The sequence below is a fragment of the Vanacampus margaritifer genome, chromosome 10 (assembly GCF_051991255.1).
Source record: "Vanacampus margaritifer isolate UIUO_Vmar chromosome 10, RoL_Vmar_1.0, whole genome shotgun sequence".
Lineage (NCBI taxonomy): Eukaryota > Metazoa > Chordata > Actinopteri > Syngnathiformes > Syngnathidae > Vanacampus > Vanacampus margaritifer.
The window spans coordinates 3,655,778-3,727,866 of record NC_135441.1 but is presented as its reverse complement, the minus strand read 5'-3'; the positions used below and the strand labels follow the sequence as shown (position 1 = coordinate 3,727,866).

General features: G+C 40.1%; 1 long non-coding RNA gene across 2 annotated transcripts; it reads right to left on the bottom strand.

Annotated features, from left to right (window-relative positions):
* Nucleotides 1-16,835: 16,835 nt before the first annotated feature.
* LOC144059620 (uncharacterized) lies at nt 16,836-25,411 on the bottom strand. 2 transcript variants are annotated; one of them, XR_013295697.1, is made up of 3 exons: nt 24,991-25,411; nt 20,136-20,210; nt 16,836-19,900 (listed from the first exon to the last, which is right to left on the bottom strand). It is a non-coding gene; the product is annotated as an uncharacterized LOC144059620 (long non-coding RNA). The 2 variants fall into 2 exon arrangements; XR_013295696.1 differs by lacking the exon at nt 24,991-25,411 and having other exon boundaries at nt 20,136-24,820.
* Nucleotides 25,412-72,089: the final 46,678 nt, after the last annotated feature.

The following is a 72,089-nucleotide window of genomic DNA, read 5'->3' as shown; positions in this document are numbered from 1 at the left end:
TTTAAAATACTTAGGCATAAAAATCTCACCTAAATTAACTGATTTAATTCATTTAAACATTACTCCACTTCTGGATCGCATTTATAGTGACTTGGAGCGCTGGAATAATCTTCCTATTTCTTTAATAAGACGAATAGCCACCATTAAAATGAAAGTTTTACCCAAAATAAACTATTTTTTCTCCATGATTCCATTTAAACCTACGTCTAACTGGTTCCAGTTGTTAGACTCTGCCGTTACAAAATTCTACTGAAATAAAAAAAAAAAGCAAAGATTAGTCTATCTACTCTTCAGAAAAGTAAATCCAAAGGAAGTCTAGTGGCACCAAATTATATGCACTACTATATAGCTAACCAGCTACAATATATCATTCTATGGGCACAACCCAAATTAATTATAATATTCTTTATTAAATTCAACAAAGCACTGAACAATAATAACTTGAAAAAGTCACATTTTATATACAATTACTGCAACAAAAATTATCATTATACAAACAACAACAATGAACAGTTCATCAAAAATGAAAATGTAACCTTTATTCAATCACCCTCATGCATATGAAATGTTAGGAGTGGTTTCTGTATCATCCAAACACCTAGAGGGGCTGGCGGTAGTTGTGTCTTAGGAAGATCCAGAAACCTCTCTGAACACTACAACTTCATGAGGGTGAATGGATGAAAGTTTCATTTTTGGCTAATTGTGCTTTTAACTTCAAAGTTAAACAGATACTGTATCTTCCTCCTAACATTAATAAGTCTATTTTAAAGCTGTTTTTTTTTATTTTTTATTTTTACATGAACAACAAATGCGGCATTTGCTTATGAAGGCTTTCTTAACTACTTTTTTCAACTGGTGTCCATCCTTCCATTATGCTACAGCGCATGATGCAAGCTGTAAAAATAAAATAAAGCAAAAATTACAAATTGCAAAATTTGTAACAGCAGTTACCACAATTAAGATCTCTTTAATTCCTGATATCACAAAATTCACATTGTAATATGATATCTCTATGATTCACACCAATTCAGTTACATTTTGAAGAACTTTCAACAAGTAAAATATTAGTGTAAATGAACCACAGTGATATATTGGGTTCTGTTGAGGAGCAATGCCAAAATTAGGCAGGATGAGAGTCATAGAGATTTAGGCAAAAAAGTGTCCATAAATGATTCTCTTTTACAAATTGTATTTGTCCTTGTAAATGATAAATCGACGCCTTCTTAAAATAATTGCTTAAGTCATTTTTGCAGATAAGAATTTAACCTTTTGCATCTTAAGGAGATTTAGGGAAACAAAACAAAAAAAACAAAACAAAAAATTACTTAGGCAATTACTTTAAGAGGGTGATTATGGTACTTCATTTATATAGAGCTTTTCCCCCTTACAAGGCCTTCAAAGCGCTTACTTAACATTTGACTACTCATTCACCTACTGATAATGCAGCATCAGGAGTAACAGGGGGTTCAGTATCTTGCTCAATGATACTTTGACGTGGTCACAATGGCATGGTATCGAACCCACAAGATGACCACTGTACCACTCCTCCACGCCACCCCTTAATAAACAATTCAGTCTGATCTAAGGCTAGGCAATATGTCTGAATGTGTATTTTTACTTAACAGCAATATTTCACATCAACCTCATGATTTACAGAAAACACTTTACTTTCAAGTATATCTTAATAATGCATTTTAAATAAACGCCTTCTTAAAAGAATCACCTATGTCATTTTTTCCCGATTTTTCAGGAAACACAAAAAATGTATCCATTTGCATTATGTGGAGATGAATTAGACACAAAAATGACTTAACCAATTATTTTAAGAGGGTGACAATATGTAATGACATCACATTCTCCCCGTGGACGTTATTTTTTCCAAAATCAGTCATTTCCTTTGAAGTGTGATAACTTAGTCATTTATTAAATTTTTTTTCACTTTCAACCGCTCAAAATGTTCACTGGCATCAGACCTATCTATACATATATAGTTTATGATTATTATATATTTTTTAACGCCCCCAATGGACAATAATAGCAGTATTATGTTAACAGCAAAACTAACTATGCTGCATATATATATATATATATATATATATATAAATCAAAGTAAAATATTTCATATGACATAATTAGATCCTTGAATAAGTCGTAACAAGATAATTTTTTCTTTAGAACAAGAAGGTCACAATAACTGATTTTGATGACAAAATTTATGAGTAACACTTTAGAACAAATATGCAGAATTCATGAACATGAAACACCAGTTACTGAAACGAAGAACTACTACTAACTAAACACCAGAACTACTTTTTTTTCCCCATTCAACATTTCATGCAATGGGTCTTGATGTGTTTTTTGCAAATGTAAATTCCACATTTTGCGCAAACGTTTGAAGCCCTAAGTGGCTTTGTGCAAAGGCCACATTGTTTGCGCTTGGACGGGGGTCCACACACAAACAATAAAAAATCAGATGACAAGACAAACCTTGATATGCAAAACACGTGCTTATCTGGTCCAGATGATCCACAGCACCTTTGAAGTTGTTATAGTCGTGAATGACTTTGGGTTTTTTCTTTTCGGTATCCATCACCTCCGGTTCTCGGTGCCGCGTGCTCAAGATGAGGAAATGTTTCCCCTTCTTTGGAACGTAGGAGACCAAAGTGTGAAGGCTGGAAAGGACCTCTCTGTCAGTCACTTTCACAAGCTGCGGAGGAAGCTCTGCCTTGTTTTTGCGGATTGTTTTTTTTTAAGTTCAGCTGCCAGGGGGAAAGACGTAAAAAAATTATCGGTGGTCAATATGTGGCCCTCCAATGGGGAACATAGGTCCAAAACCATCCTCATCGCCTGGTTCTTTTCTCTCTGGCCTCCAGCAGGCTTTCCTGTGTACATCTGCATGCTCCAGGCGTACGAATTGCTGACATTGCACAGGGTCCATATTTTAAGGCCATATTTAGCCGGCTTGGATGGCATATATTCCCGAAATGAGCAGCGGCCTGAAAATGAGACCAGCTGCTCATCAATGCATATACTGTATCCCTTCCTAGGTTGTACATTTTCGGCAAGAGGGCGTTCCACATATTCCATATTTCACTGATAGGGGACAGTTTATTTTGGTGGTGACGTTGTGGCCTGAGGAGTCTGTCATCAAACCTAATTGTCCGGTTGATTTGGCAGAAGGGTCCTTGGGCCATAGTTTTTGAAAATATGGGCCGTCCACTATCTTTGTCCCATAAGCTGATCGTTGCCTCATGCTTTAATTTGTATAACCCTGCCAGAATCAGCAGCCCCAAGTAAGCACGCAGCTCGCTGACAGTCAGTGTGCTCCAAGAAGTGACTGACCTGAGCCCTGAGACCTGAGTGTTGGCCCGGGGTCGCGTCCTTCAATGCCATTTTTCTAGCCATTGCTACCAGTTGTTGAAAGAAAGGCGAAGTAGTGATTATCGCGAGAACAAAGACCCCAAAAATGCCCAGAACCAATAAGAGTAAAGAAATTCAAACACTCAACAAGTAAGAGTTGAAATTCTAACAATAAACAAGTGCATTTCTTTTTTTGCATTTGTGGGCAGTACCTTTGTATTTTCTTGTGCACACCTGCAAATTTGCATGCCCAATTAACTGAAAGTGAGCTCAGACACATCAACACCAAACTTTTTTGTAATGCCAACCGTTTTTATCACATTCATTTCGACCACATGGATCGGTAAAAAAGAAATAAAAAAAAAAAGAAGTTTGGAATGAAGTTTTGAATAGGTTAAATAGGCTAATATGTTCATTGGACTTGAGCTCCTAAAGGAATGGAGCATTTAGAAAGAATGCAATTTAAAATACTTAAAATTATATATATATATATATATATATATATATATATATATATATATATATATATATATATATATATATATATATATATATAAAATATAATTTTAAGTATTTTAAATTACATTCTTTCTAAATGCTATATATATATATATAGTGCTTAACAGCACATTATTTTCCTGTGTAGAAAGTTTGGGAGATTTTCAACAAATCTCTCTCCATGGATTTTGGAATGACCCTCCGTAAAATATTAGGCAACCTCCCTCTCTACCCACTCTTAAAGCACATCTTTGTTCTTTGGCATTTGACTTGGCATGAGACTCATCAGTGTTTCAATGTTTTATGGTGCCTGCTGTATTTTATTATTAATTTATTTATTTCATTTACTTACCTTCTTGTGTTATTTTATTGACTTATTCATTTACCCACTTAAGATAATTATTAATGTATTCTGTGTTATTTTTGTTTTACCTGTCTTTATTCCAGCACTTCGTATGAAATGAAATTCCGAACTGAGTAGTTGTTGGTCTGTGAGACAAAGTGACGTCAGAACCACAGTTGTGATTTTGCCGACCGTCAACTGCACAATTGAGTGAGCTTGGTTTCTTAAACTGATCTCTAGGAACGGCAACTGTGTTCGGCTGTCAGCATCAAAGTGTGCAAATCACTATGTCGATAAGACTGCCTTTGAAAAGTAGTCCGATTGGCTCTAGCTGCAGCCGCTAGCACCGTTAGCACGCTAACACTGTAGAAACCCAAAACACTAGCAACAGGCACTCTGCAATACAATGCCAGCGTAATTAAGTCTTCCTTTCGTGCCCTTAATTGGCGATCGAACGTGACTTCTGTACAAAGTTGTTTTATTGACTTTGGTTGCAATTGTTTACGCCAGCAATAGGAACAGCAGACACACGGTCCGCAGGACGAGTCAAGACAAGTGTGTCGCTGAGTTTAAAAAAAGAAACACAATCACTTCCTACCTTAGTGAAAGACCGGACATTGGGAGGAGGCAGCTAGCTCTTTCTAGGTGCTGGTTGAAAGGCGTAGGCAGGCAACAAGGTGTTCATCAGTCATTGAGGCATTGAAAAGAGGCAATTTTGTCTCTCCAACAAATCCTATGAAAGCATTAAAAATATAATCACCTCTGGTGTGTCTTTTTAATGGCAAAACAATGAGTAGCTGTTCCTTGATGCTTATGTCTTTGAAAAGCATCCTGATGAAAACTCATATTTGTGCCACACTCACCAAATCAGTCGACTCGTCAAATTGGAGGGAAACGCACACACACACCTGTCAATATCCTTGATCAGCTGCTCCTGCACATCCATGGCCATTTCTTCATATCGCCTTGTAGTGGTGTTGCGGGAAAGTTGCACCTTGTTAATGGCCTTTAAAATCTCAGATTTATTTTTAAAGTCATCAAAAAGGCTATCCACTGCTTCGAGAATGGTTTCCTTCAAAATATTCCCGTCTCTGAATGTCTTCTTGTGTTTATTGCAAAGAACCCGTACCTTACGCGATAGGAAGCAAAAGTTGCAGCTTTAGCCTTGGCCTTCGGTTTGCTGAAAATTGCTTGCTGTGCTGCACGCTGTGCTTTCAAATCACTGAAAAAAATATATATATATCGCTTTTGCAACGCCTAATACGTTTTTTGCCGGTACGTCCTTCTCGTAACTCGTAGAGTTTTAAAATGCCGCTCAACATTTCCTTTCTTCACCAACGCATCTGTTCCCTTGCAGATTAAACAGACAAGTTTTGAATTATAATAAACAAAATAAGAATCTTCCTCCCACTCTGGGTGAAAAATGATACGTTTTGGCTTGTTTTTTCCCTCCATTTTAGTGCGTCCTGTAAGTGCTCTGTTGCACTCTGCAGATGCTAGCTGCTAATTACTGCTGACCGCTACCCACTTCTGTCATGCACTACCTTGGGTTAAAGGTGACATTATATATATATATATATTTATTATTATTATTTTTAATACAATAAAATGGCAGCATAGGCATTCGATGCCTTGAAAAAAAGCACGCAACTACACTGTTGAAAAAAGAAAAGAAAAAATACTCCAAAACGCTGACAACTGGTTGAGGTTCTCTGAAGGAAAACAAATGGCAATGGCCACTACCGGTAAAGGTGGTGCAACATGAGATTTTCACGGAAATGCGTACAGACGCTCCCCAACTTACGAACGAGTTACGTTCCGAGCGATCGTTCGTAAGGTGAATTTGTTCGTAAGTTGCTTCAGTGCTATATTTTGTATTATAATTGATGTTTAAAGAGAATACGTACAGTACTGTACTACGTATGTTAGAGAGAGAGAGCGAGAGACACACACAGTATGTACATGTACGTAATAAGATAAATAAAATGAAGTTTAACTTACTTTTGGAAGATGTACTCGATGCTTAAGGATTTGATGGAGGAGAAGGAGGAGGAAGAGGAGGATTTTATATCATGAGAGGTTCTTCGTCGTCGCTGGAATGGGCTTCAAAAGTTACTTCCTCCTCCGTAACTTCAATGTAGGAAGAAGTTGAGGGTCGAGGAGAAGAAGATGAGGGTTGATGAGTATCTTCCTTGAAGGATTTACTAGAAACTGGCCGAAAGAAGCGATCTAACGACGATTGCACAGTTTGCTTCTTTTTTCATCATAAATGATGCGGTAGCACTGTATGGCATCATTCAATTGATTTGCAACCTTTGTGCAACGTTCAATATTTGGGTCTTGCTGCTCGAAGAGTGCGATGGCTTTATCTATGAGCGACAGGCGTTTCTTCTTCTTCCTCCTCCTCGACACGTTGCTGAGCCTCCAATGCTGGGTGAGCTCTCACAGCGCCAAGCGTCGGTATTAGCGGCGGAAAGAAGCACTACAGTACTCGGAAAAGGGTGCGCAATACAAAATCTAACTTACAGCATCTCTTTCCGAACATTTTTTGACATGCGAGTATGCGCGCAGACATGTTTGTATGTACCGTTGTTCGTAACTCGAATGTTCGTAAGTAGGGGAGCGTCTGTAGCGTGCATTAAAAGCTGTGTAAGAAAAAGGGACTTAAATTACTAAGTTCCTTCTCCATCCATCCACCCATCCATTATCTACCGCTTATCAGGTCGCGGGGGCAGCAGCTTTAGCAGGGAAACCCAGACTTCCCTCCCCCCAGCCACTTCATCCAACTCCTCCGGCGATATCCCAAGGTGTTTTCTGGCCAGCCAAAAGACATAGCCTGTATCCAAATTCACAAGGCTGGGTCCTCTGAAGGCCAAATTTGTCGGCTGCATTACATCACTCCTGGCGCGACTCGACAACACGTACAGACTTACACATTAATGGAGTGTCGGTCAATGGGATACCGACAAGCAGCATTGACAATCTATTCATATGTAAGTCCGTGCGTGTTGTCGAGTTGCGCCGGGAGTGACGTCATGCAGCCGACAAATTTGGCCTCAGGAGGACCCAACCTTGTGTATTTGAAAACAGGCACAGTCTCTCCAGCGTGTCCTAGGTCTCCTCTAGGGCCTCCTGCCGGTGGGACATGCCCACAACCACAACACCTCTACAGGGAAGTGTCCAGGAAGTAGCCTGACCAGATGCTCGAGCCATCTCAGGTTACTCCTCTCTCATCCTTCTCATGGACTCTAATTTCTCAGTCTATTTTTGTTACAGTGAACTCCGTATTTTGGGTAAAGCTGTTAAAAGGAACCCCAATTGTGATGACAATTTTGCTCTATATGATTTATTTGGTTGTTACTAACATAAGTATGAGATTCCTTTTTCAAAAATCATTCCCAGTTTAATACATTTTGTAGAAACTTTATTTGGACATACGCCGCCATTGTTATTTACGTCACAAAGCTTTCTGCTGGCTGGCTCTCTGCCGAGCAATGTGAAACGCCTATAAGAAAAGCAAGGTAAGCCTCGTAGCGTTCCTAAAGAAAAAACATGCGAGTCACCCTTCCCCACGCCCTCTTGTCATTCATCAGGCGCATTCAAGAGTTTCGATTGTCCCTTTAGCCTAAAGTTTCTAAAGTTTAAATTAATCTCATAGTTATGTTAGTAACAATCAAATAAATAATATAGAGCAAATTTATTACAATCGGGGTATCTTTTAAGACATTGTATGTTTAAAAGAATGAATTAATGTTACCTTTTTCAGGTGTTGTCAGTGGCCACTGTCCTCAGCTCCGAACCTTATTTAGGGATTACTGCATTTATTAAAAACAAACGAGATATCCTGTGAAATGGTTAATTCTGACTCTTTCCTGAAAAAAAATTCAATTTATCTTGAGCGATTATGATTTTATAGTACTTTTTAGGGATATTTTTGCATAGTGTACAGTTGTGGCCATTTTCAGACATCATGATGTATCGCATGCGTAGACACACATTCTAAAAAGATAATAGGCTCTTTGCACAGCTCGACTACTTCCTGAACTCAACACCACTTCTTTGGTTTCTTGTCTTTCATGATTGGACAAACCGATTAATCCAAGTATGTCTAGCCATTGTCGTCATGGTTACTGAGGTCAGGCACACCTGGATTAATTATCTTGTGCACTCATGAATGACAGGAAATGAAGGAGTGGTATTGAGTTCAGGAAGTAGTGGATTTGTGCAATAAACCCATAACTTAAGACTAAAAAGATAATTTGCTGACCAACTAGTTGAACTGCTTCAATTGGTAACACCAAATTGAATTAAGTTAATCCAAAATTAATACATTAAGTTTAAAAAAACTAAATTAATTAAACTTAATGACCTCATAACTACACGTAGCAGACTTCCATGACAGAAATGGTTTCAGGATAATGTAATGCTGATCAAAGAGCCTTACTTGTGACGAAAACACTACAACATAATTCCAAAGAAACACTGTACAATAACGGCACCAGAATGAGTTGGGTCGAGAGCAACTTTGGTCGATAAAAAACACAAAGCTTTTGTAATGTTTACGATGACAAGATAACACGAGTTCATTTCTATAGAATTTGTATATTTTACTACTTCAGGTTCAGACATACCTCTTCATAGAAGGAGCAGACTTTGTCAAAATGACATTTTATCATACCATCACTTAAACACAATAATTTAATGTTTTTGCACCAATTGTTTTGGAGGATTGTTAAAAATTGGTCAAGCCTCTTGTCATAATTTTTACGTGCCACCACACGCTCTTTTCCGTCCTCCTCACGCTGCTTTTTGTCATGCTCAAGTGCTTCCTCATGTCGCTTCTTTGCACGGTCGGCCTCTTCCTTGAGGAACTCCATGATGTCACCTTTTCGTCTTTTGGGTCGTGGGGTTGAAGCCCTAGTCCCTTCTGGTGAACCCGGAGCAGATGAAGATGAGTCCTGCAAAAGAGACACATTGAAAATTGATGGTATATAAATATTAATACGTAAATAGGGAGAAATTATGTGCTTAATCCAAATCAGAGTGATACATGTGGACAACAGTACAAAAAAAAGCCTTGGTAAACATGAGTGCTGTTTACATTTAAAAATAAAATAAATTGCATTAAGGTCACAAAATTCCGTGAACATAGTAAGAATGAATGAATGTATGAATAATGCAATGACCGTGCTTATTGAGGGACGCTCCTTTGATGCCACCATGGCTGGTGGCATTATTGATGACTTTGACCCAGCGCCTTGTGCATCCCTTCATAATACTGCCAGGTGGCGACAGTGTTTTCCCTGTCATCGGTCCCCGAGCCAGTTTTTGGGGTTCGAATATCCAAACATTTTCAAAATTCATTTCTTGAAGCATTTCAGGTGTATGGATGGAAAACTACCTTGCACTTTTGTTTGAAGTTTTTCCATTTTTTTGCGACTTGTCCCGTCTCCTTTACATCAAGCCCTAACTCTGATACCAATTTCCTGTAACAATTTTTTTTTTAAATTCCAGAAATGTTCCACATTACTTAAAACAACACAACTGAAGAGCATGGTAAATTTGCATGTTACGCACTCCCACATTTTTGGGGCACAGAACTTTTTAATTTACAAAGTTCTGGTCATTCCCCACCCGGAACCTGATGAGGTTTTGGTTTCCTCTGTGGTCCCTGCGCAGAAAAAAAACACACGTGTTTGGCAGGTTGTTAGTTATTGCAGTACGTTATTACGTTGGCAGACGGTGACAACAGCAACAAAGGACTCCAATAATTACTGTATTACATGATTCCTTTCGACAACTACATAATGAAAATGGACGCCACAGAAATGAGAAGCAACCTAGCATCTTGCATCATGTTGCTGTTGCTTTTTTACATTATACCTGTGGTTCTTATCACAAAGCAGGTTTAGTGAGAACCCTGAGTCTGTTAACCCCAATATGCAGTAAACTCTGCGTTTTCCGTTTCAGAAAGGGAAGTAATTGAAACCAGAGAAAAAGGGTTAACTCTAGCCTGTTTCATAAAAAGAGGTTACTTAAACTCTCGGTCAGTTACGTATTAACGGAGTCATGAACCAAACCTGGTCGATAGCAGGTTTATCACAATGAACCTGGAGGTTCTCTCCGTCTCCACCTCCTTTCAGCCGCACGACATTTGCTTTCCTCAGTCATTCAGTCAGATGGTGAGTTTTGACATAACATAGTTCTGCCATCTGTTCTTCTTCTTTTCCTTTCGGCTTTTCCCTTCAGGGGTCGCCACAGCAAATCAGTTGCCTCCATCTAACCCTGTCCTCTGCATCCTCTGCTCTCACACCAACTACCTTCATGTCTTCTTTAACTACATCCATAAACCTCCTCTTTGGTCTTCCCTTAGACCTCCTGCCTGGCATTTGGAAACTCAGCATCCTTCTGCGAATATACTCACTGTCTCTCCTCTGGATATGTCCAAACTATCTCAGTCTGGGCTCTCTGACTTTATATCCAAAGCCTCTAACATGCGCTGTCCGTCTGATGTACTCATTCCTGATTCTATTCATCATGGTCACTCCCAAAGAGAACCTCAGCATCTTCATCTCTGACACCTTCAGCTCTGCCTCCTGTCTTTTCCTCAGTAGCACTGTCTCCAGACCAAACAATATTGCTGGTCTCACCACAGTTTTATAAATCCTTCCTATCATTTTAGCTGAAACTCTTCTTCACACATCACACCTGACACTTTTCTCCACCCGTTCCAGCCTGCCTGCACACGGTTCTTCACTTCTTTTCCACACTCTCCTTTGCTTTGGATTCTTAACCCTAAATACTTAAACTCCTCCACCTTCTTGGTCTCTTCTCCCTGTAACCTCACTCTTCCACTTGGGTCCCTCCCATACATACTCTGTCTTGCTCTGGCTAAACTTCATTCCCCTCCTTTCTAGCGCAACCCTCCATGCCTCTAGTGTCTCCTCCACCTGTTCCCTGCTCTCACTACAGATCACAATGTTATCAGCAAACATCACAGTCCATGGAGATTCCTGTCTAAACTCGTCTGTCATCCTGTCCATTACCATAGCGAACAAGAAAGGGCTCAGAGCTGATCCCTGATGTAGTCCCACTTTGAACTCCTCCGTCACACCTACAGCACACCTGACCCCTGTCTTACAGTCCTCATGCCTACACCACTTGAACATATTTTTCTGCCACTCCAGACTTCCTCACACAAAACCACAGTTCCTCTCTAGGCACCCATAAGCTTTCTCCAGATCTACAAAGACACAAAGCAGCTCCTTCTGACCTTCTCTGTACTTCTCTATCAACAATATTCAAGTGAATATATTAAGTTTAATGAACTTATAATGAATGGATGATGGATGGATTAACTTAATCGTGTGTTACCAATTGAAGCAATTTTATTAAGTTGGTCAACAATTCAATTTGTAATCTTAAATTGGTTCACAATTCTCTGTTTAGAGTGTGCAGGCAGCATTACTGCACAGGGAATTCAATATTCGTTGTGAGATGGTTACAGATGCTCTGGCATTTCCAGAGAGTTTTCTTTTTGAATGGTACCGTTTCACATTACAGTTCATCATCTAAATACACAACTTAATCTGTCCTTACATTTGCAATATTACCAACCGTAGTCATGCACTCAAAATCACAGCATATACTGTGTTGCGCTCCGTTTTTTCTTATACCCGTTTGAATAATGTTTTTCTTATTGTTTCCGAGGGGTCTCTGGGGTAGGTGGTGGGGGGACCACATGTTCAAATAGTTATTATTACAGTACGTTATGACGTTGGCCGACAGTGTGTTTCTAGACCACAGTGGCAACAGCCAACAACTTCACTAATGACTATAATACATGAATGACTAGAAAGCTAATCAATGAAAAATGGATGCCACAGAATTCTGATACAGCCTCGCAATAGCATCAGTGTTTGCTGCGTAGTTCCAATGGCATGCATTGTGAGTAGGAGATGAAGACATTCCTGGTGGATGCAAGGTCCTGCATAGGCTATATTGAAATTGTTTTCTCTTCATACATTGTGTGCTCTGAGAAGATAAAGCATATGATCTTTTTTTAATGGCCATGCATGCCATTTTGTTTACGCTGGTAAAAGTGTTTCAAACTCAATAAGCATTTCAATACTTCACTGTTCTTGGAGAGAGCATTGCTTTACATAGTTTATGTAAATGTAATTTTGTTTGAATTGCTCCTGAAGGAAATTAAATGTAGGCCTACATACGTTTAAACTACCATGCTTGTGTCAGTGCCAAGCATGTACAACTGAGATTTAAGTAAATTTCAGTCAGGGTTAGAATGAATAAAATTTGTGTCTGGGGGTTTGGGGGCCTGGGGGAGGCGGGGGCTGGGTTGTGGTGGGTGGCGGGAGTGGGCCGGTGGGGTGCCTGGTGGCACTCTTGGCTGGTTTGCTCTCCCTGGCCGGTGGCCCCTGCGGGGCCCGGGGTTTGTGCCTTGGCGCTGCCTAGGTGGTTGTGCTTGCTCTGTTCTGGCCGGTGTCGGCAGCTCCCCTCTTTGGTGAAGGTTTTCATGCATGCCAGATCCACCACACCATTATCTACCGAAATTTAAACACAATCTGCTTCTTCCTCTGGTCGTTGAATCGGTGGAGGCTGATGTCTGTGGATCTCACTCTGCTTCATCTATCCTTCCTTACTTTCCTCAGTCTTTCCTTTGGTCTCTTGAGGTCTCCCTAATTTGTTGGAATTTAGATGTTTCTGGGGTTGGTGAAAGATTCTGGGTGTGAACCCGGTGGGTAGTAGGTGATGTCTGGCCATTTGTGATGCACCAAATGTGTTCTATGAGTGGAAGAAGTGGACTGCAGGCTGGCCATTTTAATACCCGGATCATTTTCCTATGCAGCCATGATGTAATTGGTGCTGCATGTGGGCTGGTATTATCGTGTTGAGAAATGCAAGATCTCCTCTGAAAGTGATGATGCCTGAATGGAAGCATATGTTGTTCTCAAATCTGAATATACCTTTCTGCATTGACAATGCCTTTCCAGATGTGGAAGCTGCCTATGCCACAGGCACTCATGCAACCCTATACATCACAGATGCAAGCTTATAAACTGAGTGCTGATAACAACTTGGGTTGTCCTTGTCCTCTTTAGTCAGTATGATATAGCGCCCCAGTTTTCCACAAAGAACTTCAAATTGTGATTCGTTTGACCACAAAACAAGTTTTCCACTTTGCCACACTCCATTTTAAATAACCCCTGGCCCAGAGAAACGCCTGTGATTCTTGGTCTGCTTTAGAAATGGCTTATTTTTTCTACTGTAGAGTTTCATCTGGCAACGGCAGCTGGCACGGTGGATTGTGTTCACCCACAATGTTTTCTCGAAGTTTTGCTGAGCCCTTTCTGTGATTTCCCTTACAGTAAGCATTCCTGTTTGCGGTGCAGTGCCGTATAAGGGCCCGAAGATCATGGGCATCCAGTATGATTTTTCGGCCTTGACTCTTACACACAGAGATTGCCCCAGAGTCTCTGAATCTTTGGATGATGTTATGCACTGTAGATGATGATTACTTCAAACTTTTTGCAATTTTTCGCTGGTAAACACCTTTCTGATATTTCTCCACTATCTTTCTGCACAACATTGGAGGAATTGGTGATTCTCTACCCATCTTCGCTTCTGAGAGACACTGCCACTACAAGAAGCTCTTTTTATACTCCAATCAAGTTGCCAATGGACCTCATTAGTGGTAACTGGTCTTCCAGCTGTTTTTTTTAAAAGTGCAATTGACTTTTCCATCCTCTTATTGCTACCTGTCTCAACTTTTTTGAGATTTGTTAGCACCATGAAATTTACAATCAACATATTTTCCCCTTAAAATGACACATTATCTTAGTTTAAACTTTTGACCTGTCATCTATGTTCTATTCTAAACAAAATATTGAAATTTGGCACTTCCACATCATTGCATTCAGTTTTTATTCACAATTTGTATAGTGTCCCAGCTTTTTGGGAACTGGGTTTGTAGTTAACCCACTAGAAGAAAACATTAAAGAAAAAAAAACATGTACTGGTATTTCCTTTTAGCAGTAAGTGGCACTACAGCTTTGATGAAAAATAACTTCATAGATGTCTTCAGGCTTGGACTGTAATAAAATATGTGAAATTTTGAGAAGATAGGGTCATCTGTGTCATGTTACAGCAACTTTTATTGTCACAGGGAATTATCAGAATTTGTGGCACCGTAATCGCCACGCCCTTTTCAGAAAAGTCACAATATTTGGTCTGAGGCATGATCAACATCTTCAGGCTTTTCTGACAAATTTTCAACTGCATTCATATCCGACCTGGGTCACTTTCATATGTGGTCCTAGATCGGATACGTATCCGAAATTTTTGCAATGCGACCACAGTCTGAACGGCCAGGTTGCATATATCCGATCTCGACGTTATCAAAAGTACTCCGCGGCGTCTGCGTGGGCATCAAGCTTGATTTATGCTTGACGCATCACCGAGTTCCGCACGGCTCGGGAGACGGACGTGAATCGGCAAAGTTGTTTCGAGTAAACAGTTGTGACATTATATTTGACTTTAATTTAATCCCACTTGAAACATGAAGTATAAAGATGACATTTGTGGTGGTGATATTAGTAATTTAGCCACGCAGACGGCTCATTTATTATGCGCGGCAATGACATGACGTCATCGTTAGGGGGGAAAAAAAAGGAGAGGTGCCCATGAGATGAGCTCAAACAGGCTCGCCTCATTTTCACAAAATATTATTGCTATCTCTTCCTGCATCACTCTTCTGTAGATATGAGATGGTAAAAAATATGAGCCCAGACGACGGACTTATAAAAGTCAGTGACTCTGACACACTACACTGCACATTCCGTTTTTTTAATTTTTTTTATCTATTCACAAATGAAGCTTACAGAAAATTGAAATATACAAAAATGCTGGACCATACGTATTTGCTTCCGCGAACTCACCGTTGTGAGTGACGTATCTTCTTCTGCGCACGTGGGTCACTTTGGGGACGCATAACATTCACACAGCAGGCAGACTGGGGTCGCAATTAATAGGTTATATGAACGCTTACTCAAGAAAATCGGATTCACCAAAAAATCGGAATTGAGCATAAAGACCTGCAGTGTGAGCGTAGCCTTTATGTATAACCGAATATTATCATATTGATGTCTTCAGGTTGTGTAACTCATTCAAACCCCAAAATGTGTTAACACGTTTTTTAATACTTTGTCCTTCACTACCAAAAACATATTTACACTTTTTTTTTATAATGTAAGAGCATACAGAAAGCTTTGATGCAGCTTCTGCCATGAAGAGGAGGTGGCTTAAAGCAATAGTAGTTATAAAAATATAAAATATAAAAATAACGGCCAGCAGGTGGCAGCAGAGTATAAGATATTAGCCAGGGCCATGGTTGCAACAAGCTCTTTTTTGCCAGGAATGTGAATTTTGATGACACTTAGCTATATTTTAATGCTTTAATAATTGCTGCAAAACGGATACAGATACAAATATACTTTTTTTCCTGATGAAAGAAGATACTCTAATCATTCTTTTGGTAGGTTCCATGTTTTTATAGCAATAGAATATAATATTCTGTGGGCCTTGCAAAATCAGTTAAAGTGGACGTGTGTTAAATCCGCAGAGGTGGTGCTGGGGGTGGGTCCGCACAAGATGATGTCAAAGATTGAGCACCGCTCGTTTTCTCGGGTTGGAATTACTTATAGAGGGGTGAATGGAGGAAAACACCACTTTGGCGTTGTTTTGAGTGAGGAATTAGCATTTTAACATGGCTAAAAGCTCCAAAAAGTAGATTTTTCACATTATTGACCCCTTAAAGGAAGACAACTTTAATTTTATATGTATTGCTTGATTGGCAGTAAATAGTTAGTTTAGCTACGAAAAATGCGTAAGAGCTGAAAAATACACCTCTATATAGATTCATTTCACTTTTTTGGCAACATTTTCAACATCCACGTCCATGTTGGAACGCCCCCAAGTGGTGACGTCCATGTTGGAACGCCCCCAAGTGGTGACGTAAACAAGTGTGTATACTCGCCTGGCAAATAGTAGTTCAAGCAGAAATAAGGACGAGCAGGACACAAGCATAAGCAGAAATAAGGACGAGCAGGACACAAACATCAGCTATGCCTTACTGTATTGCAAAATTTTGCAAGGTTTTGTCAAGGAGTAACCCACGAGGTGCACACTGGCATGTTATCCCGAAAAAAGGTTACTTGCATAGGCAATGGCTTGCCAAGTGCTGTCGACCTCCCGGCAAGGACAAGCAGGCTCGTGTGTGCGAACATTTCAGGCGTGAGGACTTCGAAAATATTTTACAATTTGAGATGGGGTTCACCACGCGCCTCACATTAAAGCCCAACGCAGTGCCGAGTGTCTTTAAAGAACCAGTAGTGGGAATTGATCCAGTCGATGGGGGATCTCTGGCGGCTACTTCTGCTAGCAACACAGAGCCTTCACTCTCACCAACAGCCGGCACAAATCGACGTCTAGTGGCTGCCACTGCAAGATCTTGGAGAAGAGAGGCCAAATTAAAGAGAAAGGTAGTGAAGGATGAGGAATTCTTACCATTCGCGTGTTCATGCCATTGATTAATAAAACATACAATGAGATCAGTGAATTCAGGCATTTTCTTGTAGATTTATTCACGAATTCGTGGACAGGAGAATATGAGCCTACTCGCTCCATATTGTCTCTCAAACTGTGAAGCCCCCACCCCCATCTGTGGGTAATATTCCTTTGTCCTACAAAGTTCCTCCCATAGTCACATGATGTCATACCATGCCCTTCCTCTCTTTGTCCCAAGATGGAAAAACACAAGTATAATATAAGAGTTGAGTCGTTTTCAGAGGAGACTTCCTGGCTAGTTGTAAAGCACAAAGGGACTAATTAACACATTCGCCTCCCCCATCCTTGAAAAAGCCCAACACACAAGATAAACATTAAAAAACACTTCAGAGAGAAAGTCCAGCGCGGATCTTGATCGTCGCAAATGACTGTTGCAACCTAAAGCAATGTTTGTGTGTGGAGTTTAGAAATAAGTGTAGCAGGAGAGGGGGTAGTTTAGCAGTCATATGGCATTAAAGAACAATTTGATTCATTAAAAAATGTCAGTGGAATAAGCATATCATATATGATACATAACACGATGTGTTGTGGTTATATTCAACAAAAAGTGTCACGATACAATAGCAGATGTGTCCGTGCCTCGAAGCCATCTCGTGATGAAGGTCTTTGTTGAATGATCAGTTTTGTTTTAGAACCCTGGTCAACTGCCAGAGATCTAAAGATTGGACACCGGGATTATCTTCCCAGAATGCGACTCATTTGTGGAATAGTGCCTCGAAAAAGCACTTGACATCAATCTCCTCGAACAGCATCCTCCTCGAACAGACAGCCGGGCATCTGGGTCTGCAGCTTGTTTTCCCCAGGTCGGGGGTCAGGTGATGTGATTGATGAGCCTGGGAAGGATCCGACGGGCCGTTGTGGACCATTTGTGGGTGATGTGGAGTGATGTCCTCCTCCCTTTACGAGCAGTAAACCAGATCGACCTCTCCTTCACCAATCTGTATGCAAAACATTTTCATTTAGTCACTTATAACATACATATTCTCCATTCTTTACTTTGGAAAGAGCACCTGGTAGTTTTTGTTAGTTGGGAGTTAGTAAAAGTTAATTGTTTAAGTTGTAGGACTTGAAACGTGCTGTTGGACCCGGGAAAAGTTCTGTTTATTGTGACATTCAAACATAATCAGTTTAATGACATTTGCACATTCATTAATACAACAATGAAAATCTTGTAGCCAATTAAAACTTTAAACCAATTAATATTTCTATTTTTTTTCTTACTCTGTCTTTGGGATTAGGGATAATATACTAAATCAAATATGTTTTAATCCCAATGCCTTTTCTATATCTTATAAAGTTTTGTTTTTGAAATGGGTTCTATTGTCTGATCCAATATTCCTAGGAAACCCTTATGATGGTATATAATGATTAATCAAATATTTTACCATGATATTTACTGTTGTAGATTTAGCATGAATGTGCTTTTATTCATACATTAAAAGAACCAGCAAATGTCTGTATTTTTGACGCTGTTTTTTATTATATCAGTGTAAACCATATAAATAAACAACATCATCACGGCCGGCCGGACACGTGAACACTCTGAGGAGCGATTGTTAACCTTAATTCCGCCATAAGTGTCGTCTTTGCCGAAACTTACTTGTCCTCCAAGTCAAACTCCGATCACCTCAATTCTCCTCCTGTGAATTCATTCATTCTCACACCAGACTGTGGAATTATCACATTCAGACTCACTTATAGTTCTACATTTATTTAATTCAACATGAACTGTTTGTGTGCAAACCTTCCTTTGTGACGATACACACAGACTGACCAGTCACCTCCCCCATCTGATAAAGATCAAGTTTGATCTTTACAGACACATATGTGAAAGCTGTAGCAGTGAACAGATGCTGCTTCAAAGAGGAAAAAAACAGAGACATTGTGTCCTGTAGACAAGAAGTCTCAAATTGGGGCAATTTAGCCAACACCAAAAACCACAGGAGGGCAGATCCGGCTGAGCTACAGTAAGTCATAAAAGACAAAAGCCTTTGAGGCAGGCGTTTGTGATGCAAATTAGAGCCTAGCCAAGACAACACAAAGTGAGAGAAAAAAACGCAAGCAGATGTAAATTGAGATACTGCAGCGGAGGACTTTTAGAGTCAGGAAAAGAAGAGAAATAGAGTTAAGACAACCTCATTAACCTATTGCAGGTTACAAATCTTCCAAATATCTGCCACCTCAACTAGTAAAAGATCAGAGGTAAAACAAGACAAAATTCCTACTTTAAACAAACCAAAAAGTATTCTTAAAATGCTAATTAACCCCACCTCTTCTCCAGAGTAGTGGGGGCTTGTAAAACACAGCAGGGAACATTGCAGAGAGCAACCCCCGTGGGATCCATTAGATCACAGTTCTGTGAGCTTAATCAAAAATTAACCAGCAAATTCGACGTAGGTGTTCCACATCTATGAGTCCCAATCCAGAAGCTGGAACTTAAAAAGAAAAATGGGCAAAATTTAGAAGACCAAATCCAACAAGCATCAAATAACGGAAATAGAGTAATTAAGATTGAAATTTTTTCACAAATCACATATTCACATATGTCATTTTCAATTTCCGAAACTGCGTTGCTATAGATCACATCTCCTGTTCTGACACAGTGCAAATGTACACAATCGGACCAAAATACGACCTGAGGGGCAAAACTCAGATGATCAGAGAGCTTTGAGTCAACAACTGGAGTCAATATCCATTCCTGTCCAGCAGATGGCAGCAGCTGCGCAGGGCAAAGTTCAAAGCGGGCCTGGGTCATTGGAAATCCCCTGACAGTTCATCAAGACGGCTGTGATGAACCCTATATGTCTGCTCAAAAAGTTTGATGGACATTATGCTTAAACACTGCATAAGAATCATTGAACAGTCACAGGGCGAGCAGATATACAGTGTACTTCCTTGTTGCAGCAAGTCCCCCATTCCTCGTAGCCACGTGTAGTTTGCCGGCCACTCATCACACCAAGCAGATGCAGTAGATAACTGTCCATATTCGTGGACCTCAGCCCAATCCAGCACGTTGTCGTGTCACCCAAGAAAAACACCTCTGGCCAATGATTGAACCTGCTTGACACATTATACACTCGTAATAGACAGAGGGAGATGAGATCGTAGCAAGAGAGCACTATCTGCTTATTGTATTTCATTTTTTATTTTTATTTATTTATTTATTTTGTAGTTATTTAAATTTGTTCACTACACTATAGCAAATAGTATTACTATATTTACGCATATGTCTACCATAGACTTCTTCTTCATTACATGTTACCTCAAATTATGCTTAAAATGTGACAACTACCAGTCAGCGCCCACATGGGGTCCAGAGCCTCAGGAATGCCCCTCAAAATGGCCGACACCAAATTCTGGAATGGAACTCAGAGAGAGAACAAAGGTTAAATCATTTTCACGCCTACGACTGAGTTACCAGAGAGGCAGAGGGAAAAATAAAAAATGAAAATTCTTTATCAAAAAAACAATTATTACTCCATATTCAACTATAAAAAGCAGACCTAATCATATAAAATAATATGGATAGTGGCCTGTAGATAACATCTAGACCTCCATATCCGTCCGCTCATCAGGAATCCAACTGGCACCAACAGATTAGCATCAGAAGGCCCTGCTACGCACACACACAAGATTACAACCAGGTGTTGCTTGTCACAAAAGATTAAAAGTCCTTCAGTAGGCATGTTTGAGGGGAAAAAAAGTTCTTATACTGCACGGACTAAGTTTGATTTCATAATTAATTTGAGTGTGAACATCATCAGGTGCAAGGGGGACCGGGACGTTATGTTTTATTAGTTCGTAAGTTGTTTATACTTCACAAACTCGCCATGTTCATAATCTTATTTTAAGAAAAAACGTATAGGATGTATATTGTGTCATTATTATCTGCGTGTGCGACAAACATTTGTGTTCTCTCCCGCTTTTCTTGCTGCGGTGCACTCTATTAGTAATATTTCGTCCGGATACAAACCATTGATAAACAGCCCAGGTAACAGTGTCCTGCATTGCCTCACAAAATTCATTCTGTTATACATAAATACACACGGTAAATACACAGCCTTCATTCACGTAAACTTTTGTTTACATCATCGTGATGTCACAACCCACAAATCTGTGTGCCCTCACAGATTAACGACTCTGATACAGAATCTGATTCAGATCTCAGTGATGAAGATGATTTATTCGTTTGGAAGGACTTCGTACAAGACAATGTTGCAGATCGGATTAAATATAGTTTCTGAAGGTCCTCTCTTGGAACTTTTCAAAACCTGTAGAATTAAAGGTTGCTCATCTGAAGTTGTGGAATTGCAGAGACACATCTCTGGATACAGAGTGATTGTGAACACCCAAAAAATTATTGGTCTTCACAACCATTGCTAAACAAGATGGATGCTGGAAATTTACTATTTTCAGCAGCAATCATCTATTCTGGAAACACCTACACAACAATGTTTGATATCGCTGACCATCTTAATATGCCGATTATTAGTGAGACTAGGTTCTATAGCTTGCAGAAAAAAATATTTATTCCCTGTGGTGAATGAGACATGGCTGTCCATGCTGCCTTGCTGGATGGCTTGAGTGGTGAACAGAAAATAATGTTGTGTGGAGATGGTCGGTGCGACAGCCGAGGATATTGTGCAAAATAAGGGACGTACACTCTCATGGAAGGTGAATTTGGTTTTGTTGTGATCTTTCACATTGCCAATGTTGCAGATCCTACGGTGAAGAATTCCAATGCCATGGAACCAATTAGACCAATTGGTCTGACTACACTAAAAGAGGAAAACATCAGCATCAGAATTTTCACTGGCGTGCACAGGTAGACCCTAGTGGTTCTCACACCCTTGCCCCTCTGCCCTCTCACAAAAAAGTGCCCTTTGGAAAGTTTGTGTTTTTGTTTTCTTTTTTTTGTTTTAAATAAACACTTTACTGAGGACAAGTCAATATTTTTTTGCAATCTTTTAGAAAAGCTGCATGATTAATCACGTGTGGAAAAAAAAAACAATCTAAACCCGACCTAGCTCTCTTGCTTGCTCGCTCGCTTCCTTTGTCACGTGAACGCTAATTACCCACAGTCGCAGTGTGAGACAGACACACACACGCATCTCCTTCCCCTGCTGCTCCACCCCAGCCAGGTAACTGTGTTGTGAATCCAGTAAAATTGTATTGTTTGCCCTCTATTGCCTACCTATAATCATTTTGTTGTGAAGTAGCATGTCTCATACAGTTCTGTACAACAACAACAACTGAGCATAAATTAGCTATTAGCCACACTAGTTTAAAATGCTCTATGCTAATTCAATAATAGATAACGTGGTAACCACCACACAGTAAGACTAATGACAGTGAAAGGAAGCTCTCTGTGATCCGTTCATTGAAAAGCATTGGATTTTGGATCATTGTAATTTTATTTGTGGGGATTATTTTGACTTCAAAATGTGATGAACTGTTGTTTGTGTCTGGTTTGTATTATGCTAGTAGCCACAGGCAAAAACAATCCAATACTTCATTGGTGATCGAAGCATTTGCATTGAGTTGCATTGTGGAAATATCAGAAATGCCCTGATGTTTGAAATTGTCAATTGCCTGTGAAAAATACCCTTTTGCCTTCTTGTAATGACAACAGTCAGTCTTATACGTTCTTATGCCATTGGTCTGTTTGGTTACAATTAGTAAAAATGTATTTAGTAATTGTAGCATAATGCCTAGAAAGGAGAGGCTGAAAAGGGTAAAAGAAGAGGAACTACAGCAAGCAGTCAAGTCACTATGCTCTCTTGGATGAAATCAAAGACACATGAAGATAAAAGGTCAGACTCGGAGGACAGAGAGAGTCATGGTAACTAAAGTATATCACCTTTTAAAGATCCCATTTTAATATTGATTTGCTCCTTAAGGTTAATTGTATTGAACAATCTTTTTTTTAAGTAGTTTTTACTAAATCAGCAGACATGAAGCTATTATTAGCTAAATTATTAGCTATTATTTAGTACAAACCATACCTGTAAGTTACTTCGAGGCTACAAGTCTTGCAGTCATGTTGACCTAATAGGCTGTTATTGAAACTAGCTTGTGGGGTGTTATTGATTATTAATATGTGTGTGTAATATTTATTTAAAAACTTCTATTGACATTTCTGAACATCCGGGCATTTCTGATATGTCTCCAATGCAACACAATGCAAATGCTTCCTGTATACGGTGAAAACAAATGGTAGATTGTAATGCTTTTTCCTGTGACTATCATACAAACGACATCTCATCACATTTTGAAATCAAAATAATCCTCACAAATCAAATTATAACAATCCAAAATACAACACTTTTCAATGAGCAAATAGATTTTGTTCACCAAATTGACGGCCATCTTGACTTGTGAGGTCATCTCGGTATTGTCAGTAAGGTATATTCCTTGTGCACAAAAGTGCCCTTTTCCCCCCCCCGGAGCATTTGCCCCCCAAAATATCTGTGTACGCCACTGGGAATCTTGGTAACCGACCGTCACTTCAGTATTGCTAAGATCATGAGGACTGAATACAGTGAAGTAATCCATTAGTATGATGTATGGCATCTTGCAAAAGGTGTCATACAAAAACTGTGTTTCAAAGCAAAAAATGAATAACAGGACTTAAGATTATAGATCCAGTTAATCAGCAATCATCTGTGGTGGTGTTCAATGACTTGCGAAGATGATGCCAAACTGCTGCTGGAGAGATGGAGCTCAATTGTGTATCACACGGCAAATATCCACTTGTGGCATGACAAAAAAAAAAAATCCATGCCTGTGAGCACGCTCCACTCTCCAACGATGACAAACGATTAAAAGGCTTGGTTAGTTGTCGGTTCTCCAGCACATGAAGCTCTAAAGAAGGTAGTGCTCGACCCACGACTGACCTCAAACGTGACAAAGTACTGACATACTGGTAAATTGAAGTTTACCATAGTCTCATTACCAAGTATGCTCCATAGAGGCAGCATTTCAGGTATGAAGGAATGGTCTGTCGGACACAGTTGGCAGCAATAGACCATAATTATCATGTTGGGCGGCGGCAAGCCATCACAACAAAAACTGGGCTGCCACGATATAACATAGTTTATCCGAAGTCCCTGAGCCACAACTGAAAGTGGGTTGCCAAAATCATCAAAGAGGAGAAGTACTTGTGATTGAAGTATCGTGGAGATTTGATGAGAGATTTGGTGCTGATGAAAATGCTCTCATTGCAGAAGAAGCGTGCTAAACTTCCCAATGTGAACCACAACATTGCTCCAGTCACAAGGCCAAAGAAGGATGAAGTTATCAAACTGGCACACTTGAACACCAGATTTATATGTAAAAAAAGAACAATGAGAGTGTTAGCCATGTAAATCTGAAATAGTGTTTTCAGTAAGCATTGATTACCCAGATCTCCAAATATGTGTTTTCTGTTCTACAATCTATATTTGCATATTCTTTGAATTTGTCCCACAAGTAACTTTTGCCTTCACATTTCAAAATGTGTCATGTCAAGTTCAATGATCAATTTTATGTTCTACTATTCATTTGACTTTAAAATGACATTGTTTGAACTTATTTCACCATTGAACGTGTATTTTACTGAACTTATTTTACCAGTGTAAGTGTATTTTACAATTTTAAATTTTTTTAATCAAATCTGTACGGTATGCATTTACTTCTGTTGAGTGTGTATTCACAAAAAAATATTGCAGATTGTTTACAGATTGTGATGTGCTACAATTTAGACCGGGAAGACATCATCATCTTCCACATCCACAGTGTATTTTACAATTTTTTTTTTTTTTTCAAATCTGTACGGTATGCATTTACTTCTGTTGAGTGTGTATTCACCAAAAAATATTGCAGATTGTTTACAGATTGTGATGTGCTACAATTTAGACCGGGAAGACATCATCATCTTCCACATCCACAGCCTCTCTGAATCCCACATACTGGTTGTCATCGCTGGGGTAGTTCCTCCTACTAACAGCCACTGCATCTGCTGGTAAGCCTACCAAGTAAATTGCAGATATGCTGCTAATCGATATATGTTCTGCAAGTAAAATAAATTATCTATCTATCTATCTACTGTATATTGCGAAAGTTGATAAAAATATACATGTTTTGCATTGTTCGGGCTGTGTATTTACCTGTTGGATATTGGCTCATCCAGACTTTTCTTCTTCGCATCTTTCATTCCAACCAAAGCTATCCTGGGAATGTCTTTATTTAGTATGCCCGTTTTCAATGTCGGATGTTCCAGGATGCAGTCCGCAAGGAACCGATCCTCGAGTTCTTTCATTTCCAGACAACACATATTCATTAGCGGATTGTCCATTCCCGTGCAGCTCCCGCACGAGCACCCTTCACCCACCACCTGATTCACTCGTTCGTTAGTTTATTTTGTGCCCGAAAAGACCATCTGGCGTCACAACGTTTACATCCAAGGTAGAATGTCATTCGGTAGGGTTATTTTGTCGTGTTGGCTCGAAGCTATAGGGCTTAATCCTTCCGGGTTTGACGCAAAAAGAAGCACTCCAGTCAGTGTAGCTGCGTTTCATAGTGCTTCCATTGTCCAGCGTTTACACACTAGCGACGTTTACATCCGGTTTATCCAGTGACATGTACGACAAACATGGCGGCATGCTAGATTCCTTTTAACATAATTTTTAAAGTTATTAAATGTACATAAAATTATTATTATTATGTTATCAAATTAATTATAGACAAATTACTAACTTTTTTTCTGCTGAAAATGGCAAAATAAATAAAGTATCCCTTTAAGGGGTACAATATTTTTACCCATCAGGGTACTGCCCCAGTGACAAGCCACTGGACCCTAAAAGGTACAAATTTAGCGGGGGGTTTTCTGACAGTGGTGACAAACTCAGTAATTTCTGTAAAACTCTAAGCAGGCCTGCACAGCTTTGCTTTGCTTTGCTTATAGCAAAGCAGAATAATCACTGAATTTGATATGATGGCACCATATGATTCCAAGTCGATCATAAAATGATGTGTTTGGGTTGTGGCCTTTCAGCACCCTTTTCAAAGAAGCCAGTTGAGGCTGCAGCAGTGGAGCTTTAGCTTGCAGACACATTTAGAGCCAGCCAGATGATGTCTGAAGAGAAAGTAAGCCTCCTCAACTTCATCAAAATTGATTTTGTCACTGATATATTTAAATGCATGTACGGTAAGCACAGTCGATATTGTTCACTTACAGAAAACGGAGCAAACAAAATAACAGTTAAAATATTTTACGACATACGACATTTTTCCTATGGACTATATTATTTTTAGTGGTTTGATTCTATTTCTAATATTACACAGAAAGACATACTGAACGATATAGGCTGACAGAAAATCACACACAAGTGGTGGGAGACAAATACTGCCCTCTTTAGAAGATCAATGCTACAGAGGAGTTCCCGGATTGTATGCTGGGAATCAAATTTCCTTTTCAGTACCAATCAATAGACAGCAGCTTGTGGCTCTGCTTGACATGGCCATCAGATGGTACGTTATCTATTTTAGTATCTTAATAATTATGATGTGTGTTAATTTTAAGAAAATATGTAATTTAAAGCACAAACATTTTAAAAGAGCATAACAGTGATTTATTTTATTATGTATGCACATAATAATCATAAGAAGCGCAATTCTCATTTAGTATGTTTCAGAATTGATTTTAAATGCCCCAAAATCGATTTTACTTCAATTATTTTATACTGTCTTGCCCTTGTTTGCGTGTGCCTTTATTGGGAGTGCTGCTCATGTTTTACACGATTTGGCCACTTAGGGGCAGTGTGATTCCACACGTATGGATACATTGTTAAGTTTTAGCCAAATTAGAGAGTAGAAGGAAAAAGTCACGATCAAGTTATTCCAATATTTTTTATTTTTTTTGCAGCACATGAAGAGCATATGTCGGTGAGTAATGTTAAGATGCTTCGCTGTATACCTTTCCTAAGCATTTTGTATGAATAGCCGTTCTTTTGAGTGACAAAAGTGCCATGAGTAGCGCGCTAATTAGCATTAGCGAGTCAGACTGAAGTAGATCATGACGATTCTTTGCACATCTAAATAAATATTAAAATAAATTGAAGCAGAAATCGTTGTCACTAAAATCGTTCTGAATCGAAAATCAATTCTGAATCGAGTCACAGACCCAAAAATCGGAATCGTATCAAATTATGAGACAAAAATTTCCACGTCTAATGTACATAGTTAAAATCATTAACAGGCTTATACTATTAGCAGCAACATGAAATGTGTTCAGAATGGTGCACAGTTTCTCTCCAAACAGACTGACGGAAAAGAGACCTTAAATATTGGGAAACACACTGAAAAACACAGGATAGAGTCAGGATAAAATGATTTTGAAATCAAATTATTTCTACTCCAGTGCACTAAGAAAAATAAATTCCCTATTATAGACATGGGATACAGAAAGGAATTAAAACTTAATGATGCCTTCCAGCTAGAGTCCGCCCACATTTAAACCCAGGACTTTGCATCACTGCAGGCAGTGCGTATAGCTCGCAAATGTCAGATTACACGTGTGTTGTAAAATATTTGTCATGTGTTCATAAACTCTCTCAATGCACTCCAGGTGACAAGAGTAATGCTGCTGCTTCCTTCAAAGTGTCTCTTTACACGCAGGTATTCCTGCTTATTTGTCTCCCCTCATATAAAAACATGTGCATACACACTTTGTTCTCTCTGTTGTCAGTATTGATCTCCCCTTAATCCAAGGAGACAAAAGACGAAGCTTTTCATGTGACAGGCAATTAAATGCCTGTGCTGACTGCAGAGCTCAGCCACAGCACAGCAACACTGGGCTTGATTCTGGAAGAAATACAATAAGAAAAGAAATTCATTCCACTGTTCGTATTTGTCCAGGAATTATCAGTTTTTCCTCAAACATTGTTTGAATACCTTGACAGACTTGCAGCACATAGTGATTTAGGTATTATTAGCTTTCAAAGGAGATGTACACAGTGGGATTCAGTAGCAAATCAATCAATCCAACCATCTATCTACTAGCTGCTCATTATTTCCATCATCCACAGTCAGGAATAATCACAGAGAAACAAACTTTGCCGCAGTTTTACATTTTGGGAATCTACAGACAAAAATGTAACCACATCTGCACAAGCCTAATGGATGAGAAGAGAAGAACAGTTAAACATTTAAAGTGGGACACATTCCCTTGCAAACTGGTCAGCATCCACATTTGTCAATTAACAAAAAAAAAACTCTTTGAGGTTACGTAAACAAACAATCCCACGAGAAGAGGAACAAAAACAGAACATAGAAAAGGAATTGAAATGGAAGTCACCTATTCTCATAACCTTTTTTTCCATTTTTCCATTGTTCTTGCCCCGAACAGCCGTGCAGTAACAATGGAACTGCTCCTCAAAACCTCTTCCAACCTGCTTCTAGAAGGCAGGATGACGTGATCTTACTGTCATCTGATTGGCCATATAAGTCATGCACCAAGAGACGCCACTGGACACACCTATTCTCCAGTTATAAGCGAGCAGTCGGCCGCTGCCAGTTGATACAATACAGTAAATCCACCACCATCGCGGTGAAGTCCTCATTATAGAAAACCACCTTTGGCATGTTATTATAGCAATTAAAGGCACTTAAAAAAATAAATAAATAAAATAACCACACTTCTATAACGACACATGTACAGTATAATATGTATATTAATTAAGAGCAAGATCAATGAATAACACAAACATATTGTACAAACAGTGCAACAATATTTGGGTTTCCATCCACCCATTTTTCGAATTTTCAAGAAATGTGAAAATAAAACTGAATCAGAACGCTAGAAATTCAAGAAAAAAAGGGACCAAAATTCACAAAAAGGAAAGTGCAAATTATGGCAAAATATGTGGAAATTTTCAGGGGCCCACTTTGAGGTTGCTACTAAAACTTGGCTAGGCCCGAATGGCAATCCTTGCCTTCTTAAGCATTTTTTCCCTTACTTTGCTAAATTAACACATGGTTTGGACCATGTGTCTAAAGGGGGGATGTTATCTGCTGTTAATACACACTGGTTTACAAAGGGTTTTACTACAGTCGCACAAAAACACTGCGAAGCCTGTCTGTTTTGTGCTACAAAAAATGTGAGGCGAGGGGTTAAACTTCCAGTTGGCTGCACATCCACCACCTACACTGCCATTTGAACATCTCATGATAGACTTCATTGAGCTCACACCATCAGAGGGGGAAAAAAAACTGTTTGGTAATGGTCTAAATGGGTTGAGGCCTTTCCCACATCGGCACAAACTGCTAACGCAGTGGCAAAAGCCTTGTTGAGAGAATGTTTTCCCAGATGGGGAATTCCCACCAAAATTTCTAGTGACAGTGGCACACATTTTGCAAACAAGGCCATTAAACAGGTGGGAGATTATTTTGGTATTAACATCACAAAACACTGTTCATACCACCCAGGCCAGCTGTGGTGAGGGAAAATGCCACACTTAAAATTAAACTATCAAAGTGCTGTGAGGAAACAGGCCTCCCCTGGACAATGGCCCTGCAAATAGTGTTGATGTGCATGCGAATGAGGAAGCGGACGCGCTCCAAGCTCAGCCCATTTGAAGTGCTTTTTGCCGCCCCGCCTCATGTTGGTTTGAAACCGCCAAAAAAAACTCCGCCATCTACAACATTGTGTGAAGATGCCATGCTGTCATATTGTACTAATCTGTCCTCTGCTTTGTCTAATGTCAGACGCCAAGTGGCAGCTGCACTTCCATCTCCGGCATTGGGCCCGCTGCACACTTTCCAAGCTGGTGACTACGTGTTGGTGAAGGACTTCCGTAGAAAGAATTGGCAGTCCAGATGGTGGCAAGGTCCCTATCAGGTCCTCCTCACAACACAGACAGCGGTCAAGGTTGCCGAGAGGGCCACCTGGGTCCACGACAGCCACTGCAAACTGGTTTCATCCGTGCCGACACCAGCTTAGCCCAACATCAGTTAAAGGAGTCACCACCAGTCGGTGTCCAGCGTTCTCAAAGAAGCCGTGGCGTACCAAGCCACCACCCTACGTTGTAGACAAGGATTACTCGACGGTGCCTGAGGCTGCATCCCGTCGTGAGTCAAGTCTCAGCTCTTGTCAGGGATTCACCATGTGACAGCAACAGGCACCTCAGCGTGCATTACGTCTACGTATATCACATGCACATTTTTATTTCTTTATTTTTTTATTTAATTTTATTTTTGTTCACCCAGCAGTTGCTTATTGACACATTTACATCACATTACCACTTCGTCCATTTAATTCCGTACAATGCCTGAGACCCAGACTCACAAGGTTTACCCCAAGCGGTTAGCCATAAATTTGGCCTACTGTGTTTTCATTGCTTCATGTTTTTTCTTGGCTCTACTGTCCACATGCTCAAGGTCGTCCCGATGGTCCCCATAAAATTGTCCGCCGAGGCTTACTGCACCCGCTTCCTGATTACACTACCGTTGTTAATGTTACACACACATACTAATTGAATTCCTGGTGGCGTTATGTTAATTTCACTGCACATAGGGATAATATGACTAACTGCTATGTTTGCTCTCATTTGCCACAGTCCTCTTCTCACGTGACCCTATGGCCCTACAATATGTCTGCAGTACAGACTATTTGTTTGATGGGTTTGGTCACCCAATCAGGGAATAAGGTTCCTCTGTCTAAGGCGAACTTTTTCATACCACCTAAGATAAATTGGTCTTCTACGCCACTTCATGCTCGTGAGGATTGTTCTCAACTGATGGATCTTTTAACTTGGCCCCAGTGGTCAAACCCGCTTGCAGGTTGCAGGTTCTTCCAGACCTCACATTTGGAATCCTCTGTTTTTTCTGTCTGTGTAATAGTGGCGGCTCTGAGTATATGGGACAGTTGACACCTCATTTGTGCATGGAAATATGGTCTTTCTGCTCTCCTTTGGATGAAATGCGTAATGTGCAATGACTTTTTCTTTTCTTTTCTGAGAGAGTTCAGTATTGTTCATTCGGTAATCTTACCGATTCGATGTCATCATCATTCCTCTTTCTTTTTTTTTTGAATGTGGGTGATTATGCGCGTGTGCATGCATGTGTGTGCATATGTGCGTGTGTGTGAGTGTGCGCTCATTAATTCACCGAAAACCTATTAAAAATCCCATACCGTGCACCTAAACCGAATACTTCAGAATGCCGCTAGTCATGAAGTTGTCAAGAGACCCAAGGAAGGATCAAAGAAAAGAAAGAAAAGTGAAATCTAGCACCAACCAGACATCACCTACTACCCACCGGGTTACCAAACAAAATCTTTCACCAACCCCAGAAACATCTAAATTCCAACCAATTAGGGAGATCTTAAGAGACCAAAGGAAAGACTGAGGAAAGGAAGGAAGGATAGATGAAGCAGAGTGAGCTCCACAGACATCAGCTTCCACGGCACGGCAGGCCCACTAGGCACCCCACCGGCCCACAGCCACCTTAATACTGCGGTCTGCCCCAACCGATGGCTCCCCACCCCGACACACCTGCCCCTCCTAGTTGTGGGGTGCATTCAAATTGAAGGGGAGTTGTAGGGCGAAGACGGTGTCTCCACCATATCTGATCCCTCCAAAGTGTGTGTTATGTGCCCCTATGTGTCTACTAACAAAGTGCAAAGTGCAAAACTAGTGCAGTGAGTTAAGAGGAGCGACCAGCGGGGCCTCACCCAAACCGGCGGGGGCAGGAGGCACACGCATCCACCGCACCACCACACCCGCATACCAACCTCACTCTACCCCCCAACGGGACCCCGGCGGGTAGATGGAGACAGCACGGCGGGGCGATAGGGCTCGCCCCCCGGAGAATGGGGTTCACCCGAGGTGCTCGGAGGCTTACTGGAGCGGGGCAGGCATAACACCGCCGCCCTGAGTCAGGGATAGAGCTCCCGGCCCAGGGGAGGGGGACGGGACGGGAGGAGGAGACGACAAGAAGGGCTTGGGGCGGTGGCAGAGCAGCGTGGGGGGGGGGGAATGACGGGCGGGGAGAGCAGCCAACAGAGGCAGAGCCGCCCACGCCCAGCCAGGGGGGACAGCACCTCTAAAATTAAACCACTGGCCTCCGGGGATTTCGAATATTAACCCTTAGTGGTCATTGGAAGTGAATCTTGAGGAGTTGGTGACTGTAAGGTGTCATTTGATGTGGTCTACTCGATCCTGCTGTCAGAAACTGGGTTCCTGACTATAAAAACACAACAATTAGTTACAAATTGCCAAATACAGAAACAGCAATATAAGTGATCACAATGTGGTGGCTCTCGCTAACAGGCAGAATTAAGTAACCAGATTTAGATTAAAAAATTTTATATAAATAGACCATGTTTGTATAAATTTTGATATTTGTTTTTTATTCGAGGCAGATATTTATTAAAATGTGATTTCTGAGGAGGTTAGACCATTGGTCGATATTCAGAGTTTGTTTATTTTTCCAGTTAACAAGAATTGAATTTTAGCGATAGTAAGGGCTACGAGAGTAGATTCAAATTGTTAACGTGGTAAGTCAGTTGTTGTTAGGTCACCTAGCAAACACAAGTTTGGAGATAAAGGTGTCCTTCAGTCCAAAATAGCAGAAAGTTTTTCTAAGACTTTAGTCCAGAGATACATAACCGGAGTGCATAACCATAAATCATGAAAATAAGTGTCTGCAGTGTTTTGTGAACAATACTTGAATCCAAAATTTAAATTCCGGAGCTATAGACAAGTCTGTCTCCCATTTCGAAATGGGTAAATAAATTGTATCTGTATATGAAAGTAAAATATATATTTTTCAGAGGAACCTTGACCAACAACAATTCGACTGATTCAGACAAGATGTCGGCTGGTGCTGCACAATGTGCCCAAACTCTTTTTACAAGACCTAAATCTGAAGTCTATCAGACTGTGGATGGTAAAGTAATTGTAGAGGACAAGCTCTTAAGCTTTCTTATTTTAAAATTGAGGACTTTGAGCCAAGATGAAATTGTGTTGTTGGCGGTAAACGCATTTGACACCGAGTGGATTGAGGCATCTAAGAAAGTTTTATTTGAACTGTGTCCAACAACGCAGCGTAATATTTCGCAGAAGGGAGCCCAAAAGGACGTTAATAACATCAAGAGTTACCTGAAAATTTTAAATGAATGTGGGAAAATGTCCCGCGATTTGTATCCCACTACTTGGATGACTTGCCCCCCGTGATTTTCTCAAACATGGATGTTTACAACTTGCTCAAGAGAATGGAGCAGATTTAGGCGGATGTATGTGCCATGCGGAGCACGCTAAAGGCCAAAGCAGATGTGTGCGCGGATCTCCATGTGATCACGGCAAATGTGAGCCGCCGTGTGGAAAGTCTGGAGAGTGCTGCTGCTGAAATTCTCACCTGACTTGGAAGCACAGACACTTGCCGGGAGGTGAAATGCTTTAAGATGTCCAATGCTAATGGTAGATTTGCCTCGTTCAAAGTTACAGCTGAGTGCAAGGAAGTGGAGGCGATGTATAACCTGGAGATCTGGCCAGTCTGCACTCATGTGCGGCGTTTTTTTTTTGAGTCACATAGCAAAACAGCTCTTGGCTCTCATGGAGCTGGGATGAGAGTGCAGACAAGCGGTGCTTCATTGTCCTGTTGCACGGAGGCAGAGTAAACTCGGCATGGACCTAAAAGTTGTCTCTCACAACTGCCGTGGCCTGCGCTTAGGGCAGAGTGCAGAGGCAATAGCTCGCAGGGTTGTTGTGGAGCACATGTTGAGTCAATGCGACGTGCTGTGTTTGCAAGAGACATTTTTGACTAAGCAGGACTTGGAAGGTTTGAATTCAGTAAATCAGAACTTTCATGTGTTGACATTAAACTGTTTCAATTTATATTACAACTGTTTCAATGTAGTTATACATGTGTAGAAGTAGATATTACTATGTTAACTCAGTCACCAGATGTGTAGGAGAGGATGTGATAAGGATTGCTTTGATCTCATCTCTGTTTGAAGTCTCCTCTCTGTTCCCGGAACAGCAGAGGGGGCTAAAAGTTTCTGTTTATTTATCGGGGGGATGTTGAGGTGCTGAGCGCTTCTGCTCCTCAGGTCGTCCTGTCGTAAAATCTTATAGGGTCCAGAGTCTCTCTACATCAAAGACTCTGGTCTGGAAGTCCTTTTTTGTCACATCTCTGCTATAAAGGTTCAAAGGAGAGCAAAGGCGGGTCTGAATGTAAGAACTTTTGTATAAAGATGCTACAGATTCTCATCCCAGCACACACTGGAGCTGCACACCATTTTTAGTGAGGTTGTCTGTGTGTCTTTTGAAAGCTTTTAAAATAAAAAACTTGCAAGAAACTTCTTCATCGATCTCATTTATAATTTAATTGAACACGCAATAGATTACAAAATCCAAGTAATCTATCACATGGGACTGGAGAGTCTTGTGTGGACATCGGGGATGGCATAATACGAGGGTGTGTTCCTGGAGGGGTTGCCATCCTTTTGAATAAGAAAATTGACTTTATTAATATAGTAAGACTTAAAGTGGACTGGTGTATTAGAATTCACCTAACACTAAATTGTAAGGAATGCCTTATTTTAAATGTGTACATGGCATATGAGTGCCATAATAATGAAACAGAGTATCTTATAGGCTTCCATTTATAAATTTGTTTGTTCAGGATAATACATTTTTTAATGTGTTTATTATTGGTGATTTTAATTCAGATACTGCAGACAGGACATCAGTATTTGCTAATCATTTGCATCAGTTTTGTGAGGATAATGATTTTATAATGTCAACTACAGCTTTCTTGAATGCAGATAGTTTCTCATACATCAGTGAAGCTTGGCATAGCACCTCGTGGTTGGACCACTGCACAGCAGATGCACATGAATCATTGGTAGACATGAAAATATTCTATGAGCTTTCAACGGCAGATCACAATCCATTTGGTATGCAAATAAATTGTCAGTGAAAGTGGTATATTCTATGTGGAGCTCCGTTTGAGAGAGGAAATATTCTCTTACTCTGTGAATACTGATAATTTTTTAAAGCAAATTTTATTGCTCAGGGAGGCTGTGTAGAGATGTAAATAGCAAAAAATTATGCTATACTTGATATGTATGAAGATGTTGTCAAAGTGTTACTTAAGGCAAGTGAATCTTTTCAAAAAGTAAAACATAAAAAGAAAGGACGACCAGGATGGTGAACAGTATATATATATATATATATACTGTTCAGCACCTGCAATTTTTTTTTGCTCATTACTTCATCTGTAATTACAATAACAATAAACTATTCAGGAAACGGAATCCCAACTCATGTCTTCAACCCTACTGTGAGCCCTTTAAAGTGCACTCTCCTCCTCCTGCATCTCACCCCCACCCACCTTGATTGCCCCCGCTATCAAAACATTCAACATTCACACAAATGAAACTAAATAACAGCATCTACTCAAAGGCATGTTCTATCCCACACCCACAAAACCTTTTGAGTGAAACATCAGCTTTGGTTGATTTTAAAATTTCACGAGTATTACTTTAAGTGACTGTGATTTATTGCCGGGCTCACCCCCACAGAGCTAGCTTAATGTGCACTTAGTATGCAGGACAGGCCGTCATTAAAATGCAGTGTGTTTTGGGAAAGAATATAAAACGATGGTGGTGCAGTAAACATGGAACTGTGATTTGCTCTGACAAGGACTCAGCAAAATTGAGCATGATGCTTCCCTCCCATCTTGTTCACGGCACAATAATGTCTTAAAGGTAGAGGATGCAGTTGGCTAAAGTGTCTCTAAAACAGACATGAAGTGAAGCGGAAGACAACGCAACAGGATGGGGAAGGCTTCTGAATTATGCAAACTGGAAAAGAGAGACATTGTTTCAGTTTTACCCATGAATAATCACTCAACCACCCCCTCGTTATACACACATACACACAAGCTAACTTTGTTTGTCACTTATTCACGAATGTGAACCTCCATCTTTTCCCATACTATTAAATATGCAGGCAAACGTGTCAAATGCACTTGTCCTCAAACTGCACTTTAGATGTGATGAAAACATTAACAGAGTGGGACATTTAGTGAACAACGTATTTGGTTTAGTGATTTGTTAAAATAGAGGCTTCAGAGGATGCTATTCAGTAGCAGACAGCCAGTGAGATCCCACTGTAGGGATTCTTGGGTTTGAAGGCCTTTTATAGATAGTATTCACATGACCTCATGTGCCCCACATTGTGTGCCGTTCATGTGTCCATGGAATGTCAAATGTTAACGGACAAGGAAGTGTCCGGAATTGCAAAGATACATCAAAAGAATTTTCAACTGACAAAGTCTACCAAAGTGCGTTCTGACCATTTTGATTAAGGTAAGTGTCATTTTAAGAAGATAAAAATGTTTTTACCATAATGTGATCGTGATATAGCTTATGTGAGCCACTGGCCATGCCTAGCGCTGACTAAAAATAGATCTGGCAGTCAAGATCTATTTCTATTTTGAGAACTTTTCAAATACCCTCCGTAAGGTCTCTTATTTTCCTTTCCCAGTAGCCCAAAAGTTAAAATTGTTGTTAAAGTGTACGAAAATAAGTGGTTCAACAATGTCGTTGTTTTTGTTGTAACATGCTAGCGCTAGTAGCTAGCGCGGTCGGGAAACTAAAAATAACTTGAGATTCTTCACCTTGAATTTACAAATGATAAAAGCACAGCAACCAATAAAAGCCGAAAGTACAGAAGGCGCAAGAATATTCGTGTTTTGGGATCAAGCATCCTCCCTCAGAGCAGACGCATATTTAGCCCATTTTGGGGGGTGCACCCCCAAAGTGAACAACAGCAGCTCCAAAATTTTAGAGTATATATATATATATATATATATATATATATATATATATATATATATATATTAACTGTGGTTTTTTTATGACCTTGAAAATTATAGCTATTATATATATATATATATATATATATATATATATATATATATATAGAGAGAGAGAGAGATATAGATATATATAAACCATAGAGTTTAATAGTAATACTTTAACAACAAAAATAGAGTACACCCCCCATTTGATTGAAAATGGTTTGATCCAACTCGACCCCTTCCATCAATTTTACTTACAAGCGCAGACCAGTGGAGCTCGTTGTCCTCCTCAGTCCAGTTGGATTGGGTTATGGTTGAGGTTAGGGTAAGGAATGGGGGTAGGCAATCATTTTTGATGTTGGGGGGTTAGAGGAATGGGCTAGGAAATCCATCATGTCAATGAGATGTTCCCACGATGATATGATACAAAGACAAGTGTGTGTGTGTGTGTGTGTGTGTGTGTGTGTGTGTGTGTGTGTGTGTGTGTGTGTGTGTGTTACTGTTGAAATTCGGTACTGCAGTGAAATTATTCCCAAAATGGTTATGCATAAAAGGATTAATCCACTGTTGCTGCCATTATTAGTATGGAAGATTAAAACTGCCAAAATTCAAAATAAATAAATGACTAAATAAATAAATAAATGACTAAGAGTGAAAATAAAAACATATATAAAAAATATATAATTCGAAAATTCTAATTATTATAATATATATATATATATATCCTTTTTTTATATCCGTTTTTATTTTCACTTTAAGTCATTTATTTATTTATTTAGTCATTTATTTATTTTGAATTTTGGCAGTTAAGGTCTTACATATATTAGGGCCCGAGCAGTGATCTCTGCGAGGTCCCTAGTGTTTTTGTATTTTCATAAAAAAAGATCACATTTTTGAGACCCTAACACTTAAACAACTAACAACCATACCTACAAATTGCGCAGGGGTGTCCAAACTTTTTCATTTGAGGGCCGCATACAAAAAAACAGAAGGGTGCAAGGGCCACTTAAATTTTTTCAAATTCATTTAATTCTGAATTTATTTAATGCAATGAAATCAATAAAGCATTATTTTATTATTTACATTTTCAAATTATTTTTGGAAAAAATATACATAACAGCTTTCTGTTAAAGGTGATAAGGCAAATAACTAATGGTCTCCAATAGGGGAAGCTCTTTTGGACCATTTCTACCGTTGGAAAGTTGATGTTTTCTTAATTAATTTATTTTAAACATGCATAGCGTGTTGTTATTTACTGCTCTCTTCCGGGACACTACAGTTAAACTTATTTAAGTGAATAATATTTAGCTGAAGGTGTGCACTTTACCGGGAGTCGGACCGAGGAGGGACACCGGGACAAGAGGAAGAGACGGGTAAGCTTTTTCTTCACTGAGGGGGGTCAATTGGCGCTGGAATGGGATATTAAATGACCGGCTGCACCCGGTCCCGTGTGCCCAGAGGCATCTAGCTAGCAAGGTGGTTAGCTTCAGATGGCCGCCACATTGGGGATATTGTTGACAGCACATAATGTAATGAGATGTCTTCAAGTAAACTGTAGTATATAATATGTTATATTGCTGAGTAATGTAATGTTCCTGTAAATCGCTAGTTCTGTAATGCATAGACCAAACATTGCCAACAAAACACAAATAGTGTTGTTCTGGCCACATAAGAGATGCCGCATTAATTTATTTTCTCTATTCAAAAAGTGACAGTGACTGGAAAACAATTTCTCTCAAGTTGCCCTTATGTTCTGTCACTCCATTAGTTTCGTTACACGTACGTCCGCTTGCGAGCTTCGTGATGCTTCAGTCTGTTCCCTCGGCTTCAGGATATTGACAAAATAAATGTGTTAAAGAAATTTTTAATTTTAGCCTCGTTTATATCTGTTTCTTTTCTGTCTGGAAATTGGGAAGAGTGAATGGAGGTTTACAAAAGTGTACACTTCTTTCTTAAGCTTTGCAATGTTTTTTTTAGGACAGTTAAAAATGGCACCAAGTGCACCTGTCATTTTGTCAATTAAGGCTGAAAGCCGTTTAAACAATGCTTGCAAGCTTTAAGGTGTGCAGTTACGCAATCACTTTCAGCACTCTAATCTCTGCCATTAAATGACGGCTATTTTGGTAGCCACGCTTTTTTTTTTTTAACTATATTTTCACGCATGTGCAAACGTAATGCGCACTTCACTTATTTACAAGGACACACTACCTTTAAGGTAAATAAATTTGACTGAATTGAATTGGAATACCACCCCTTAAACAAAGAGAGAGAACGACAGAAAAACATGATGACAGTTTGGGTGAGTCTGTAACATTGGCACAAATTATTACTTTTGACACATTATATTTTCCAAAAAGTAAAAACATAATTTTGAAGAGAGACCTATTTATCCCAATATAGCAAATTTCCTTAAAATTGAATCAAATTAATGGCAATTTTTTTATTACATTTTTCATTTGTTCATAAGACTTATTTTGTATAGAACACACAGTATAATAAATTTTAATAAATAGTCTTGTAGCCAGAAAAAGTCCCAATCAAACTATGTGGTTGTAGAACTTAAGGAATACAGCGAAGTGCAAAGAATGACATTGAATACAATAGTGGTTCAACTTTCTTCAAGTAATTTAGGAATATCTACCATTTAAAAAGAGTTGTTATAACACAAATTTGTCACGTTTAATTCAGTCTGACAAATGGGCAGCACTCATGTTAGAATGTACGTGAACTTCTCTGACGCCATTTAATTTACCCTCTGCTAAGCTAAACATGAGAGGTTGGAAAACATGAATATAAAATATGTATACAAAACTTGTTTAGAATTACAACATGTACCTATCGCGAATGTCTGGTTCAGACACCGACAGCGACCACCGGCCAATGCAAAACTATTTGCGAGGATCGAAACTTTGATCCTGCGCTGATTGGAAGCTAGATGCTAATGCTATGCATCTTTATTATCACATCAATAATCAGCAAGCTTTTAGCACACGTCCGTCAACTGCCGTTACATGATGCGCAGGAGCTGCCCATTTCAGCAACATTGGTGACCTGAAACGTTCAGGCAGTCGCAAATTGAGACGCACACACCAATTACACATTTGTGTGTCGGCAGGCGAGTGTACAACGTATCCTTGGGTGACCATATTTTCATTAAACAAAAAAAAAAGAGGACACTCAGCCTGACCTTGAGATACTTGATACTCAGATGCAAGATACATTCAAACTATTTTAACATATGCCTCTTCTGTATGGGTAGAAAATGAAACAAAAAAAACATTAATCTTTTTTGAAGTTTTACATTTTTTGCTCCGCAATCTTTTTTTCTTCAAAATTCTTTCTTTTCTTTTTTTTTCTTTTTTTACTTCAAGCGGTATTCGTACCCTTTGCCTCCGGTACGACAGCACAACACTTGCCGCTCAGCTAAAGTTCTGGGCCACCGTCAGCCAGTGCGTGTCTTTCAGCCACAGTAAACGTTGCAGTGCACTCCCATTTGCCACTCAACGAAAAACGGACAATTTCAAACCCGCCCAGAAAGAATATAATAAAGTTAACATCTCCTTGGAAAACAGCCTAGTTCACAAAATCAAGCTGGCAATAGCAATGCCAAAACACCCTGTAAAGTGAAACAGCCAGTTAACTCTTTTACTGCCAAAGACGTTAAATGACGTTCTGCAAAAACCTACGGAGGAGCGCCAAAGACGTTAAAAGACGTCCTCCCATTTTTATTTTTTATTTTTTTGAAATGGGTGCTGGGAAGGCTTGCGGAGCTCTCCTGAAAGTTTTAAGCAGGTCTCGTGAGCCTAATGACTATTTTTGGCCCCTAGAGGGCAGCGATGACTCTCTTTTGACAAGATCGGGTGGGCGTCAGTAGAGGCGGAGCTAGAGCATTGAGCAGGAGATCAGAATGGAAAACAAAGGAAAAATGGCGGCCGGTCGCGAGGAGCTAACGCCAGAGCCGTTTTTTTCAAAGACCAAAAGCATCGCTAAAAGCGCACATTGTTGATGACGATGATCATCATCGATGATAAAGATGATGGTGACTCCGTGGTTGGAAAGCATTGACGCGGCAGTAGAAGACGTTAGATGGAGCTAGATGGAGGAGGGAACGGGCAATGGCGAGCGTTTGCAAGCAGCTCTACACTTACAAGACAAAAGGCATCGACCAACGCTAAAAGAGTACATTGATGACGATGATGATGAAGGTGAATCCGAGCTTGACGGCGAAATTGGAACCGCTGACGCGGCGGCTATGACGGTGTCGTAACGCGGAACACAACCGAGCACGCACAGGCGGACGTTCGATCGGACGACGGAGAGTGCCCCGAGTCCAATGCATATTCATCGGAGGAAGTGTGTACAGTCTGCTACTTGCTTTTTATTCCCCGGAAAAAAAGGCCGTCAAGAAAGTGTAACGTTTGCACGCAAAACGGACCAATGTGAAAGTGAAAGTAAACTGTTGTGCAAGTCCTGGCGTCTCCTTGCACGCAGGAGAGCGTTACAAAAGGAAAAACTGTATTTGAAACATCCACATAATTGTAAGTAGTACCACAGTTGCACACATTTGTAAATAGTTTGCGAAATTGTTTTGTCAAATTGTTACACTGTTGAATGGAAATAAACGTATTTTGCAATCAAAAAACACTTTTTCATTGTTGGTGAAAGCGTTTTACAGAAGTAAAGCACTATTTAGGTGTTTGTGGCATCATTCATGGACAAAAAGGAGTGTACAATTCACTAGAGTGCATGAAATAACATCGTTTCACAAAAAGCTCTTTTTCTCCGTTTTTTGTTTCCAAAGAGAGAATTTCGGTGAAAGTAACCATTTTCTATTGTTGATTACTGAAGAACGGAATAAGGTAGAAACAAACTTTTTTTTCTGATGAAAGATGAGAGTCCAATCTTTAATTTGGTAGTATGTGTGTTTCCATAGTCCAAACACAACATTTTCTGTGGACCTTGAAAGATCACTCAAAATGCTTAAATTGGCTGGCACTGGCGACATCCCGTTTTTGAAAACGTCTGGCAGTCAAAGAGTTAATCGAAGCACATCCACAAACCCAATCTTTCCTTTTGCACCATTCTTTGTGAAAAGTACGAATAATTCTTTGTCCCTTACTTTGCTGAAGATCCGCTAGCTAAGGTGTTGATCTCGCATCCTTCAAAAGATGGTGTTTTCCCTCAAAAGAAAGGCGTGAAAATAGTTTTATATTCTCCAGAGCTCTGCTGTGCACTAAGTGTGTTTTGAATTCATGAATGCACTGTGGGAACATACGTTTGCATCGGAATAATACAACGAGGCTGCGTAGCGATCTGCCTATTTGCGTAAAATACTTTTCTACTGGGAAACTGAGTACGTATGCGCGAACACACATCGCTACGCAGACAGGGCTGGGAAAAGCTCAGTAGCAGTGTGCCTTCAGGAGGATAATTTTTGCAGCATTTTTGCCCGCAGGCCAGACGAAGTAATGAGTCATTTTTAATTGATGACCAAATGTTGTCACTTTTAAACCTATAGGCTTTCTGAAATGAAATAAATAATTAAAATAAATAGAAGAAGTGTAGTTTCAACTTTCATTTCAGCCTGGGTAGGCAGTGCCTTTCTTGCCTATCCTGAACGCACGTCACTAAAATATATATATGATGTGTATTGCTGCTGGGGGCAGCACGGTGGCTGACTGGTTAGCACGTCCGCCTCCCAGTGCAGAGGACGTGAGATCGAGTCCGGGCTTCGGCCTTCCTGGGTGGAGTTTGCATGTTCTCCCCGTGCTTGCGTGGGTTTCACCGGGTACTCCGGTTTCCTCCCACATTCCAAAGACATGCATGGCAGGTTAATTGAACACTCCAAATTCTCCATAGGTGTGATTGTGAGTATGGTTGTTCGTCTCTGTGTGCCCTGCGATTGGCTGGCAACCAGTTCAGGGTGTACCCCGCCTACTGCCCGAAGCCAGCTGGGATAGGCTCCAGCACCCCCGCGACCCTAGTGAGGAAGAGCGGTCAAGAAAATGGATGGATGGATGGATATTGCTGCTGGTAGCGCGGTGAATTTCTCCACTGTGGGATAAATAAAGGTGTATCTTATTTTATTCACACAAACTTCTTGAGCGTCCCTTGGTCCACGGTGACGTTGTCACTAGCCCACCTAACTTGAAAATATTGATTTCCTAGCAGTGTGTCCATGTTATTTACTGTCTCCGTGGCAAAAAATGCCACAGTGTGTAGCGTATGGTTGTACCAATAAGTCTGTAAGAAGCGCTACATGCACATTTCATTAATGCATTTATACATTTTCTTTTAGAAAATGTATCTGCATCATGTTGTCAGAATCATCTCCATACTCCGTATGATATCATTGGACGCAGAAAAAGCTTTCGACAAAGTTAACTGGTCCTTCCTCTTTGCTGTTTTAAATAAATTCGGCTTTGGGAAGTCATTTATTCACTGGGTGTCAGTATTATATAATTAAAGCTACAGTTACTACTAATGAGATTATATCTCTTATTTTACTATACAGAGAGGCATAAAACAGGGATGCCCACTGTCACCTTTATTATTTGCAATATTTACTGAGCCGCTTGCATTAGCTATACGCCAGGAAAGAAGGATTCTAGGAATTCACTCTGGGGTAACAGAACACAAAATTAATCTATATGGCGATGATATTTTACTTTATTTAGAAAAGCCTGCTATTTCGTTAGGGGAAATATTTAACTTAATAACTAAATTCTCACATTTATCAGATTATTCGATTAACTGGAAAAAATCAACACTATTACCTATTACAGAAAATTCATGGAACCCTACAAGCCAGGACCCACACTACTCATTTCCTATAGGTAATTTAAAATACTTAGGAATAAAAATCTCACCTAAATTAACTGATTTAATTCATTTAAACTTTACTCCATTTCTGGATAGCATGTTTAGTGACTTGGAGCGCTTGAATAATCTTCCTATTTCTCTAATAGGACGAATAGCCACCATTAAAATGAAAGTTTTACCCAAAATAAAATATTTTTTCCTCAATGATTCCATTTAAACCTACGGCTAACTGGTTCCAGTTGTTGGACTCGGCCGTTACAAAATTTTGCAAAGATTAGTCTATCTACTCTTTAGAAAAGTAAATCCAAAGGGGGTCTAGAGGCACCAAATTTTATGCACTACTACACAGCTAACCAGCTACAATATTTCATTCTATGGGCACAACCCAACAGATATACTATCTGTTGGCTGGAACTAGAACAGAAGGATTGTAATAACCTCAGACTTCTAGATTTACTCTTCATTACAACATCGATTAAGCGACACAATTGTTTTGAAAACTCAATGATTTCCGCCACACTGACTGCCTGGTGGAAGGCACTAGAAATTACAAAAGCCCAAGTGGAGCCCTGCGGGCTTTCTCCCCTATGGCATAACCCCGACTTTCAACTTAACAACCAACCGTTTTATTTAGGTGTGTGGGAGCAGAAAGGAATTACACATCTCCACCATTTTTTTCTCAGATAATATGTTTATATCATATACATCCTTGCTCCAAAAATATAAAATAAAAAGTTTTAGCTAAAGATATTACTAAGCTTTCTCCGACAACAACAAAAAAACTCTCAAAAATATAATATGTATTTACCCATCTCGAAATGGGAGACAGACTTGTCTATAGCTCCGGAATCTGGCTTTTGGATTCAAGTTTGTGAAAACGTATTTAAAATGACAAAACACACAAATTTACAACTTATCCAATATAAAATTATTCATAGAACATACATTACTCAATATATGATGAAGAAAATGGGACTCTGAGACGCCGACATTTGTCTCCAGTGTTTACAAAACACTACAGACACTTATTTTCATGCTTTATGGTTATGCACTCCAGTTATGTATTTCTGGACTAAAGTCTTAGAAAAACTTTCCGCTATCTTGGACTGTAGGATACCTCCAAACTTGTGTTTTCTAGGTGACCTAACAACAACTGACTTACTACGTAAACAATTTCAATCTACACTTGTAGTCCTTACTATCGCAAAAAAAAAAACAATTCTTGTTAACTGGAAAAATAAACAAACTCTGAATATCGACTAATGGTCTAACCTCCTCATAAATCACATTTTAATGGAAAAAATATCTGCCTCAAATAAAAAACAAATATAAAAATTTATAGAAACATGGTCTACGTATAGAAAATCTTTTAACCTAAATCTGGTTACTTAATTCTGCCTGTTAGAGAGAGCCACCACATCACGATAACTTACATTGCTGTTTCTGTATTTGGCAATTTGTAACTAATGGTTGTGTTTTTATAGTCAGGAACCCAGTTGCTGCCAGCAGGATTAAGCAGACTACATCAAACGACACCTTACAGTCACCAACTCCTCAACATTCACCTCCAATGGGCACTAAGGGATAATATTCGGAATCACTGCATGCCAGTGGGTTAACTCTATAGGTGCTGGCTTAGCGTGGGCGGCTCTGCCCCTCTGTTGGCTGCTGGGTGGCGGCTGCGTCTTGGCCGTTCCCTGGGTCTCTTGGGGGGAGCTGTGTTGCGGTGCTCTCCCTGGTGTCCGGGGTGGCGCCGCCCCGGCACGGTCCGTCGCTCCGGGCCCGGCGACACGGTTCGGAGCCTGTGGGCCTCCGGGTTGCCCCGTGGCTCCCTCTCCCCTCCCCCTTCCTCCCCCTTGCTGACTCTCCCTCCTCGCCTCTCCCCGCCTGTCCTCCGCCTCCCTGTTCCTTCTCCCTCGTCACCCTTCCTCCTCCTCTCCCCCTCTCTCTGCTGCCCTATCGCCGGTCCTTCTAGTCGTCCCTTCTAGTCGTCTGCTTCCCCCGTCCCTTCCCCCTCCCCTGTCCGCCTTCCTCCCCCTCCCCTGGGCCGGGGGCTCCATCCATGGCCCTCCCCTCCAATTTTAATGCACCACACAACTGGGGGAGGGGGGGCAGGTGTATCGGGTGGGGTACCATCGATTGGGGCAGACTGCAGTATTAAGCAGTGCTGCGGTCCTCCATCCATGTCCCCGCCGCACCACCGTGCCCCCCCCCCCCCCCATAGTTGGTGAGGTGGGGCTACGGGTGGCTGGGTGGGGGGGGGGTGCTGGGTTTCTGGGGGCTGGGTTGTGGTGGATGTGGGGTGGGGGGGTGTCATGGGGGAGTGGGGCCTGTGGGGTGCCTGGCGGGCCTGCCATTCCCCGTCCTGCTGCGTTGGTTTGGGGGCGCGGGCCGTGTTGGGGTGGGGGGCTCCTGGGTTTGCTCTCCGGCCGGTGGCCCCTGCGGGGCCCGGGGGTTGCCCCTTGGCACTGCCATGGCCTGGGGGGCCCTGAGGTGTTGCGCTTGCTCTGTCCTGGCAGGGGTCGATGGCTCCCCTCTTTGGTGGAGATTTTCATGCATGCCAGATCCACCACACCAGCATCTATCGAAACTCAGAAACAATCTGCTTCTTCCTCAGGTCGTTGAATCGGTGGAGGCTGGTGTCTGTGGTTCTCACTCTGCTTCGTCTGTCCTTCCTTTCTTTCCTCAGTCTCTCCTTTGGTCTCTTGAGGTCTCCCTAATTTGTTGGAATTTAGATGTTTCTGGGGTTAGTGAAAGACTCTGGTTGGTAACCCGTGGGTAGTAGGTAATGTCTGGTCGGTGCTGGATTTCACTTTCCTTTCTTCTTTTTTTTATCTTTCCTCGGGTCTCCTGACAACCTCATCACTCTCTCTGGATTCTGAAGTATTCGGTTTAGGTGAACGGTATGGGTTTTTTAATAGGTTTTTAGGTGAACTAATGAGTACACACTCACATGCACGCACACTCATGCACATACTCACCCACATACAAAATTAAAAAAAAGAGAGCAATGATGATGACATGTCAAATCGGTAAAATTACCGAATGAACAATACTGAGCTCTCTCTCGAAAAAAAAAGAAAAGAAAAAAAGAGTCACCTCCGTACCATAATGATTACACGACATGGACTTTTTTTTTATGGTCACATTTTTCTTTCCCACTCCGTCAATCAAATGTGCTAAATAAAGTTTAACATTTCTTAATAGTACGATAATATAAAAAATGCAAAAGCAGCTCAGGTTAGGATTTTTTTTAATGCGCTTCAGACATTTGCTGTGCACTGGTGAGAGCACTGCACATTTGTTCAATCGCGCAGCTTAGAGGGAACATTGGTAGGTGGTATGTTCATGTTGAACGGCTCCCTACAAAGATTCCAATCCTTTACAGTGAAGAGCCATTCAAAAGGCTCGATTTATTCGGGAACATCACATCACTAGCTCTCAGCTGCCTTCACGTGCTATGGGAAAGATAGACCTTACCACTCGAAAAGTCGTAATTACGACTGAGTCCTGTTTATGTGCTTTTGTTGTCGTAAAAGCACATGGCAGACACGCAAGGTATACTAATTTCGACCTGCTGCATTCGTAAAACCATTTTAGATGTATTAATACATCAATTACAAGAGGAGGATGCATTAAAAAAGTTTGGTAATGGGGTTCCTTGTTATTTATTTTTTTTAGATTTATGTAGCCATCGGGTGAACCGCATACCCACCATTAAAAAAAAATTGAGGTAGCAGATTATGATTTATGAGGTTACCCTAATTGTTTTCCCTTAGTTTCTTAAGAGTTACAGTACCTTGGTTCATTGATTTGAGCAAAAGCCAGCTGTTTTGAAAACTGGAACTGCCTGGATGTTTCTACATGCAAGACAACACATATAGGAGTCATCTGAGGCTCAGCAGAGAACAGTTTAATCTCTTCTGCAATCAATTGAGGCGACACAGCATGACTGATGACCATCCACCTGGAGGTCTAGAGAGGATTCCTTTGGAATAGAAGGTCATGATGCTGCTTTGGTATCTTGTTAATCAGAATTTCTTCCGTGAGCTCTCTGATAAATTTGATGTCAGTCAAGGCACATAATGTCATTGAACTACTTGATCACACGAGCTATTGCTGAGCACTACATAATGTGGCCGAATGACTGTCAGAAGCCAGTACAAGCAGCCCTATTCAGAAGATCCTGTGGACTGAATGGAATCATCGGTGCTATTGACGGATGTCCCTTTCGAATTCAGCGGCCAACTGTGAGGGGTGGTGACTATATGAACAGAAAAGCCTACTATTCTGTGCTGCTCCAGGGTATTGTTGATGAACTTGGAAGATTTACAGACATTTTTGCAGGGATTCCTGCACGGGGTACATCATGCCCGTATGCTGAGCGTGTCCCCATTCCTCAAAACCTGGATGCAGAAGTTGGGAAACTACAAACTACTTGGAGACAGTGCATACAACAGCAACAGCTTCCCTTTCATTGTCACTCCAAAACGTGACAATGGGGCCTTGGGTGAGGAGGACTTGCACAGAAATGCAAAAATAAGCAGAGGAAGGGTAGTAGTGGAAGGTAGTAGTGGAGCAGGCAACCCTAACCCTAATCCTGCTCGAAGTAAAAAAAAAGAAAAAAAGATTGCGGAACAAAAAATGTGAGACTTCAAAAGAGAGTAATGTTTTTTTGTTTTATTTTCTACCCATACAAAGGAGGCATATGTTAAAATAGTTTGAATGTATGGCATCTTGTATCTGAGTATCAAGTATCTCGAGGTCAGGCTGGTTGTCCTCTTTTTTTTGGAAATGAAAATATGGTCACCCAAGGATACGTTGTACAGTCGCCTGCCGACACACAAAATTGTAATTGGTGTGTGCGTCTCAATTTGCGACTGCCTGCCTACCCAAACCTAGAGCTCACTGCACGTCACTGTTCCACACGCGCCTTGTTTGCTTTTTGTATTATTTCTGAAAATAAATATATTTTGTTTTTGAGTATATCCTACACTCCTGCCTTGCTTCTCCTGCTTCCCTGCACTTGGGTCCTCAACTCTTACCAAACCACTTAACATTCCTGGTGTGTGCCGCTCGTGTTTTTTTTTTTCTTGTCATCACATCCTCTTTATACCGCCGTTGTTTTGGTGATAAGTCTTTTCACCCAAAGTGTGGCGCAGAAGTGTGTCAGCAACAAAAAAATATTGATTCTGAAAAAGTAGAAACTAAAAAAGCAATAGCTTTACCAGTCACACTTGTTCAAGTGGATGGCAATTTTCCTTGCGCTTCTCATGTTTTGTTTTAGTGGCAGTTTGGACCCTAGGATGGATAGACAAACTAATCAAAAATACTGCCAAAATTTAGGTGAATCTTCTCTTCACCATAAGATAATTTAGAAATATGCTGCTTACCTTTTTAGCATTTGAAAATGTAATAGGTGGGTTCTCAATCTCTTTACAATGAAAAATCATCATGTCAATCATTCTAACTGACCAGACAGCTCAGATAGCATAACAGCTGTTCCACTTGATCCTTCTTCAGCAAGATAAATCATTTTCATGCAAAGCTGCACTTTCTGTTATTACCACGTTACAGGGTTTCAGGGTTAATCACAATGTATGGACATGTGTTACTCCTGAAGTTGTAAAACGATGAATATGAATTTGGAATTTGGAAGAGACAATGGAAAGTGGCTGATTAAGACCTTAACAAAGCAACTGTAATTATTGCATGGGAAAACACAGCATTTTTTTTCTGTCATGTTTTTGTAAGACTTATGCGCTGTATAAATGTGATAGCTTGTTATGTGTATTTGTGTGTGGCTTGTTGTCCAGATTGATGATTAACTAAACAGCATCTGGATGTTTACTAATTGGCTGTCCTCTCCACACAGCCATGAATAAATGGCACACCTCAACATCTTATGTGTATGTGAATGTTTCCCACACTGCTGCCTGTGTCAGTAATTGAGGATTACCATGATTATACAGTAAAGGTAGTATATCATGTTTCCTGTGAAAAAGTTTTAATCATGAAAATAAATAGCACACAGCGGATAGCAGTGTCTAAATGGATACTTTGAACTTTCTAACAGTGATTGCTTGGTTCCTTTTCTGATTACTCATCTGGCTGTGCTGCTGCTATTGTATTCTTGTAAATAACCTTGCCACTTAACAAAATAATGGACCTATTGTCGTTATCATTCAGCACCAGTTGCTGCAATCAAGAGCCTTTAGCTGGTACTTAAAGTAAGCCCCATTTCCACCGCAGGAACTTCGGGGTAAATTTACAGGGCAAGCCCTGTACGTGCATGTCTCCACTGCAGGAGCCTTCCTGACTGGGCTACATTTACAGGAACTTATGGATCAGAGTGGAGGTTCTTCTTGAGGGTACGTACTCCATCGGCCTGATAAACAAGTCTCAATCGGGCCCCGACACTGATTGGCTAAACCTAGAGCAGGATGTGACGCCATCAGAAGAGTGTTTTTCACCGGTGTAAGGAAGTTATTCTACCCCTACACCAAAAAATTTTATTGTACGATAAGTGGACAGACGAAGAGGTGCCTTTTCCTAATCTCAACCATTAGTGTCCTGTGTAAGACGTCCAGTGATTGTTTTAGTGTTGACGACATGTTTTCTTAGTGTTGACTACATGTTTACAACACCACTGTGCCTTTTCCTAATCTCAATTTAGTGTCCCATGTAAAGATGTAACGTGTGCTGTACAACCTCACTGAAAGCCTCATCCTACCCCCAACTATTAGTCAGACGGCGAATTGACATACATGTGAACACTAAAAATGAACACTAAGATAATTACTGAACTGTTAGCTCAGTAAATTAGATGTTAGTATCCCGACCAGACGAGCCGGGTTTGAGTCTCAGTTTTGTATTTTTTCGCTATTTAACATGGCCGATAGAGGACGCTAAACTACAATACGTGACACTTGGTCGTAGTAAAACGACCAATATGGTCGTTATTGTTGGAGGACTTGTTGGATATCAGCCCGCCTTTGGATTCACTTGGGATCCACTACACGGCAAATCAGTGCCGCGAAAAAATTAAGAAACTCAAACAAGACTAACGAAAGCTGAAACAACAGCCGGAACGGTTCAAACCACAAAACTAACAAGTAGTACGCTCAACTCAATGCCCTCCTCGGACACGGACCATGTAATACATCGAACCCGACTGAAACAAAAAACTCAACCCCACAGTCTGGGCAGAGAGCCACAAAAGAAATTGTTGAAGAAGGCAGAGAGTCAAGTCCCGGCAGGCTTTTGTCTACTGTTAATAACAGCATTACATCCTTATTTCATGTTGTTTTCAGCTTAGTAATATTGTTAAAGAGGCTAACGTTAGCCTATTGTTAAATGGCTAGCACACAGCCTAGCTCGAAGCCCAGCAGCTCAGTTAATTTATGGGACGAAGACTGGCTTGTTTACTTCTTAGTGCTTTGGATATGGCACGTTTCTCATGATTGTCCATGTTTTTCTGTGTTTTAGAGCAACTCTGAGACAATAAAGGTCTCGTTTACGGAACAACCCTCCTACAGCACTCCTCGCCATTTTGGAAAATCCAAACACATTAGTAGGTATTGAAAGAAATATTCTGTTTCAATTTAATTTAGAATTGGACAAAATTGCTTTGATTTACTCAGTATAGTTTTGTATGACAATTCTCTGGGGGCGTAGTCATGTGACTCTGGGAGGTAACGTTTTGGAGGACAAAGGATATTAGCCAGCAGGCGGGGGGAGGAACGGGTCAGTCGAGAATTCAAGATGGCGCTGGTGGCTGCTATCTTTCTCCTGTCCGCGATGTCGTGAATAAATGTAAAGAAAATGCCTGAATTCACTGATCTCATGGTATGTTCATTAATCAACGGCATGAACACGCAAACGGTAAGAATCCTTCATTACAACAATTGGTGACCCTGATGTTTGTTCAAGCTCTGCCGTTCTACCTGCCTCGTGGGCGAGTCCGGACGAACAGAATTCCATGGCGCTGAGTTAATATAGTAAGAGGACTTTTTATCCTTGTTGTTAGATGAATTCTGTTTGTCGTGGACTCTGCGACGGGTTTCGTCGGCTAAATTTAGCTACGTTGTACGTGAGATCTGTGGACAGGCATTCTCTTTGTTTGAGTGTACGCGTTTGTTTGTTAAGCTCCGTGGTGGTGTGTGGGCGCTGAAGAGGAATAAAAAATATTTGTCCTCTTTGCGTGTTCCAAAACTTGAAGACAGATTTAATGTAACAAAAAACACCTTTGCAAAATTGATTTTAATCTAACAGAGATCTCTGGACATCGTGACAGTCTCCAATTCATCACTTAACAGGTGGAATTCAGAGCGCCGAATGTGCCTCTTCCGCGTGTAAAATGGCTTCTTATAGTTAAAACCAACCGCCTCTCTTTCATTTGTAGACAAAACATACTCTCTGGGTACTTTTCCATGGGCGATCGCGAAAACAGAGTCCGGGGTGCGTGTTCGAAACAGATTCTGTTCTCAAGGACCAAATGTGTTTTCCCACAGAGAAGGAACTTCTAGACCAAATAATATGTCCCAGCTTAAGGTCAAATTATACTGAGTTCAACACTACTTGCTATCCACGTCCACAAAACATTTCGACAAGGTTAATATAAAAAATTAAAATGTTAACAATGTATAACAATGGTTAATATATGAAATGAAGTATTAAAAATGTTAATAATATCTAACAGTCCGCCCTTTGGGCTTATTTAAATAAAGCCCAATAACTAAATATTTAAACATTTTTACACAAAGATTCCAGCAGGATTTGCATCATCGCAATGGCAGGTGTAACAGTAGAATAAAAGGAAAAAAAAACATTTTTTTAAGCAGGAGAGGAGGTCAGTCATATGTCAAAACAATGTGATTCATTAAAATATTTTTTTTCAGTAAAATAAGCATATCATATATGAAGACAATGTGTTGTGATTATGTTAAAAAATTGTGGTGGGGGATCCCAGAAATAGCAAATTGGCATGACAGTCAGTATGAGAAAGCAGCAATGCAATTGGAGACGCGATTGAAGACTTGTTGTCGTTTGGGCTAGGGAAGTTTTTGCTGACGTTTGTCAGTTCCGTTTTCATTCTTGCGTTTGTTTGTTTTTTTCTTTTCAAACAGAGTCCTTCAGCTCTGCGATTGGCTGGCAACCTGAGCAGGTTGCACCCCGCCTACTGCCCGAAGCCAGTTGGGATAGGCTCCAGTACCCTCACAATCCTTGTGAGGACAAGCGGTCGAGGGAATGGATGGATGGATCCTTCAGCTCTTTTAGAACCCACATCAACTGCCAGCGATGCAGGGGTTGATCACCGGGCCCAAGGTGTGACTCATTCTTTGTGGAACGCCCCGGAAAAGGGACACCTTTCTTTGTGGAACGCCCCGGAAAAGGGACACATTCCTCCTATCTCCATTGGGTAATCCTCAGCTCGTCTGGTGGAAACTGGAAGCAGTTGAATGGCCTCTCTGCTGGCTCGTCTGGTGGTTCGCTCCTGAAGGTGGGGGTTGAGTAGAAGGCGGACCCCCGGCCGGTCTGATAGGCAAGATGTGGAACCCGGTGCCCCCCGTGGACTGGACCAGATTGACCTTTCCTTCACCTCATCTGGGTGCAGAATATTTTCATTTAGTCACTAATAAACATTTATTCACATACCTTTTTGAAAGAGCATCTGGTAGTTTTTATTAGTTTGGAGTTAGTAAATGTTAGTAAAGTTCTGTAGGCCTGTCCTGTGGGAAAAAATTCTGTTTGTGACATTCAATTAGAATCCAGCCTTTGGCTGACTTTAATGACCTAAACACATTCATTAATGCAAAAAAATGAAAATCTTAGCCGATTCAAATCTGACGAGGCCAATTTTGTTTACAGAGTGTAATGATTATTGGAATGTTTTATTATAATATTTACTGTTATAGATATGGCATGAATGTGCTTCCAGCCATTAAATGAATGCAACTTTCGTCAACAAATAAACTCCAAAAATAATATCAAACCCCAGGGCCCTAGGGAAAAATAGAAATGGAACATATTCACCTTATTTTCGCCGTCTCTGCCAAAACTTGCTCCTTCTCCATGGTCAAGGAAATCCCCAATTGTCCTCCTGTAAAATTCATTCTCACGGACTATCTATAATTATCACATTAAGACTAACTTTTAATTTTATATTTATTTAATTCAACATGGACTGTTTGTGTCCTTCGCGACGATATACCCAGACCGACCAATAATTCCCCCATCTGAAAAAAGATCGCTTTAGAGAATTTTTCAGACTCTAATAATATACAAGTTCTGCAGTAAATAAATTTTGCTTGCTTTTTGTTTAAAAGAGGGGAAATTTTTGCATTTAACCAGTAAATTCGACAATGCGCCCCAAGCAACTATTCAAATTTCAAAAGAAAATTTGGAAAATATTAAAAGACTAAATTCAATAAGCGTAAAATATAATAATTAAGATTAAAATAAATTTTATCTTATCTTTATTCACATTAGCTGTTTTCAATTTCTGAAACCACACGAAATTTACCTGTATTATCTTTTGTACTATAAAATATTGTAGCTTAAGCCAATGAATTTTACAAAGAATCTCAGTTTTTAGCCAATCCATCAATTATTATTAATACATAAAGTTGCCCTTAATTTTAATATTTTACCATTGAGCTTGCTAGTCTCCCTTTTGTTGATGTTTGTCCAAAAAGCTGACTGTTTTAAAATAGACAGGGATAAACAAATCAGATCAAATCAAAATAAACATCAAAAGTTTTAAAATATAATAAATCTGTGTGTATGGAGTGTTGTCAATCAGTTCGTTATATTTATGAAATGTTTTACTGTAAATGTTATCACCTTATATCTGTCAAAAATATAGAGTGCAGTGTAAACAGTCAGTATCACATCATATGGTCTGGTATCACTAACTCAAGGAAACATTGTTGGTGGGGGCTGAGTCACCAGCGTAGTGGAGCAGTTTTTCACAGGACAGTTCGGGATGCAGGAATGATTTAAGGAAGCTTGTGCAGAGCATTGTGTGCATTGGAGCAGTTTTTCATTTATCACATTTGTATATGACAGCACAGTCATTGTGGAAATTTTCCACCAGTTGGCGCCAGGAACCTCTGCTGTTCATCCGGTGGTGGCAGGCCGTGCAGGTGGAGTGCTGATCAGGGGATGGCCGCACCACGTCCCTCTGCAGGTGGTAGCATTTGTGGTTTCTTTGTTGGTGGGGGTTTTGTTTTAATGACATCTGTGTCCCGCTTGTATCGGTCCAGTTGACCTTGTTTTGAAATAATGACCCCGACCAATGACCCTCACTCGACTGAAAACATTAAAATCTGCCCCAACAGTATTAGGTTATAACATGTCAGTAAATAGTCAAAAAAAAACAAAATCCTCCTTGATTTCAAAAATTTCAAAAAATATATTTTTTTTTAATTAAAAAAATAAATAAAATAAAAAATATAAAAATATTAAAACAATAAAAGTTTATAATTAAATAATTGCTAATTATATTTCAATATTTGTTATGGTTTACAATACTTAATTTAATATGTTTTGCATACCTTCATAAATAATACTTAAGATAAGAAAGGATAGCTTTGCTCTAAAAATTTACGAATATAATACAGAGTCAATTAACCAGTGTGTAGTTTTCAATTAATATTTCTCAATGGAGGCCGCAGCCCGCCTAGTCAGCCTTTGGTCAAACATCAAAGCAGAAATGATTTTTTAATTACATAGCACCTCAAATTATGTCAAAATGTGATTCTTCTAGATGGCTTCCCCCATGGAATCCAGTCTTCCAGGACTCACAAGGCCTGCTCCAAACTCTGAAATGGGACTTCAAATGTCGAATTCAAAGGTTAAATACATTCAGGAGAGATTAAAATTATTATTCTACTTATAAACATGGGAAAAGCCCCCTTTTTAAATTCTAATATATTACTTCACCCCCGGACCAGAATATGGCATCTGTTGGGAATTGAAATTCTCTCTTTAATGGGTGTGGCTCCTGATTCTGAAAAGAAATTCAAAATTAAATAATGTTCTCGCGCACAAGCAAAATTATAATGGAAGAAACAATCATCTTATAACAAAATATTCCACATTAGTTGCCATCCAAATTATTCGTTTTAGTTATTATTATTATTATTAAAATAAGAAAAATATGGCTGAAATATGTCATCTAATAACAATCTAAAAAGTTAAATATATATTTTCTTATTAAACTGCAAAAGCAGATTAACAATCGCACAATTAACATCTTTCTTTTATAAAAATATTATAGTACCTTTTCACATTAGTTGATTTGCTCTTGGCATTTTTAATTTGAAAAAGGGTGACACCTGGCGGTCAGCTAGAGTCATAGCAATTATATTAAGTCTCCTCCATTTTCAAAATGTGCACATCTTTATTGAAAACTTACTCTGTCCCTTCTGAATACCATTCATATACTTCCTATCTTATCTGTTCTCCTCCATTAAGACCTACTCTTCCCTTCTATTTCAACATTACGCAAACCACCTTTTCACAATATCCTGCACATTAAAATCAAATGTCTCCTCCATTTTATGTGTTGTTATTCGTTCGATTTGTATTAGGTCGCTATATTATCGCATGTGCTGTGATGCCAGATCATCAACATTAATCGTTTGGAGATGTTATTAGTAATATTACCGTCCAATTAATTTATCCCGTTCAGCGTTTAAACGGTTTCATTTATTTTATTATGTAAATTTGTATTATACAGCTGTTTTATTTGCAAAGCAACATTTCAGCATTAATCATTATTTAATACACTTTCCTTAAAGCTACGTCCGGGACTTTCCTCTATATAAAATACAGACAGCTCCAACACTCCTCGACTCAGCGGCCGGCGCTCACACACATCCACCGCCAAACCGCCGCCCCCAAAACCACCGAACAAATGACACATCTCATTAGAATAAACTAACCTTTTCCACAATAAATTCAAATCCCGTCGTTCAATGTTAAATATATTTTATATCATTATTTAACGGTAAAATCTAATCCGGAAGCTTTAGTTCCGTCTAGCGGAAGTACTATCAGATAAAATCATTTAATCCTTCAGAATAAAAGCGCACCGTAGCCCCAACATTATTATAGCAACTGTGCATGCGCTCTCAACTTTTTCATAGCGTCATCATGTTCTCGCTTTACGGAAGCTCATTTGGGTCAAACAATTTTGTTACGCGCTCAAATAGAGCTTTTACAATTTCTATTAATTATTGATTCCCGTATTTTATAACTTATTATATTATATTATATTATATTATATTATATTATATTATATTATATTATATTATATTATATCATATTGTAGTTAAGTCGTATTAACATTTATAAATGAAGTGACGTTTCACTTATAACAGAATTAGTCAACAACATATCTCATCGCGGTCCCTTTAAGAATAACCGTGACGTCCGATTATTGTATCACAAGACAAAACATATAAGACAAACAAATATCATGATCTTCTCCTAAAATAATAAATACTGCTTTAAGTCAATCAAGAAGCAGTCTCTTGGCTGCAAGGAGCGAAGCGTTGTTTCCAACTTTGAGGCGGGCCTTATTATAAAGAGACTGCCATGTGTTTTCCGTAATTAATACTGCTTGCAGCCTGAATGCCACAATTCTTTGATTCAATTGTGCAAATCCATCGTAACGCACCATCGTAGCGTTACGCTATACTGCTTTTAATCAATCATGAAGCAGTCTCTCGGCATTTTAATAGCGTATCATATTTGTCAATTAAATTTGTACGTCCATTTCAGCCTGTCTGTTCACAATTGTTTAATTCAATTGTGCAGAATCCTCATCTGCGCTGAGAAAAATAATCCATCATTCAAGGATCTATTATCGATATATTCACAGCGGGCGATCTAGCCGTTGTGTCAATCATAATCTTCCTAATTCCATCCAAGAATCTTAGACCTCTAATTTATGCCTGTTTGCCATTCATTCAAGGAACCTATTACGATCTACTACCAGCGGGCGATCTAGTCGCTGCTTCGATCCATAATCTTACCCTAATTCCTTCCAAGAATTTTAGACATTTAATTTATGCCTGTTTGCCATTCAGCGCAGCACCATTTCATCTTCATTTCATTATAGCGCAATACCCAACAACGTGACGGCATATCCGTATACAATGCTTACGTCACCACGTACGTGTACAGTTCAAACACCGTGGTAAAATCCGACATCTGGGACTTCGCGTCAAACCAAACGACTTCAAAATTTATCACTATTTTTCTTACATAAATTCCATCTTCAATATAATTTTGCAAGACGAATTTACTAGCCGCAGCGTTCTCAAACAGACAGAATTCCTAAAACGTGGATAAAGTGTCCACTTACCGTGATTAATGTGGCCGGGAAATTCTATTAGTCTGTGAACGCCCCGCTCGCAAAACGTCGTTCTACGTCGGGGTGCACCAATTTGAAGAGGAATAAAAAATATTTGTCCTCTTTGCGTGTTCCAAAACTTGAAGACAGATTTAATGTAACAAAAAACACCTTTGCAAAAATGATTTTAATCTAACAGAGATCTCTGGACATCGTGACAGTCTCCAATTCATCACTTAACAGGTGGAATTCAGAGCGCCGAATGTGCCTCTTCCGCGTGTAAAATGGCTTCTTATAGTTAAAACCGACCGCCTCTCTTTCATTTGTAGACAAAACATACTCTCTGGGTACTTTTCCATGGGCGATGGCGAAAACAGAGTCCGGGGTGCGTGTTCGAAACAGATTCTGTTCTCAAGGACCAAATGTGTTTTCCAACAGAGAAGGAACTTCTAGACCAAATAATATGTCCCAGCTTAAGGTCAAATTATACTGAGTTCAAGCTATCCACGTCCACAAAACATTTCGACAAGGTTAATATAAAGAATTAAAATGTTAACAATGTATAACAATGGTTAATATATGAAATGAAGTATTAAAAATGTTAATAATATCTAACAGCGCCACGAGGTTTTCTGTGTCTGTCTTCTACAATGTGCGCGACGTGTCTGTGTCGCGGCTACCTAGGTTTAATTTTGGAACGTAACGTTACGATGGATTGTGCACAATTAAGACGGATTGTGGCAAACAGGTTGAAGCAGGCGTTTTTATTAAGTAACGGAAAACACATGGCGGTCTCGTTCTGTGAGGAATCTTAGAGATTGTAAGTCCGTGCATTTCTGAGGCAATTGTTAAGTAGATGTAGAGTTGGAAACAATATTTCGCTGCGAAGGAATCGTTAGACTGCTTGTAATCGTTTTAAAGCAGTATTTATTATTTTATGCATTTGAGATGGGACAGGGTGACGTTTTGGTTTGGTCCTTAACCAAGTACTCGATAGATGCGCATATGTATTTATTGTTTCTTTTATTTTTTGGAGGAGTGATGAGCGACGTTGCGGTGACGATTTTGGCCTCTTGAATTGGTTCAACAAGTGAGACGTCACTGGATTAATTTGAGGAGTTTGTGTTGCATGTGTATGAGTGCTGGGCCCATTTGGTGAGATGAAACTGTGTGAGGTATGTGTGGAGCATGTGTGAATTGTGTGTTTTTTGGGGGGATTATTTTTTTCTTGTTTGTTTGCAGGGTGTTGTGACTGTTTGTGTGACCCTGACAATGGAAAAGGTGGATTGCGTAATGTCCTGGGGGAGTGTTGAAGTAGAAGGGCAGTTTTTGTGTTTTTTCTCCTCAATGCCTTTGTGAAAATGGAGAAGAACAGAAGTTAAGTGAAAGGAGGACTGAGTTTGTTGGAGACAGGTATTTTGTGTCTCCAAAAATAAGGGAGATAAGATAGGATGTATATGAATGGCGTTTTGCAGAAAGTGGAAGAAAGTAGGTTTCAATGAAAAAAGGGTGAAAAGTATTTTTTTTCTCTTTCTCTCCAATTCCTTTGTCCTCAAAGGTGGGGGTGTGATTAGAAGAGGTGGCAGGAACTCGTTCTGCATATTTTGTTATGGGGGAGAATTCCTCTTTTGTCTGTGACAATTTTTAAAGCCCTTCCCCCTCTTGTTTAGAGACAGGCCTGTGGGGGATGGGGGAGTGTGCTATTCTTTTAGGAGGTAGACTTGTAATTTTTTTGTGATAGGCAACATCTGGTTGCAATCTTGTGTGTGTGTGTGTGTGTGTGTGTGTGTGTGTGTGTGTGTGTGTGTGTGTGTGTGTGTGTGTGTGTGTGTGTGTGTGTGTGTGTGTGAATAGCAGGAGGTGTTCTGATGCTAATCTGTTAGATCAAATTGTTCCTGTTAAGCGGAAGGCTATAGAGGTCTGGATGATAACTACAGGCCACTATCCAGATTATTTCATATGATTAGGTCTGCTTTTTATATTTAAATGTGGAGTAATAATTGTTTTGTTTTTTTTATAAAGAATTTTCATTTTTTATTTTTCCCCTGCATCTCTGATAACTCATTCGCAGATGTAAAAATGACTTAACCTTTGTTCTGTCTCTGAGTCCCTTTCCAGAATTTGAAGTCGGCCATTTTGTGTGGCGGTCCTGACACTTGAGAGGACTCCCCATGTGGGCGTTGTCACATTTTAAGCATGATTTGAGGTAACATGCAATGAAGAAGATGTCTATGATAGACATGCGTAAATATAGTAATACTACTTGCTATAGTGTAGTGGATAAATTAGAAAAAACTACAAAATAAATAAAGATAGATAAATTAACAAAAATGAATTACAACAAGCAGATAGTGCTCTCTTGCTACGATCTCATCTCCCTCTGTCTGTTGCGAGTGTATAATGTTTCAGGCAGGTTCAATCTTTGGCTAGAGGTGTTTCTCTTGGCTGACTCAACAAACGTACTGGATTAACCTGGCTGTTGGGCCACGAATATGGACAGCGTTCTCCTGCTCTGCTTGGTGTAAAGAATGAACGGCAAGCTGCACGAAGGCCACTTTCGGGGGGGGGGGGGGAGTGGCCACACAGACTGCGACAAGGATGGTACACTGTATATCCGCTCGCCCTGTGACTGTTCAATGACTCATATGCATTGTTTGAGCATAATGTCCATCAACTTTTTGAGCAGACATCTCGAACGCTCATCACAGCCGTCTCGATGACCTGTCAGGGGTTTCCAGTGAAAGCCCAGGCCTGTTTTGAACTTTGCCCTGCGCAGCTGCTGCCATCTGCTGGACAGGAAGGGATATGGACTCCAGTTGTTGACTCAAAGCTCTAGAATCATCTGAGATTAGCTCCTTGGGTCGTATTTTGGTGTGTACATTTGCACTCTGTACTATGTCAGAACGGGAGATGTGATCTATAGCAACGCAGTTTCGGAAATTGAAAACGGCTTATGTGAATAAGGGTAGGATAAAATTTATTTCAATCTTAATTACTCTATTTTCCGTTATTTGATGCTTGTTGGATTTGGTCTTCTAATTTTTGGCCAATTTTTCTTTTATAATTTTAGCTTCTAGATTGGGACTCATTGATTTGGAACACTTACGGCGAATTTGCTGGTTCAATTTTTAATTTTTGATTAAGCTCATAGCACTGTGATCTTTGGATCCCACGGGGGATGCTCTCTGCAAGGTTCCCTGCTGTGTTTTACAAGCCCCACTACTCTGTAGAAGAGGTGGGGTTAATGAGCATTTTAAGATTACTTTTTGGTTTGTTTAAAGTAGGAATTTTGTATTGTTCTCCCTCTGATCTTTTATCTTAATTTACAGTTTGTTTGTTTTTCTTCACTTTGTGTTGCCTGGATAGGATTCAAATTTGCATCACAAACGCTTACCTCAAAGGCTTTTGTTTTTATGACTTGTTGTTGCTAGCTTAGCCGGATCTGCCCCTGTAGTTTTGGTGTTGGCCAAATTGCCCCAATTTGGTTTTTCTTATCTACAGGACACAAGTTGTCTGTTTTTTTCCCTCTTTGAAGCAGCAATCTGTTCGCTGCTACAGTTTTCACATGCAGGTCTGAAATGATCTAAGTTGATCTTTATCAGATGGGGGAATTACTGGTCTGTCTGCACACAAACGGTTCATGTTGAATTAAATAAATGTAGAACTATAAATTAGTCTGAATGTGATAATTCTACAGCATGTGAGAATGAATGAATTGAGGTGATCAGATTTAGACTTGGAGGAAAGTAAGTTTTGGCAAAGACGACACTCATGGCGAAAATAAGGTAAATATATTCCATTTCAGAAACAATCTCTCCTCAGAAGTGTTCACGATCCGGCCGGGCGTAATCGCTCTGGGTTCAGATGTTGTTTATTCATATGATTTACACTGATAATAAAAACCAGCAGTGTCAAAAATACAGACATTTGCTGGATCTTTGATGTACGACAAGAAGCACATTTATGCTAAATCTACAACAGTAAATATCATGGTAAAATATTTGATTAATCATTATATACCACCATAAGGGTTTCCTAGGAATATTGGAGCAGACAAAGGAACCCATTTCAAAAACAAAACATTATAAGATATAGAAAAGGCATTGGGATTAAAACATATTTGATATAGTATAATTATCTCTGATCCCAAGGACAGATTATAAAGAAAAATAGAAATATTAAACAATTGGCCTCATAAAGTTTTAATTGGCTACAAGATTATCATTGTTGTATCATTGAATGTGCAAATGTCATTAAACGGATTCTGTTTGAATGCCACAACAAACAGAACTTTTTCCGGGTCCAAGAGCACGTTCCAAGTCCTACAACTTAAACAATTAACATTTACTAACTCCCAACTAACAAAAACTATCAGGTGCTCTTTCCAAAGTAAAGAATGGAGAATATGTATGTTATAAGTGACTAAATGAAAATGGTTTTGCATACAGATTGGTGAAGGAGAGGTCAATCTGGTTTGCTGCTCATAAAGGGGGGAGCACATAACCCACATGTGGTCCACATGTGGTCCCAGGCTCATCAATCACATCACTTGACCCCGACCGGGGGTTAACTAAGCTGCTGACCCAGATGCCCCGGCTGTCTGTTCCAGGAGGATGATGTCAAGTGCTTTTCGAGGCACTGTTCCATAAGACCTTCATCACGAGATGACTTCGCGGCACAAACACATCTGCTATTGCGTCGTGACACTTTTTGTTGAATATAACCACATCACATCGGGTTATGCCTCATATATGATATGCCCCTTCCACTGAAAATTTCTTAATGAATCAAATTGTTCTTTAATGCCATATGACTGCTAAACTACTCTCTCTCTCTCTCTCTTACTCTCTCTCTCTCCTGCTATTCTTATTTTTAAACTCCACACACAAACATTGCTTAATTTTGCGACGATCAAGATCCGCGCTGGACTTTCTCTCTGAAGTGTTTTTTAATGTTTATCTTGTGTGTTGGGCTTTTTTAAAAGCCAAAATGGGGGAATTAAAAGAAATATTCTGTTTCAATTTAATTATAACTGTTTTGATTTAGTTATGACTATTTAGAATTGGACAAAATTGCTTTGATTTACTCAGTATAGTTTTGTATGACAAATCTGTCACTTTAAATTCCTACTAGCATGGTTGATTGAGACATCAACAGTTTACAACAGTATACAACCACAGTTGAATTGGATAATTATTCGGCAGATTTAAAGACACTCATTTAACTTGTGATATTTGCCAGTGTTTTTTTTTCTTCAACGTATGATGTGTTCAGAATCGTCCAGGGTAAGCATCACAAGACATTATTCTAATTGTTTAAGTAAAATCACAATATGAGCTGATTTAATGCAGATTTAGTTAGTTTAACATACATTTCACTTGTAAAGTACATTAGATTAATTTCAAACAACTTGTGGAGTCTTCCTGATCATCCAGCATACATATCATGAGACAGTAATGAATGATGACGTTTTCGTTTTATTTATTTAGTTTAATTTGATGTACTTTTATATTATCTATCTTAGAAACCCTATTGCACAACTGGGAATAACACTGCTGGCTCCCTTTTGTCTTATGCTTTTAAACTTCTGTGTTATGAGTCTTCAATCTGATTGTTTTCTATCTATTTTTTTCTGCAGGACAGAGAAAAAGGGAGTTTGAATTAGATCTCTTGAGGGAAGTTGAGGAAATTGGAAGGAGGCCAGAGAGCAGAGAGAACTTCTCCTTCGCAGCCTCAAAAGAGTAAGACAAATGGGCTGCTGCTGCACAGGAGAGACTCTGCATGCTGCAGAGGCAGGAAGCTTAAGAGTCCAGGGGTCCATTTCACAAAGCAGGTTCAACAAACACTAAGACTAACTCTGGACTGTGAGTTCACTTACCCTAAGATAGGAAACTCTGTGTTTTTGGGTCCAGGACAGCTAATTTGAGTCAGTTTAATCAACAAAGAGTAGTTTCACCTGGAGCTACCACCAGACTAAAGTGACTGCCTGGATGGAACTTTGCTCTAAAGCGTGTAAATGACAGCATCTCTTGTTCCAAGCTCAATCTGATACACTTTAAGGTGGTCCACCGCATTTATTTTAACAATTTTAACTCTTTCACTGCCACTGACGTTTAAAGACGTCAAGTAAAAACCTACACTTCACTGCCAATGACGTCAAAAGACGTCATCCAATGATTTTTTTTTTTTTTTGAAACGGGTAGAGGAAACCCTTCCGCATGTCTGGTGAAAGTTTCAAGTCTGTCTGTTATGCCTGATGACTATTTTGGCCCCTAGAGGGCAGCGATGACTCTCTTTTGACAAGATTGGGTGGGCGTCAGTAGAGGCGGAGCTAGAGCGTCGAGCAGGAGATGAGAATGGAAGACAAAGGAAAAATGGCGGCCGGTCGCGAGGAGCTCACGCCCGAGACGTTTTTTTCAAAGACCAAAAGCATCGCTGAAAAAGCACATTGTTGACGACGATGATCATCATCGATGATGAAGATGAGGGTGGTGACTCCGTGGTTGAGAAGCATTGACGCGGCAGTAGAAGACGTTAGATGGAGCTAGATGGAGGAGGGAACGGGCAATGGCGAGCGTTTGCAGGCAGCTCTACACTTACAAGACGAAAGGCATCGACCAACGCTAAAATAGTACATTGATGACGACGGTGATCATCCTCGATGATGATGAAGGTGAATCCGAGCTTGACGGCGAAATTGGAACCGCTGACGCGGCGGCTATGACGGTGTCGTAAAGCGGAACACAACCGAGCACGCACAGGCGGACGTTGTGCGAGTCCTGGCGTCTCCTTGCACGCAGGAGAGCGTTACAAAAAGGAAAAACTGTATTTGAAACATCCACATAATTGTAAGTAGTACCACAGTTGCACACATTGTAAATAGTTTGCGAAATTGTTTTGTCAAATTGTTACACTGTTGAATGGAAATAAACGTATTTTGCAATCAAAAAACACTTTTTCATTGTTGGTGAAAGCGTTTTACAGAAGTAAAGCACTATTTAGGTGTTTGTGGCATCATTCATGGACAAAAAGAAGTGTACAATTCACTAGAGTGCATGAAATAACATCGTTTCACAAAAAGCTCTTTTTCTCCGTTTTTTGTTTCAAAACAGAGAATATCGGTGAAAGTAACCATTTTCTATTGTTGATTACTGAAGAACGGAATAAGGTAGAAACAAACTTTTTTTTTCTGATGAAAGCTGAGAGTCCAATCTTTCATTTGGTAGTATGTGTTTCCATAGTCCAAACACAACATTTTCTGTGGACCTTGAAAGATCACTCAAAATGCTTAAATCGGCTGGCAGTGGGGACAACCCGTTTCTGAAAACGTCTGGCAGTGAAAGAGTTAAACAATCCAAAAAGTACTCTAATATTGTAGATACATGTAGTAGATGTTTCATGAGTCCAGCAAACATGACTCACATGTTTTGGTCATGTCCCTGTATGCATTTGTTGGGCAGATGTATTAGGACATCAGAAGTGTTGGATTTCAAGTTGGTACAGAATTTGCCATTTTTTGAGTATTACCAAACTCCCAGGTAATTGAGCAGAAGTTTAAAAATTGCCTTTGCTTCTTTATTAGCACAAAGGAGATTTTGTTGGATTGGAAGTCACATTTCGCCGCAAAAGCCTCCCTGTGGCTTAAGGACCTCATGTTATTTTTAGATCTAGAGAAAATTAAATATAATATGAGAGGTAGTCCCAAAGATTTTTTCTTCTGTTTGGGGCTGCATGATCAATTATATTGCAAATTTAAAGACATTAGAGAAAAAAAATAATGAAATGCTTTTGTTTGTTAGTCTACTTTCAAAAATATTTTCTATTCTGCTTTATATTAATATATTGTCGATGCTGCTTCTCCATATGTTATGATTATCTGCTTATTTATAATTGGTTTTAATTAGTCATTTATTTTTGTTTATCTGCTTTGTGGTGAACAGGAAGTTTTATTATATTTATATATTATTTTATTTATATATGTTTTATTACTTGTCAATTTAAAAAAAAAGAAGAAAAAAAAAACTGCTTCAATGGAGCCCTGATTTGACTCTCCACCATGGTAACGGGGAAGCATAGGGTGGCGCACTTTACCCAACTTGACCGTGACATATTAATGCAATCATATAATGATTAGGAACATGTTTCTAGGAGAAAACGCAACATTGCTGCTCGGGTCAATGCGTAAGTTTAAATGTAGTTCTGTGCAATGACAATAATATCACAGGTTGGAAAAATTATTGATTGGTAGCTCATTAATTCATCTCACTTAGGTGCAGTCATGTAGTGGAGAAGGTTCCTGGCAGCAACTCAAAGATGAACTATAAAAACATTATTTAAACAGGTAAGACCTCCGCATGATTTCGACCATGCTTTACATTAAGTGATTAAGTGGCTGACTGTGCAGTTATTTTATCCCCAACATAATGCTGTTGACACACATAAATGCTTCTCATCTATATCATGTAATGTTTAATAATTAAGCCCATTTAAACTAACACAGACTTCTTTCAGCCAACAGAAAGAAGGCAGAGGCTCGCAGGACGGGTGTGGCCTTGCTGGGCCACACTTTTCTGACTGCCCTGCATACAGTCGCCTTGCTTACGTGCTCTGCATCTCCGATATTATATTATATAAAAAACTGACATTTGCAAAAAAAACGAGCGGAACAAAATATATGATGTGATGTGAGCGCATGACTACGGCTAGTAAAGTTGCAAATATGAGGACGAATTAAGTTGTGTATGTAGATGATGGACTGTGATGTCAAACGGTACCATTCAAAAAGATAATTGTCCGGAAATGCCAGAATATCTATGCGCAGCCTGATAACAATCTCACGACAAATATTTAATTCCTTGCGCAGTAATGCAGCTCCTTCATCAATAGGATCATTGTCAAAAAGACATGCCATGTTTGTGACAAAAAAGGACTTTATCCTATGGCGTATTTATGTAAAAACTCGCCGCAGCTGACTGAATTAACGAATAAATCATCGTCGTGTGTGGCTGAAAGGAAGCAGGGACAGAGAAGAACTCAAGGTTCATTGTGATAAACTCATGTGTTAAAGCAAAACAATAAATAATCATTTGACTGAAAACTTTATTCTTGAAATGACTGCATTCAAATTTTGCAGTGCAGTGAGGCGCAGACAAATTCTTTTTAGATAATATTGTACGTGACAAGAGTATATCTTGTCCAAACGGGGAGATTTTCAAACACAAAATAAAGGCAGAAAACAGTGCAATGGAGGCATTAAAGTAAACAGTCGGTGTTAAGAACATGGGGCTTGGTGTGTTTGAAAGTAGTCAAATCTTGTGCATTGCAGGTATGATACGGGTCAGGTATGAAAAAGTAGAGAAGGATACAATCGCTCCATAGGTTACAGAGACATGTTCACTTGGAAGAAAATGTGCAGTATTTAACATTTAATGCATCAATTTGATGCATAAAAAAAGTTAAACAAAATTAAAAGACAGTATCAAAGAATAATATCTATACAAGGTCATATTATGCTATGAGTTGGGTTACTTTTAAAATGTATTCTGAGTTTCTAGAAATGTAATTACTAGTTAGTAATGTAATCCAACTACCATAATATTAAAGTAATGCAATTTGAGTAAGATTTATTACTTTTGGATTAATCCAAATATGCTAATGAGGACAGAATAAAAATAAAATCACTGCAATACAGTGGGGAACATACATACATAGGGAATGCAAATGGAGAAAATCCCTGCGTAATCGAAATACATATTTTTATGCTGTATACATGCAGTATGGAGATAGACAGACAGAAATAATTTTTTATTGGTATAACTTGTGAAATGGGGGGAAAAAAAGTTAAGCTTATGTATGCAATATTTGCAGCGGTAGCTTCACAGACACACGCGCGTACACACTGTAATTATGAAACAACGATGTGTGATGTCAAGCGCGAAAAACACACACAAAAACACACGTCTACCACTGTGGCAAGTTTCGCCGGTTTTATAATGTGGTGTTGAAATAGTAAGTGGTGACTGGAGGGTGACACTTGACTTCCGTTCGACGGTGCAGTGATTACCAGCTGTTATCTTCAACATTGGTAGCACGTACATTACGTAGCACTCCCCACCAACACATACACGGGTCTTCATGATTCACATCGTAGGTCACATATTTTAGTTTCTAAACGGCGTATTTCGCTGAAATCGTGAATCGGTGGGGAGAATACATCGAAGACCTCCTCAATTCCACCGACACGCCTTCTTTTGAGGAAGCAGGGTTTGGGGTCGAAGTCACTGAGGTGGTTGAAAAGCTCCTCGGTGGCAAGGCCCCGGGGTGGATGAGATCCGCCCGGAGTTCCTAAGGGCTCTGGATGTTGTGGGGCTTTCGTGGTTGACACGCCTCTACAACATCACGTGGACATCGGGGACAGGGCCTCTGGATTGGCAGACCGGGGTTGTGGTCCCCCTTTTAAACTCTTTGACGGCCAACCATTTTCAGAAAATAGAACATGTGGGTGCCAGCTGATTTAAGCATTTTGACTGATCTTTCAAGGTCCACAGAAAATTTTGTGTTTGGAAAATGGAAACACACATACTACCAAATGAAAGATTGAACTCTCATCTTCCATCGAAAAAAAAAAGTTTGTTTCTACCTTATTCAGTTCTTCAGTAATCAACAATAGAAAATAGGTTAGTTTCACCCAAATGCTCTGTATTGGACCAAAATATGTAGAAATCAAGCTTTTAGTGAAACGATATTATTTCATGCACTCTAGTGAATTTAACACCTTTTTTTCCCATGAATGATGCCACAAACACCTAAACAGTGCTTTACTTCTGTAAAACACTACCACCAACAATGAAAAAGTGTTTTTTGATAGCAAAATAAGTTTATTTACATTCAACAGTGTAACAATTTGGCAAACTATTTACAAACGTGTGCAACTGTGCATGTGTGGTACTATTTACAATTGTGTGGATGTTTCAACTACACAATTTTTCTTTTTGTGTGGTACATTGTGAAACACTCCCCTGCGTGCAAGGGGACGCAGCAGGATTTGCACCACAGATTAGTTTCACTGCGATTGCCCCTTCGCGTGCAGACCCTACACTTTCTTGCCGGCCTTTTTTTCCGGGGAGTAGCAGGTATATACTGCAGTGTGTGTTTGGCCATGTTGTCATCAAGTCTACTCTCAGGATCATGATACGGTGACCTGGTGTTACGTCTGGCTTCCTCATGCCCTTCAGTTCCTATACCGGGTGGTAAGAGATGTTCTGATCCATCTTATCCACTCCATTCATGATGGCATCGTAGTCCAGAACCAGTGTCTTCTCCGTGATCAGACTGTACCCACTCCTCCGATGAATATGCATTGGACTCAGGGTACTCTTCATCGTCCGATTGAATGTCCGCCCGTGCAGAAGTGCTCGGTTGTGCACCACGTTTTCCGGCGTTAGCATCGCTAGCTGATGAGGCTTTACGACGTGATCGAAGCCGCCGCGTCAATGCTTCCAACTTCAACGTCAACCTCAGTCACCGTCATCATCATCAATGTGCTCTTTAGCACTTGTCGATGCTTTTCGTCTTTGAAAAAAATGCTCAAGCGTGAGCTGCTTGCAACCAGTCGCCATTTTCGCTTCCGCAGCCATTCTCCCCTCAACACTCTAGCTCCGCCTCACGTCTTCTACTACTGACTCCTACCCGATCTTGTCCAAAGAGAGTCATCGCTGCCATCTAGTGCCCATAAATAGTCATTATACTAACTCGATCTGCTTGATACTTTGAGCACAGCTGGCCAAGGCTTTCCTCCACCCGTTTCCCCCCCCAAAAAAAAACAAAAAAAACATAGTTAATGTCTTTTAACGTTTTTGGCGGCACTCTTTTGGATTTTACTAAACGTTATTAAACGCTTTTGGCGGTCAAAGAGTTAAGAAGGGGGACCAGAGGGTGTGTTCCAACTATAGAGGGGAAGTCGGGAAGTCCAATCTCGGACTCAGGAGGAGCAGTGTGGTTTTCACCAGTGGACCAGCTCTACACCCTCGGCAGGGTCCTTGAGGGTGCATGGGAGTTCACCCAACCAGTCCACATGTGCTTTGTGGACTTGGAGAAGGCGTTTGACCGTGTCCCTTGGGGAGTCCTGTGGGAGGTGCTTCGGAAGTACGGGGTACCGAGCCCCCTGATACGGGTTGTTCGGTCCCTGTACGACCGATGTCAGAGTTTGGTCCGCATTGCCGGCAGTAAGTCAAATTTGTTTCCAGTGAGGGTTGGACTCCAACAAGGTTGCTCTTTGTCACCGATTCTGTTCATAACTTTTATGGACAGTGGATTCTGTTCATAACTTTTATGGACAGAATTTCTAGGCGCAGCGGAGGCGTTAAGAGGTCCGGTTAGGTGGCCTCAACATTGCATCTCTGCTGTTTGCAGATGATGTGCTGTTGGCTTCTTCAAGCCGTGATCTCCAACTCTCACTGGAGTGGTTCGCGGCCAAGTGTGAAGCGGTTGGGATGAAAATCAGCACCTCCAAATCCGAGACCATGGTCCTCAGTCGAAAAAGGGTGGAGTGCCCTCTCTGGGTCGGGGATGAGATCCTGCCCCAAGTGGAGGAGTTCAAGTATCTTGGGGTCTTGTTCACGGGTGAGGGTAGGTTGGAGCGGGAGATGGACAGGCGGATCGGTGCAGTGTCTGCAGTGATGCGGACTCTGTATCGGTCCGTTGTGGTAAAGAAGGAGCTGAGCCGGAAGGCAAAGCTCTCAATTTACCGGTCGATCTACGTTCCTACCCTCACCTATGGTCACGAGCTGTGGTTCGTGACCAAAAGAACAAGATCCCGGATACAAGCGGCCAAAATGAGTTTCCTCCGCAGGGTATCCGGGCTCGGTCATCCGGGAGGGATTCAGTGTCGAGCCGCTACTCCTCCGCGTTGAGAGAAACCAGTTGAGGCGGCTCGGGCATCTGGTTCGGATGCCTCCCTGGGGATGTGTTCCGGGCATGTCCCACCGGCGGGAGGCCCCGGGAACGGCATAGGACATGCTGGAGAGACTATGTCTCTTGGCTGGCCTGGGAACGCCTTGGGATCCCGTCGGAGGAAATGGCTGAATTGACTGGGGAGAGGGAAGTCTGGGCTTCCCTGCTAAAGCTGCTGCCCCCGCGACCCACGATAAGCGGTTGACGATGGATTGATGGATGGATGTTCCGAACAAATACAAAGAAATAAACAAAACACTAACAAAATAAAAATAGCAGGTTTTTTATACATACATTCTGATGGTAATTTTTCCAAATAAGTGTTTCATGGAAATTAATGAATTAATTTGTCCGCTCTTGAAAATTATGTTTTTTACAACCATATGATTAAGGTTATTGATATCTCAGTATATACTGTATTTACTTTTGTTTCTACTGTATAAAAGCTGAACATTTGAAATAGCTTGAACAAAATCTTATTAAGACAACGACTTGTCAGAGCATGTTATTTTTGTATTACTTGAGGTGATTTTGCTCCGGTCAAGTTTGTACTTCAATTACAAATAAAGATTGACACTTAATGCTCCTCTTCAGTAAAAAAAAAATGTTTTCCCCTTGTATGTATGTATGTATGTATATGTATATGTATATATACAAACCCAATTCCAAAAAAGTTGGGACACTATACAAATTGCAAATAAAAACTGAATGCAATTATATGGAAATGCAAAATTTTAATATTTTATTCAGAATAGAACATAGAAAACAGGTCAAAAGTTTAAACTGAGAAAATTTCTCATTTTAAGGGGAAACTATGTTGATTTTAAATTCCATGGTGTCAACAAATCTGGTGTCAAAAAAAAGTTGGGAAAAGGCCATTTTCACCACTGTGAGGCATCCCCTCTTCTTCTTACAATAGTCTGCAAACGTCTGGGGATCGAGGAGACAAGTTTCTCAAGTTTAGAAATAGGAATGCTGTCCCATTCTTGTCTAAAACGCGTCTCTCTAACTGTTCAAATGTCTTGGGCTTTCTTTGTTGCACCTTCCCCTTCATGATGCACCAAATGTGCTCTATAAGTGAAAGAAGTGGACTGCAGGCTGGCCATTTCAATACCCGGATCCTTTTCCTAAACAGCCATGAAGTTGTAATTGGTGCTGCATGTGATCTGTCATTATCGTGTTGAGAAATGTAAGATCTTCTCTGAAAGTGATCATGCCTGGATGGGAGCAGATGTTGTTCTCGAATCTGAATATACCTTT